The 72,089-nt window shown below is 44.3% G+C and overlaps 3 protein-coding genes across 3 annotated transcripts in view; 1 reads left to right on the forward strand and 2 right to left on the reverse strand.

The window, feature by feature from the left end:
• The first annotated feature begins 20,993 nt into the window (after positions 1–20,993).
• Positions 20,994–21,935, forward strand: LOC119657560. The gene is made up of 2 exons (XM_038064517.1): positions 20,994–21,145; positions 21,206–21,935. Exons 1-2 carry the CDS (start codon positions 21,102–21,104, stop codon positions 21,786–21,788), a joined length of 627 nt encoding a protein of 208 aa, XP_037920445.1. The 5' UTR covers positions 20,994–21,101; the 3' UTR covers positions 21,789–21,935.
• Positions 21,936–29,280: 7,345 nt separating this feature from the next.
• LOC119658300 (protein misato) lies at positions 29,281–57,402 on the reverse strand. Its single transcript, XM_038065600.1, has 6 exons — positions 57,259–57,402; positions 57,115–57,198; positions 56,808–57,057; positions 35,418–35,641; positions 35,180–35,321; positions 29,281–30,245 (listed from the first exon to the last, which is right to left on the reverse strand). The coding sequence occupies exons 1-6, from the start codon at positions 57,337–57,339 to the stop codon at positions 29,338–29,340; spliced, it is 1,689 nt and encodes a 562-aa protein (XP_037921528.1). The 5' UTR covers positions 57,340–57,402; the 3' UTR covers positions 29,281–29,337.
• A 13,858-nt stretch (positions 57,403–71,260) lies between these two features.
• LOC119658068 (probable cytochrome P450 9h1) overlaps positions 71,261–72,089 on the reverse strand; it is an 8,924-nt gene continuing 8,095 nt past the window's right edge. Inside the window, 2 exon segments of the mRNA XM_038065326.1 lie at positions 71,261–71,518; positions 71,660–72,089. The exon segment at positions 71,660–72,089 is cut by the window's right edge and continues 751 nt beyond it. Coding sequence (XP_037921254.1) covers positions 71,322–71,518; positions 71,660–72,089 — 627 coding nt within the window. The 3' untranslated portion in view covers positions 71,261–71,321.

A 72,089-nucleotide genomic window follows, 5' to 3' on the forward strand; every position in this document is an offset into this window, starting at 1 on the left:
TGGTTTTGTCAGAGTGTACATCCTGCGGCCTATAGGCTCAATTTTTTCACCGCGCCTTCCAAAATCTTGCCCGTTGTAGATTCTCTAACATCGACAACCATTATACCGTATCACGTTCACATGCCTCTGTTGAGATTCCTTAGGGTTTCACCTATGGCTATTTTCTAGAGTACCGGAGATATTGCGCGCCCCATGTTCCTGGTTAAATGGCTGCCCCCAAAATCTGACTGGAATTGAGTATTATCAAATGAATAAGACCCTATCTGCCAAAAAACAGAGAAAGAGCTCCCGAAAATGCAAGGTATGTTGAAATAAGTATATCTATGTCTTTTCCATATTTCAATGGATATGTCGGCACGTCATTTTCAAGGTCTGCCTCGAACTTGCTGACTCCTATCATTCGAGCTATTGAGGGACTAGCTCAAACTCAAAACAGAAGAATGTCTTTCACTATATGCATAGAGGTTTACAGTTCCAACCTTTAAACCAAATTCCGCACCAATAGCTGTAACCTTTTCTGAAAAAAATGCATGTAACAGGCAGTCATACGAACTTGTGAGAACTGTCAGATCTCCCTTCAGTTGCGACCTTAATTAGCGAATAGGGATATACTTATTGATGCGTTTTTGCACTTTTTTCTCAGATTAAGCATGTTTTTGCTCATCTCGCAGAATATCAAGGATTTAAAAACGCCGGAACCCCAGTAGCCGCTGCTTTTGGAGTAAACAAGCGGGCATCCAGTCATCGATATTCCCCGCAGTGTCTGGGTGGTGGACATCTTAGCTACCGCGGCTTCTAATCCCACAAATCACTTAGAGTTCCTGGTGGAGATGTTCAAACGAAGTGCCACCTCAGCGCCCATAATAAAACAAAGGAAGATGAATTGAAAGCAGATCGCTGGAAGACCAAAAAAGTAACAACACCCACCGCATTTGTTCAATAGGAGCGGCAACGAGAGGTACTGCGGGACCAAAAGGAAAACCCATTCAGGGGAAGCTCATCAACTGTAAGACCTAAATCAATACAAATAATAGCGTAAAAGATAAAATCTAGGCAAAGGCAATGAATGCCAAAAACTAACAACTGTCTATAACGATTAATCCATTCGGAACTTATAGAGAACAGACCCTTGATACGGGGAAATTACTTGCCACCCAGTTTGCGGCAAAAATTATTGAACTGTCCGAGTTTTTCAAGGACACGCCTGGGCAATGTGTCCTACGCAGAGGTGCTCAATATGTTCAAAACCGATGTCTACTTAAGAGATCTGAAAGATATCAAAAGGGGGATCTTAGGTTCGTATGTCCTTCACATTCAAGTTGCAAACTCACATGGAGAGAATGCCACAGTAAGCACCCAAATATATGAGGTTTATATACGATGTAAGGATCTCAATGATGTGTCATCTAAACGAGGGATCTGCATTGCCGTGAAGGAACAATTCAATTTAGAGGAACTTGAGGAAGAGTCTCTCACTAGTTTTAGAAAAGTGTATAGTGGTAAAGAAATGCCCAAAAAGCATTCTTGTTCTCGCCCCACGAAGTAGAAAGCTGATTGCCAGTGACTTCAAAGCTTGGGCTCTTCAGTGTTGCGAACTCTACCCGCGTTCGAGAGAAGAATCCTCCGAAGAATTTTTGGCCCCCTACATGAGGGTGGACGATTCTATAGTCTACATAACGACGAAATTTATGAGCGATGTCATGACGATCCGGTTGTGTATAAAATCCGGGTCACTTAATCCGTATGGATGAGGATGATCCAGCCCGGAAAGTCTATAAGGGCATCTGTGGTAGAAAAAGAAGACGAGGCAGACCCTGCCTGAGATGGAGCGATGGCGTAGGTTAGGACGCCAGACAACTTTTAGAGATATCGAATTGGTGGACCTCAGCGCAAAACCAGGATGTCGGGAGTTCCAATTTAAGGCAAGCCTAGACCGGATACCGGTTGTTGCGCCGTTGATGATGATGATGATAACAACAAGTCCTTTTCAAAACCTGTTTCAAACTTGCAGACTCCCTGCATTCAGACTATTCAGGACGTTATATAGCAATCGACTGGCTCAAATTCGAAACAGAACAATGTCTTCCACTACTATATGCATGGAGGATCACAATTCTAATCTTTACACCAAATTTCACGTCACTAGATGTTACCTTTTCGGAAAAAAGTGCAAGTAACTGGTAGTCTTACATGGCTGTGAGGGGTTACCAGATCTCCCAGACTTTTACGTCTTCAGTTGGGGTGTAGGGGACCTATTGACGTATAAATATGTGTTCTTGTCCTTTCTTTTCAAACTATGCGTGGACTGCTTATCTCAGGTACGTGGAAAGGTACCCAGTAAACAAGTGCCGCAAAGGAAGACGAGAGAAGTTGTAAACTTACAGTGCAGCGACTTTTTGGAGTGAACAAGCGGGCACCCAACCATCGATATCCCTCCCTCTGTGGTGAAAACCTCGGCCACCGTGGCGTCTAATGGTACAAATCACTTAAATTTCAAGAAGGAGATGATCAAACTCACCATAAGCGTCAGTAATAAAACTGTCCACGTTTTTTAAGAGCACCCCTAGACAATGTGCCCTACACAGAAAGAATGCAAACAGGATCCAAAGAACTAAAAAACTCACTTTGAGAGATTGCCACAGTAAACGCCAAAAATATGAGATTTATAAACAGTGTAAGGATCAATGATGTGATATCAAAAGGAGGAATCTGCACTGCCGTGAAGGAACAATTCAATTTGGAAGAACTTACTAACTTGGGGTCCCTAGTGAGTTTGAGGAAAGCCTACGGTGATACTGAAACGGCCAAACCACGATCACCAGTGGAGGCAGCGGAGTAGCAAACAAAAGGAACCGCATTCTATTAGAAGCTTTCACGCAATCGAATGTGGTTTCGGCCAACGAAGGTAATATGAACACCTTCCAAAAAAATGGGTATGACTCGGTTACGCACCCGACCTTTGTCAGCCCTGTACTAATGAGTGGTATATCCTTGTGCGTCAGCGAGGGCTACAGCCACAGCAATTACCACGCAATCTTTTTTGAACTAAAGAGGGAGCCACAGAGGAGGTTACTGATTCTCTATCCGAAACGGAAAAAATCATCAGTTGGCCTGCAACAGCTTTGGATAAATAGACCTTCATAGACCAACCTACTAAAGTAGGCGTCTCTACAGGAAAAGGTCTCCATTTGACAGAATTGGAATGTCCAGCTCGTAAGTATGGACGCGTCACATGTTTTGATGTGTGACGCGCAGGACTTAGGAGCTGAGCATCCTCTACCAGAAGACCTAATTATCGGTAGAATAGTGAACTGACTAGCATTCAATCAACCTGCCACCGCGCTTGATGAACAGCAAAGTGATTAGTTGGTAAATTTGATTAGGGGAAAAAAATTAAGCCTATAAGGAAGCTGAAAAACCCTCAAGCTAACCATTCAGCGAAGGAATGTTTTAAGGAACTCCACTCGGAGACCTATCTGAGCTCATGTGGGACCGACTATAGAATCACGATAGAATGATTCAAAAACCGTTCATCTCAACAATTTACGTGCTCCACCCTCTTGTTGAAAATGATCCAGAGATTATTGCTTCAGCAATAAAGAGGCATTGGCTTCCAGCGACAGATAGATGTGACAATAATTCCGACAGTTACCAAAAACAAGTAATGTAGATCAGCGGTACAATAGGCGCCAGCGAATCCCCCGGGCTTGGGTAGAATACCGAGTAAAACTCGTCGTGAAATTTTGACCGGGCATATTCGTTCATTTATTTAAAATGGGCATGCCCGAAGGTTATTCCCTGGAAGCGGCAGAAGCTGATATGACTGTCTAAGGCTGGTAACCCATCTAGCAAAATGCTAGAGCAGGTATCTACAATAGATTCCTCCCGGTCGGTGTGAGCCAAGGAGGTCTTTCAGATCGACAGAATGGATATCATACAGCGAAAGCAACCATTGATGTCATCAAATTGGTTACTCACTCGGCCGAAGATGTAATTCACAGAAAGAGTAGTGCTAGCAAATATTCTGTGGTAGTCACCCTTTGGAACTTAATGAGGAAATCATTGACGAAGATTTAATTCCCACCTATCTCACTGCTATTATCGACAACTATTTGTAAAAACCTAGGCTCTAATATGACACCGATGACTGACCTAAAGAATACGTTATATCCGCGAGTATCCCACAGGGTTCCGTGCTAGACCCACTCCTGTAGAACATCATGTAATACGATGTACTCAGTATCACGAGGAAACCATGGTGGCGGGTTACGTTTACGGTGTAGCATTGGTTGTAGACGCAAAGCATCTAGAAAATCCTTAGCCATATCCATGCGAAGCTATCAGTGCTATAAAGAGTTGGTTAGAGAGTTTTGGTTTGACTCTTTCAGAGGAAATCCACAGCGAATACAGCTCTAGCAAGGATGATACCAACCGTAGGATGGGCACGTTATGCTTGTAGGCTGCTTATAGCCAAGGTGGTGAAGTCTATCTTGCTCAATGCAGCCCCAGTTTAGGGAAAGGCACTACAAATCTCATAACGTCCATAAACTGAGTGTAATGTACAAGAGAGCAACCGTAAGGAAGTGCTATACCTTCAGGACTATTTTAAATGACACAGCGTTCGTCATCTCGGATAAAATGCCGGTTAACATCTTGGCAAATGAAACGACAAACATATGCCAAGATGTAAAATCCATCTTTCCTTAATTGCAGACGAGGAACGGCTAAAGCGAGAGATTTGTAAGTAAATGGCAAGGACGTTAGGAATGCTCGAGAAAAGATAGGTAAACATACAGGCTGATCCTAGTGATAGTGATGGTTGAAGAAACGCATGGTGAGATTAATTATAATCACACCCAATTTCTCCTGGTTTACAGATTTAAATTGGACAACTGAGTCGACTAATATAAGCCTCATTAACGTTCACACCCCTACACAGGAGACTGCAGAGTCAGAGAAGGATACCTTCTACGATGCAGTAGAACGAACCCTCGAAACCTGTCCCAGATATGATATCAAAATCATACTTGGGGATTTTAACAGCCAAGTAGGGAAGAAGCCCGTATTCAGGCGATACGTTAGCTCCCATAGCTTACACCAAAATACAAATGATAACGGACTGCGGATTATTCAATTAGCAGGGTCACACGAAATGGTTTTTGGAAGTACCTGGTTTGCCCGAAAAGCGGCCCACAAACATACATGGGCCTCTCCAGACGGGATCACTTTCAACCAAATTGACCACGTGTTGATCGAACGCCGCTATCTCTCAACCTTGATGAATGTCAGAACAAAAAAGGGGGCCAATATAGACTGGGATCACTATCTCGTTGGCATGGTGATCCGAGACAGAATAACAACGCCGCCCAGAATTCCCTCTGAAAATGAGGTGAAAGTTAACACTGAAGCCATCCACAACACAGTCTTCCTTTGAGACCGTTGACAATTTCTCCTATCGAGGTTCGAAAATCAAAACCGATAACAGCTACGATGATCAAATCCGCGCCCGGTTGTTGGCTACCAACAGAGCCTATTTTAACTTACAAAAACTGTTTCGCTCGAAACGTCTCACCAAAGGGTCAAAGCTCTTACTGTACAAGACTATGATCTTGTCAGTCCTCTTGTATTCCTCAGAAACTTGGGTTCTTAGCAAGAAAAATCGCAAACTGTTAGCCGCGTTCGAGAAAAGAATCCTCCAAAGAATTTTTGGCCCCCTACTTAAGGGTGGACGATTCCGTAGACTACATAACGACGAAATCTATGAGCGATGCCATGACGGTCCGGTTGTGGATAAAATCCGGCTCAATAGGTTACGATGGGCGGTTCACTTAATCCGTATGGATGAGGATGATCCAGCCCGGAAAGTCTATAAGGGCATCTATAGTAGACAAAGAAGACGAGGCAGACCCTGCCTGAGATGGAGCGATGGCGTAGGTTAGGACGTCAGACAGCTTTTAGGGATATCGAATTGGTGGACCTCGTCGCAAAACCGGGATGTCTGGAGTTCCTTATTAAGGCAGGCCTAGACGGGACACCGGTTGTTGCGCCGTTGACGATGATGATGATACTCGTCAATCGTTACGTTTTGTCTATTGGGCATCATTTTCCTCATTTGTGTCATAATTTTCAGCTGGTTTTCCGTAATTCGTAGACCGATTTCTATTTCTGTTTTATCGAGGTTCACAAAAATCTCCTTTGCTGATGTGAAAGATCGCGCTAAGATGTTTATACCATCCGCATATGTCATGATTTTGCAGCATGGTTTTCTGTCCACAGGCAACTTTCGTATGTCCTCCTCCAATGCCGGATTGAATAGTAGAGGGGCCAACCTATCTTTTTATTTTAAACCGACGATTATTTCAGAGGAATCTGTCAGACTATTATTGACTCTGATCTGCGCTGTTTTGTCGGACATTGTCATTCTGGTAAGGCTTATCAATTTTTCTGTAATTCCCAAGTCAAGCATTGTAGTGCATTTCGGTCAATGCGGCTATATGCTTGTTTGAAGCCAACGAATATTTTGATGGACGGCAATGTTGAATTCCCAGAATTTTTCAAATAGCTGGTCAATCTTCTATTGCAAAAACCTATTCACCTTATTGACGTACAGTCTAGTTCTTCTCTCATTCATTCGTTTGCTCGGTCGTTTCCGATCCTGTTCACCCTGATTTTATACATGATGTTTGGTTTTTTGGTGGATGACCTAACCTGGAGGGGTGTGATCAAGTAGGATGCAATATGGTGAAGTTACCTCAACTAAGCTGAGCGTCCATCTCTACTTTTTCTCTCTTTCCCCGATCCTAGGTTTTTTTACTGACGATAGTACTAAACACGTTGCCTCAAAGCCTCCTCCTTTACCTAGGTTGAGGGCCATCATGATATTTACTTTACATAACTGAGATAGAGTTTATTTCGCCCTCGCAAATTCCGAGTGCTGACCAGCCTAAAAAGACAATAAACACCGACTCGCGAGAAAAGAGACGAAAATGTTGCGCTATGACCCCATCAAAAATGGGGATATCCCAGGTCAATATGGCGTTGTCTCTATCATGGAAAAATTGTAGCAGACGCGTCTTTGATAATATGGCCTTGTAAACCGCCCTGACGAGATTTTACTAACTAAGTTCGACCTGAACAGCGAAGTTGATGGTAGACGACCCAAAACCCGACCCCCCTACCCAACGGGGCAAAGCCTAGAAAAGCACTAAATGGGGGTATAAACCAGCACTGAATAATCAAACGTCACGAATTTATCTTTCATCTCTTTGACTACAAATCACTAGTTGCTCCAAAAATAACCCAGATAACCGAGAATTTAAATTCAATCAAACAAGCAAACCAAGTCAATACTACTAAAAAGTTTATACATTTACCCGGAAACTTTCCGAAACGTAAATAGAACATAAAAATCTTCTCGATTGCTACAAATAAAAGTGTTTCTTTCAAATCACGAACAAATTCTTTACAACTAAATTGAAGCATGCACGAATTCGAAAACGACAAAACAGCAGCGACCTAACAATAATCTTACACAACCCCTTCCTTTTATCTACTAAAATTTTTATTTTTCTTACCTCTATTCAGGATGAAGTCGAATAAGTCGAATGGCGCATGAATGTAATAGCGATCAAAACCAATTGACGAGATTTTTCGGCAATGGCTGCGTAACGTCTAGCATACGAAAACACTTTTAAGGATGTTACTCCACATGTGGAGTGAAAGTAGTTCGGGGCCGAAAAGGATAGTTCAAACTTGGTTGGGAGAGCTCGAAGCTATGAGAAAGCCAAATTCTCAGATACTTAATGTATCTTAAAACTTCAGATTTTCTTAAGGACCGCTTACTTCTAGAGTCCTTGGACAGTCACCATCTAGTTCAGAGCGACTATCATCAGAACAATGCTATACAAACCCAAGAGTTATGGAAAAAGCCCCTCAAAACGGTAGCTCACAACTGACTCCTTCAGCTGCAGTCCTCCTCTACTCCTAGTAAAAGATAAGTTGACAAAAACGCTGCCTACCTCCTATAAAAGAAATCTATCCTATAGTTCAATTTCTTGCGAAAGCCACCTTCAATTCTATCCCTTCACCCTATCGCACGTAGTAGTAAGAAGCTAAGAAAGGATTTTCGTTTTCCTCCGACCCAAAGGGCGTTTAGTATTCCTTGCATAGCACACAACTCAAGAAAAATTTGATTATGTCAATACGTAGTGTCGTTTCATGCGATCCTTCTCGTATATATAATCTTATATACTTTTTATGGAACGTTCACTTTTTGGAGGCTTTTTACAATATCCTCATACCTGTAAGCGCATGCATCGTCGAGTACACAATAAAGAGTGAATAGCACTTTAAAAGGGAGATCTAATGACCTTTGAAGGACTTTCGAAATGACAAATTTGATAAGGAGACGAGAAGCTTTCAGCAAATTTTATTCGTTTAGAACAGTAAATCTCTGGGCCGTTTTGAGAACGTAAAGTGCTTCTGAGTAACAAAAAGTGCACATTGCTTTTTCCCTAGTTATATTTAAGTGAATTTCAGATCCTATTTTCCTTGACATGTGCTCATACCCCCAGAAAAGTGATTACGCCCCGAACATATCAACAAGAAGGATCTTAAAGTCTAAATAAATGATCCAAACCCTCGTGTGTTTCAAACTGGATATAGAAGTCATTCGGCATTACATGCCTTGGGCGGGACTGGAACCAGCTGCCTAAAGAGATTACTTTTTACATATTAAGCCGTGGATGTCTAAAGGTATCTGGATGACCTCCGAAGAAGTATCATCAAGTGAGTTGATTTCGTCTGCAATGCGTTCCTACATCAGGGTTCCTTCCACTGGCTCTACAACCCTGATCCAGCGGCCCCTATGCGATGAGTTACGGTCCACTGAGCCTCCGATCCTATCTGGCTCCATCGCACCTACCAGGGAACAATATCCGCAACCTCCTCAGCAAGTCACGAATCAGAACATAGCCGCTCCACTTTTTGACATCGTTCCTGTCGCCAACGAAGCTCCACTTCCCGCCGCTGTCATATATCCTGGCACTTCATCCACCCATACAAGTGGCCCCAAGCTTAAGAATGCGTCCCTACCTAAACAGTTCTTTATCTCCAAGCTACCGACCGGGTGATTTGCATCTTTCAAGGTGAGTTATCTACACGAAGTTGACCCTTCTTTCTAGCCTGAAGGTGTCTTCATCAAGCTATACAAGCGCCACAATTCATGAGTAAATTTCAGGAGAACCCGCGTATCTCGCCGAGCTATATAACTAGATCCATATTTATTGTCCATCTGTTTTATCAGGACATTAGGGATTTAAGAACCAAGCTGGGGGCCTTCAATTTATCCGCGCTGGCTCAACACCATGCCATCTGCATTTCCGAAAACTAGCTGGACAATGCCATATTAAACTCCAAGCTCCCCGAAGGGTACTCCACTTTCGGCTGTGACCGGGACCGGAATGCATCTCGTAAGTTCACGGGCGGTAGGGTCCTAATTGCAATAAAAACTACGCTCCCCGCCGAATTCGTCTTCTCCTCCTCTGGTTTTCCTTTTGACTGGGTGGCTCTTCGTGTCTTCCCACCCACTCCCGTTCATTGTATACTGTCTATACGTTCCCTATGCTTGCCCTTCTAAACTGTATAAAGAATCAGATCCCCTTCCCTCCCTTTCGTCCTTTACGAAAATTTTAACCTGCCCATGCTCAACTGTCCTAATCATCCTAGCCTTCCAATTCCTTCCAACAACCTTTCCCATTCTTCCCTTCTACTTTCTTCGTTTATGAACACTTGCTCTGCCCTAAATTTCAATACCACCAAAAACTCCTTGGGCCGCGCTCTCGATCTCTTCCTTTCCAACCTCCCCAAGCGCCACCTCTCTTTATTTCCTTGTACATCCCCGTATGTCAAAACTGACGCTCACCACCCGGCGGTTGAATTTGAAGCGGAGCTCCCTCGCTCAAAACCCAAAACCAAGCGTAAATCTACTAAGTTCAACTTCCGCAAAGCCAATTTTGACGGTCTGAACTCAGCTTTAGCGTCTTTCAACTGGGTACATACATTAAGCAACTCATAGTGTGATCAAGCTCTAAACACCTTTTACAATATCCTGTCCGATCTTCTCTTCTGTTATGTCCCTCCTTCCCCTCCCTGCCTACGTCCTTAACCAACTTTGTTCACAACGAAAATTCTTATTGACTTTCGCCTAAAACATACCCTGCGGAAGAAGTTTCGGACTTCTAAGAATGGCGCTGACCTTGCTCACTTTAAAGCTATACGCTCTACTATGAAGTCCATGGTCAGAAGAGCGCATAAAAGGTACTTTTTGAGCGTCGAAGCCGCCCTTGCCCGGGGTAACTTAAAACCCATTTGGTCTTACGCTCGCAATTCTCGTAATCACACTCAATTTCTCCCATCTTTTATCAGTTTCGCTGACTCCATTGCCAACTCCCCACAACAATCCTGCGACCTTCTCTACACCTACTTCTCTTTTGTTTTCTCCCTCGATCGCTCCACCTTCTACGCCTCATCTAACTGCAGACTGCTCCGAATCTGTTGCTATTCCTCTCTTTACGCCTTCCTTAGTTGAGTTCCTATTGGTAATCTTGACCCCAACGTCGGACCTAGCCTCGACGGTCTTCCTAACCTCTTCCATCTTAACTGTAGAAAACACATTTCCCTCCCCCTGAGTAAAATCTGCAACAAAAATTTAGAAGAATGCTATTTTCCCAATCTCTGGCTCTTATCATCCCTTTCCTCAAGAGCGGAGACCCTTCCCCCGCTGTGAACTACCGCCCCATTTCTCTTCTCTCCTCTTGCTCCAAAATCCTGAAAAGATACGATACTGATTCACCGCGCACTTGGGTCGCCTCATTGTCAAAAAGCAGCATGGTTTCGTGAAACATAAATCTATGGCTTCAAACCTTCTGGTTTTTACCAACTTTGTTGCTAAATGATTTAATTCACGGCAGGAGGGGCAAACTTTCATTACTAGACTTCCCGCCCCCAGTCATCTCCTGACTTTCCTCCTATCTCTCATACCGTTCCTGCAAAGTTTCTTTTCAAGGTTACTCATCTCATTCCTTCTCTCCTTCCTCTGGTGTTCCCCAAGACTCTATACTTGGCCCGCTACTCTTCCTGTTTTTTATCAATGACCTCGCCTCCATCCGCACCTGCCCGTATTTGCTTTACGCAGACGACCTTAAATTGTTTGCACCTGTTTCGTCTCCGCTGGAATGTGCTCTCTTACAGCCCAACCTTGATCATTTAGTCCATTTGTGTTTGTGGTCAACAAACTAACACTGAATATCAACAAATGCCACTGGATGTGCTATTCGCGCAAACCCTCCCCAACATCCTTTTCCTATTCTATCAGCGGGCAACCCCTTTCACTACTGACCTCCTTCAAAGACCTGGGTGTAATATTCGACGACAAATTTCGTTTCAATTCCCACTTCATTGACATCATCAATAGAGAGAGCTTCCAGAATGTCTGGTTTTATCCTACGTTCCTCCCGACTTAATCTCAATTCAGCCCTCCTTAACACTCTTCTATTCCCTTGTCAGAAACATCCTTGAATATTGTTGTGTAGTCTGGTCCCCCTTCCGCATTCATGACTGCCGCGTTCTTAAAGTTGTACAATGGAAATTCACCCGGACTCTTTTTTATAAAAAGAACCTTCCAAGGGTTGATTATCCGCAACGACTCCGCACCCTCAACCTCCTCTTCCTACAGCAACGCCCTATCTTCCTTGATATCTGTACTCTTTTCAAACTCTGCAATTGTCCGATGGACTGCTCCACCAACTCGGATATTACTTTCCGCATCGCCTCGTCTCATAACACACGTTGTGCGGATATTTTTGATGTAGCCTTCGTGCAGCTCGAGATTGACTTCCACTCTCCGATCCCAAGGCTATGCCGCTCCTATAACCCCCTATAGCTTGGGTCCTTGGACTCTACTTCCTTCTCTAGTTTTAAGCGTAAAATAAGCCATTAACTTGCTTCTCCCTCTGAGGACAATATGTAAGGAAGGAAGGAATTTGTTATATAGTGATCGCTGGGACTTCCTCTCTAAAGATAAACTTGGGACGGTGAAGGATAAAGGCGAGTCCCCAGAGTAGGCCAAGTACGAGTGTCAAGTTGTAGAGAGTTAATGTGGAGCAGCTGCCCAAGCTCGTCGGAACTAGGCGGTATAAGATTCGCACTCTCTACAAATAACCTCCGATTTTTGCAGCCCCAGATCCACGGAACCAATTTTGGGTATTACTTCGCGAGGTAGTTTTGCCTTGAGGCACTTGCGCTTCTGTTTTTTTAGCTTTCCTCCTTCTTATTTCCTTCAGTAGCTTGTTTTGTACTTTCGCGATTTAACTGAGCATCTCCTTAACTATATTTTCGGGGCTCACACACCTTCCTAACGATTCGCCCAGATTCCATCACAAACCTTAACTAGTTAAAAGTCACACACTCTAGATCCTCCGGAATACTTCCACTTTGACATTCGCCAATTCATTATTAAGACCAATTCCATTTTCTCATCCAGAGTCAGTTCGCGTCTATCAAGCCAGACCTTTGACGCTTTCACTGTCTGTACCTACACACACCTCTGGGTGTTTTGCTATAAAAACTATAGCCAGGTCATTTATAAAGCATGGACCCCAGCATCGCGCCCTATGGTACCCTTGTGACAACCAACTCCTTGTCGACTCTAATCTGTCCCGTATCAAAAACTCTCTTAAATCTGATTCTCCATCAAATTCAGCAAATATCCAGAAAGACCTATGCCATGCAAGATACCACCTACAAATTTTATTTAAATTAAAATAAAAAAATTGCCTCTGGTGAAGCCTCCTTGCCGGGAAGCATACTCATTGCATACTCATAGCCTTCGGGGCATAACAGTATCGGAAATTTCTGTCGCAGATTTGGTAATCTGGATGACTTTTTCTCTGACCGTACCATCCAAAGATATGTTGAAAAACACCACGGAAAACGTGTCCCCCTCAAAAGCTTTCCCCATCCACCTGAGTAACCCACCCGACATTCTGAGAGAACGCCATTACGTCACGACATTCACGAGTTCCACCTCTATCTCTGCGATTGCTTCGAACAGAACACATCCTTTTACATTCATTGTCCAGATACCCCATTCAAGATCCGACGCGTTAAAATCCCCTGCTATGATATTTTGGCTAACATCCTTTTCGCCCAGGAGTAGAGTGCTTAACATCTGCTCATACTCGGTAAGTGTAAAATGGAACATATGTGTGTGGTGGGGGAAAAGCATAGCCTCTGAGCACTCAGACCGTGGTGACCCATTGTACTCGACTACCCCGTCTAACGGAATATACCGAGTTCGTTTATGTATCGCAGAATATCCGTTGATGGATGTGATACTACCCCTCCCAAATGGAGCACATCAGCACCAAAGATTTTATGTCTAATGCGTCCATAGGCGAAACAATCATCATCATCAACGGCTCAACAACCGGTATCCAGTCTAGGCCTACCTTAATAAGGAACTCCAGACATCCCGGTTTTGCGCCGAGGTCCACCAATTCGATATCCCTAAAAGCTGTCTGGTGTCCTAACCTACGCCATTGCTCAATCTTAGGCAGGGTGTGCCTCGTCTTCTTTTTCTACCATAAATATGGCCTTTATAGACTTTCCGGGCTGGATCATCCTCATCGGTACGGATTAAGTGACCCACCAACCGTAACCTATTGAACCGGATTTTATCCACAACCTGACGATCATGGTATTGCTCAAAGATTTCGTCGTTATGTAGGCTACGGAATCGTCCATCCTCATGTAGGGGGCCAAAAATTCTTCAGAGGATTCTTCTCTCAAACGCGGCCAAAAGTTCGTGATTCTTCTTGCTAAGAACCCAAGTCTCCGAGGAATACTTGAGGACTGGCAAGATCATAGTATTGTACAGTAAAAGCTTTGATCCTATGGTCAGACGTTTCGAGCGGAACAGTTTTTGTAAACTGAAATAGGCTCTGTTGGCTGACAACAACCGTCCACGGATTTCATCATTGTAGCTATTATCGGTTGTTATTTTCGACCCTCGATAAGAGAAATTATCAACGGTCTCAAAGGAAGGCTGTGTTGTGGATGGCTTCAGTGTTAACTCTCACCTGATTGTCAGAAGGGATTCTGGGTGATGTTGTTATTCGAGCTCGGAGCACCATACCAACGAGATAGTGATCCGAGTCTATATTGGCCCCCCCTGTATGTTCTAACATTCAGCATGGCTGAGAGATGCCGGCGTTTGATCAACACGTGGTCAATTTGGTTGAAAGTGATCCCGTCTGGAGAGATCCACATTTGTTTGTGGACCGCTTTCCGCGCAAACCAGGTATTTCCAACCACCATTTGACAGTGCTGATTAAATAATCTGCAGTCCGTTATCATTTGTATTTTTATGTAAGCTAAGGGAGGCAACGTATCGCCTGAATACGGGCTTCGTCTCTATTTGACGTTAAAATCCTGAAGTATGATTTTGATATCATACCTGGAACAAACTTCGAGGGTCCGTTCTGCTGCCTCGTAGAAGGTATCCTTTTTCGTCTCTGCAGTCTCCTGTGTAGGGGTGTGAACGTTAATGAGGCTTATATTTCTAAATTTGCCTCCAAGGCGCAGAGTGCATGGCCGTTCGCTTATATTTTCAATGCCGATAACAGCAGGTTTCATTTTTTGACTGACTAGGAAACTTACTCCGAGCAAATGGTTTACTGAATGGCCACTATAATATATGTGTATGACTCTTCTCCAGGAACAGGTCTTTATCCAACACATCTCCTGCAACGCTGTTACATCACCCCTATATTGGGACAGGGTAATGGCTAGCTGCTTGGCAGCTTCATCTCTGTACAGGGAGCGCACGTTCCATGAGAAAATGCGCAAATTGTTTTTCTATGGTCGTTGACGGGTTCGTCCTTTTGTAGTCATTCAGTCCAAGGCCTAGGTATGCAATACTGCCATCCCCATCTCTGGTAATTTACATAAAGGAACAGCCCGACAACCGTTCCCTCTGTACTTGAAATGGTGCTAATAGGACTCCAACCCATGGTGGAGCACCATACACTGAGGACTGCATGGCCAAGGGAGAGTCTTTAATATACGAACTCTGAATACCTTGGGCACCTCCAGTTTGAAGTAAGACCTTTATCCTCGGGTTTCAAGTTGGATGCTTGCCCTGTTGGTCGGCCCAGGCAGGCTGCTAATTTTGCTCGGATTACTGAATTTAAAAACCAGTAAGTTTGGATTAAAAGGAGAAGATACGTTAATGCCAGGTGCACCATCCGTGGACGAATTGTTAGATCCAGCCAGGGCACAGTAACTGTCGAGAACTATGCAGCCATAGCACCACTGTACTGGAATCAATATCAGAGAACTAAGGAAGAAGGGGGCTGACGGATCACTGTCGTCTAACTGGACGTAGCGAATGCCACCGGCAGTTCCCCCAAGCAACAAGGGTAGACAATGAAGTCGACTACCGGAAGCCAGAAAAAAAGCGAAAGTAAGGTTGAGCCCTATTTAAGAACGAGTACTAAAAAAGCGCACATATTCTAAGTAAGATTTCGAAGAATGAAGGGGCCGCTACCGTCGATGAACAGGATGCAAATCACTTCACTAAATACCAGGCGATTGCCAAAAATGCCTGGGAAAACAATAGAAAGGGAAACATGCCGCCTTCAAGTGCAATTATACTGCGGGCGAACAAGAAATCCAGAGGTTCAGAGTGCACAGAGGCTTCAATGTCAAGCAGCCTTTGCAAGCTGCGAAACAGCAACGACCAGCCGACGAAGCACGGATCATAAAGCCCTTGAGCAGCATGGTCAGGAGTTATTTAATGGTGAAGCTGCCGAAGGGTAAATCCGCCAGCAAAAAGCTGCGTGTCGACAAATGTTGATGCCAAGAAAATCTGAGATGATCTACTGGAGACAAGTGGGAATAGGACTCCTCACCAAGTATTCCGTGAATGTCACGTCGTAGCATGTCAGCACCAATTACCCAGGGACTTTCTAGGTTCACGGACTGTTAAGATCAGCAACTCCTAGGAGGGCGTAAAACTCAAGAATTTTCCGCACGGCAAGATTCCTAAGAGACCAGTTAACCGCATCTGGTTGACGAAAATGGATTAAAAAGAACTCGTCCAACTCCTGCGTCTTCAAAACCCTGGAATCCCCGTCCAGATGACAACATAAATGGAGAATGCCTGGAGGCACTGTGAAAGGCAGACTATAAATTGCAATGGGGAGTCAGATATGCAAAGGTGGAAATGTTGCACTTCGCGAAACTGGACGACCTAGGCCCAATTGGAACCACCAACAAGCCGTAGGGGAATATGAAGATTGACGGAAGAATGCTCTGGGTAATGCAGACAAATCTACCTCGCTTAAAGTGCTCTTCATCTAGTCTGTTGGTCTTTGTCTAAGAGAAACCAATAGACGTCGCGATGACATCGGGGGCAGGCGATTAGAGAAGGTTGAACCATCAAAAAGCGCCTAAGGAATTACAATCCATTCCATAGGAAAAGAGGCATTGATTGGAATAGACTTAAAGAGCCGCATGGTAAATTTCTGAACAGTGTGTGACGAGGATGGTACACTAACCTTTCATTTCCGTTGCCCAAAAAATCAAGAGGTTTGTTAGGAGGTCTTTGATATCACCCTAGTAACGGGTAATGAGGCTTTCCGGGTGTAGAACTGGAAATTGTCTGACCACAGATCCATCGCAGATTGGATATTGGATATACTTCGGTGCAAACCTCAATGTAGATCCCACGCAAATCGACTGGAGAAAAACTGTCACACGAGATGAATTAAAGTGGAAGATACGCACTCCCGAAGAGGCATTTGAAGTCGTCCCGTGCCTTAAAAAAAAATCGGTAAAAAACAATGCTTCCGTGATGAACTGCAGACTGCTGAGCAGGGAGTTATTCAACATTTACCGCAGGCACAAACATTGATCGTCTTACGGAGATTGCCTGAAGAGATTCAAGCGGGGTCTCAACATTGAAAAAAACGATCCTGGCTGGACTGTTATTAAAGCATTCAAATCACCAGCGAGTGTGCGAAACTTAGTATAATTGATCCCAAGAAACTTAGGAACCCATCCTTTATTGAAAAGTCGAAAAACTCACTGGGAGTCCCCTGGTGAGATCTTGGAGTTGTTACTTTATATGTACTTCCTCGCTAGCGAATAGGGCTCTGAGTCGGAACTATCTTTGGTTCAGCTGCGTGCGGCACACATTGAGATGCGTCCGCAGGACTTTTATACAGAAAGGACGCATTGACGGCTATTAGTTCGCAAAGGATTTTCAGTCAATCAGCTTTACTTCTTTCGTGTTGCAGTCCCTTGAACGCATTTTAGACATCCACTTAAAGGCGATCTTGGAGAAGTCGCACTTCTTAACACCCCTCCCTCAGAGGCAAATTCACAGAAATCGGAGTACACAACATAATGCACGGTTGAGCAGTATTTAGGGGCAATATACCCTAGCCACCTTCTCGGATGAAAAGGTTAGTAACATATTAGTAACATGGCTCTAACCACAATAAGATTGGAGGAACGGTATTCATCCTGTAACGCAGATAATCCAATCTTATCTGGGAAGTAGCCACTTGACCAGAGCTACGATTAGATGGACGAGTAGATCATTATTTCCTCCAGAGTAAAGTATCTGGTTGTGATCCTCGATCCTAAGTTAAATTGGAGGCTAAATATAGAGCTGCGGGTTGAGAAGGCTTGTATAGCCTTTTGTGACTTCGTAATAGCAGTTTTCCGTGTAGGGTTGTCAGAACCTACCCAACCCCCAACCTGGAGGACCAGTTAGTACATTTTGCCCGTTTTTAGACGCAGGAGACTCGCCTTCATCCTTTTCCGTCTATAGCTTTTCGTTAAGAAAGAACTCCCAGCGATTACCACGTGAAAGTGTAGACAGGGTTTGGTAGTAGAGCTGTTGGTGTTGGTTCAACAAGCGTTTCCCACGGGTGCCAATCCCTGTTTCGCTCTAGGACCTATACCACCCTTTGCATGCAATGATAAAAGTACCATTCACCTATCTTTTCTAGAACATAGGAAGTAGACTTTTGGACTGCAGATCTCTTTCAATTCTATCCATATATAAGCCAGGCAAAAAGAGTAACAAGGGGTTCTCTTTTGCCACGCTTCTGCTTTTTTTGTAGAGCTTTCCTCTGAATGGTGAGTAATTATCCATCATCCGTATCCCGGAAAATTTCGGTTTCCAATTTCTTTGTCAAGGATGAGGGATTTTTCTTTAAAAGTAATTGCTCCAGATAAATAGGCAAGCGCCGTCTTCACAGAGATGCTTGGAAACAAGGCTTTCTGGTCGAATGATAAGAATCGTTCACCAATTGACATAACGTTCACATCTTTTGCCTGGGTTTCGCCGGTTAATTTTATGGTGGGACCTAGTAAGATGCAACTTGCCATGGTACGCGCACGGTGAACATTATCACCGTAAAGGACGCTTATCCCTTACCTCTCACGGAGGGGATTTGCAGTCGTCTTTCAAAGGCTAGATTTATCATCAGTTTAGACCTGAGGCATACGTTTTCGCAAATTCCATTGACGTCCAAGAATAAAACAGCCTGTGCAGCAAATTTGTTATGGAAGAGGTTCAAAACTCTTTTCTGCTCCGATCGTGGGCCGTCCCGACTTCGCCAAAGTTTTCGTCATCTATGGTGACGCAAGTCAATATGGAATAGGAGATGTACTGATACAAAAGGCGAAAAGTTTCTATAGCGCATGAATAGCACACCCTCACTATTAGATTTCTTTTCTCAATATCTCTTAAAAAAATGAAGACAGTAGATATTTTGTTCTGTCGGTTTTCACAATAGATGGCGTAGCTTGTTTTTTATTCCATTGATCCACATTTCCAAACATTCATCGGAAAGCTACTGTCAATAGGCACCAACGTCAGTATAAATTATTTAATTGAAGTGTAAACAATAATACTTTTTTCATCAACGAAAATGGCCAATTTTGTACCAAATAATGTGTTTTTGCGGAGAGTTCTACTTCATTATTTCAATATGAAGAAAAAAGCAACCGAAAGTCATCGCATTTTGGTGGAAGTTTATGGTGACCATGCTCTATCTGAACGAACGTGTCAGAGGTGGTTTGGACGGTTTAAAAGTGGCAATTTTGACTTGGAAGACGAAAAGCGGGCCGGACGGCCAACAATTTTTGAAGATGAAGAATTAGAGGCATTGCTCGACCAAGATCCATCGCAAACGGAAGAAGAACTTGGAAAAACACTTGGAGTCACTCAGCAAGCCATTTCCAACCGTTTAAAAGCAATGGGAATGATCCGAAAGGTCGGAAATTGGGTTCCGTATGAACTGAAGTCAAGAGACGTCGAACCCTGTTTTTTCACATGCGAACAACTGCTCCAACGACAAGAAAGGAAGGGTTTTCTGCATCGACTAGTTGCTGGCGATGAAAAGTGGATCCATTACGATAATCCCAAGCGTCGGGCAACGTGGGGATACCCCGGCCATTCCTCATCATCGAGGGCCAAAGCGAATATTCGTGGTGAGAAGATCATGCTGTGTATATGGTGGGATCAGCTGGGTGTGGTATACTATGAGCTGTTAAAACCGAACAAAACGCTCACGGGCAAACTCTACCGACGTCAAATGATGCGTTTGAGCCGCGAACTCAAGAAAAAACGGCCGCAATACCAGCAAAGGCATGATAAAGTTATTTTGCAACATGACAATGCTCGTCCACATGTTGCACAGCCCGTTAAAACATATCTAGAAACGTTGAAATGGGAAGTCCTACCCCACCCGCTGTACTCTCCAGACATTGCTCCTTCTGATTACCATTTGTTCCGGTCGATGCAGCATGGCTTGGCTGACCAGCACTTCTCCAATTACGACGAACTCAAAAAATGGCTCGATGAGTGGATAGCGGCCAAGCAGGCCAATTTTTGGCGCGATGATATTTATGAATTGTCTGAAAGATGGAAGAAAGTTGTGGCTAGCAATGGGCAATACTTTGAACAATGAATGCATAACCAATTTTTCACAATAAAGCTTCAAATTTAAAGAAAAAACCGACAGAACTTATTTGTAGGCCTTATAAATCTTAGAAAATAAAACAATGACGAAATAGCACACTTTTTTTAAACTTATAATAGTTAACTTTTTATGCGTTGGAGGAAACTTATTATTGTTTAAAATGAAATTTTAAATGAATTTGAATTTACATCAACAATTTTAATTATGAGGTAATCATCCCCTATTTGAAATAATTTCTGTTAGGTCGCGAGGCATACAAATTTCCGATGTAATAAAAGGGAAATGATAGCCCAGGATCGATGAATGGCTTTATTTTGTCCAGCTTTTGTTGGCACCTGTTTACTAAACTCATAACATTTTCTAGCTAGCCATTCCCAAACATTCCCATTCCCAACTCGTAGATGAGTCAGATGTTTGTTAGGCGCACCTTACACGATCAATATTATTGAAGCCATATTATTGACACAATTGTAGTGTGGCAATACTACAACCTATCATAATCATATTCCCATGCACTGTAAGCTGTCAATGAACGAAAACATTCATTGCAACCCGCGTCATCACTCAGCCAATAAATTACATAACCGAGTAAACAAAACAATTCAAGAAACCATCCAAAGTACTTGAACTCGACATGCAGTAAATTCACAGAATCTAAAACCTATTCAAAAAAACGCGTAAAGAAATCACATGTGTTGCATTTCTTGCTTGCATTTCTGGCTGGAACGAAATATGTGCATATGGATATGAGTAATCCACATGCACATGCAGATGAAATTTGATACTTTAGAGCGCCTCATGGAAAAATATATTGAATGCAGTGTTCGAAGTAATTTGGTGTTGAATTACTTTTCGAACTAATAATTAGGTCAGGGATTTTGTTGGTAGATTTATTGGATAAGATTTTGTATAAAAGAAAACGAAACAGAGAAATAAACGTTCTTATTGATTCGAACTTTGGGCAGTTTGTCTCTGCACGCCGTATACTCGCGGCAAAGGAAGAATCAAGAACCAACTTAGTAACCACGGCAAGTGCTCACCATGAGTGCATTGCCATCCTATCTGCGGCTCAGCCGCTTAGTTAGGTAAGGAATTTTTATTCCTATAAGTTCTCCCTTTTTACAATCCGGACTCTCTTCTTACAGTTCCCTGCCATCATCTCGAGACCACTCTGACCAACCAAGATCATCACGTGATGGACCTGCTACACCAATCATATTACATGGCGATCCTGCCACTCCAAATTTATTACATGGCGATCCTGCAACTTGCGACCCTGCGACCCGCCTTCCTGCGACCTGCGTTCCTGTAAACTACGATCCTGCAATTTGCAAACATTCCTGCGGCCCTGAACTCTTCCCAACTGACGCTACAGCTGACAACCTGAAGATTCTCGGTTCAGGAGACATCGCGAGGATCGGCGAAATCTATAATAGGCTGGATGAATACACCCCTAAGGCAGCAACCACAGAAAAGCCATCAGTGTATGTGCTCACGGAAATCGGGGCACACGATTTCAGAGGTCCAGAACCAAGAAAAATAGAAAAATATATAATCGAATACCACCAAAGAACGGAGGACTTATTGATTGCAACAAAAAAGAGAAAGCCCAGAGGTGGTAAGAAAACTCGTCTCAAGAGAGAGCGAGCAAAACTCCATCAACTTATAAGGATTTCGGACGGGGACCAGAGAAAACTGCTAAAGAAGAAACTATTCGAGCTTCGATAGAATGGGTAACCAGCGCTCAATTCAGGGGCAAACCATCATAGAAGAATATAAGCAGTCAATAACAACAATTGCTGTATCTATAATAGTAATATTAGGCATAACAAATAAGATGTTGCTAAAAAATTAAATAGATCGATTCAACGCTAATTCCCTTTTTCTTTTTCTCTTTGACTGATACGAAACTAATAAAGTTTTTGGCGGCATTCATGGAGAATGACATACCATCTTATCAGTGCGTTCATCTGAGGGTGCTAATACTTCGGAGCCTATCCGTATACGTGAAGGCATCTTCCAGGGGGATTCGTTGAGACCCCTTTGGTTTTGCATAGCACTGAACCCCCTTCCATGGTTACTGGATTATGCTAGAGGGCATGGTTTTGCAATAAAGTATGGCCTACGTGCTAAGTGCGAACTGACGCACATGATGTACTTAGATGACATCGAGCTGTATGTTGGTACTGACAACCATCTTAAAAGTCTGTTAGATGGAGTTTGGATTAGACAAGTGTAGAATCCAAGCCATCTGCAAAGGTCATCACGAGCCGCATGTCGGACAGAGCATTGGTGACCTCCACATCAAAGCTATGACCTACAAGTACCTAGGAATTCTGCTCGAGTTGGTGATGTGAAGGATGTTCTGCTGTCCGAATTCCTGCGACGTGTAAAGCTGGTGTTGCATCTCTCGGGGAAGAATAAAATAAGCTCGTTGAATGTATTCGCTATCCCTTCACTGGCTTATGCATTCGGAATATTGTCGTGGACGAAGACCGATTTGGAAAACGTCCAGCGGGCAACTATGTCCAAATTCCGAATGCATCATCCAAAAACTGCCGTGGAGCGGAGCAACCTGCCTCGTGACATCGGAGGTAGGGACGTGGTTGACGTGGCGGTACTACATCATCACCAAGTCGACTCCCTGCGCGCTTATTTTTACAGCAAAGAGCAGGCGAGTCCCTTGCATACAGCTGTCTGTAAAGCGGACTGTGGGCTGACTCCACTTAACTTGAAGGATCAATCTTTCAATCCTCTCTAGTAAAGTCGGACCAAGAGCGGATCAATGAATGGAAGTCGAAGGCAATGCACGGTAAACACGTTAATTGTCTTTGGCAGCGATTTGTCGATTTGCATTTGTCGAACAGATGGCCGTGTACTGGGGAGCTCTTTGCTGAGACGGAGGGATTCATGTGTGCCATTCAGGATGGCGTGGTCGCCACCCGAGCTTATAAAAAGTTCATCATGAAAGAACGGGTGGAGAACGACCAGTACAGAATGTGTGGTTCGGCGTTAGAGACGCTGAATCATCTCATTTCTGGCTGTACTGTTATGGCACCGGGGCAATACATCACCAGATATAATGCTGTATGTAAGGTGATCCATCAAAACCTAGCATACAAACATGGGCTGTTCACGGAGACATGTCCGGTTTACGGATATAAGCCGCAAGCAGTACTTGATAGTTGCGCTTACAGCATGCATTCGGACCGGTAAATTCTGCCTGATCGCCATACTGCACATAACAAGCCTGACGTACTATTAGTTGACAAGACGGGTCGCTCCGCGTATATTAGCAACATTGAACGTAAATACGTGGAGAAGCAGGTGAACTATGAGCCATTGGCTCGGGAAATCGAAGAAATTTGGCGTCTCGAGCGGGTGGTTGTAGTTCCCATAATATTGTCAACTACATGTATTGTACCTAAATCCCTCACGGCTTCCCTTGATGTCCTGGGACTTTCGCACAGTCTGGTTCAAACCATGCAGAAGTACACCATTCTGCATACGTGCTCCATGTTGCGGGGAGTACTCGACGGATTCTCCCATTGACCTACCACCGGCCACTACCACCAGCGCCCCTTTAGTTTTTCAGTAGAATCGTCCGGGCCTAAATGCTTGGTACTTAGTGCTAGTATTATGTAAAATCCGGCATCTGCCGAGATTGTCATAACATGGAAATAATAATAATCGTTGGCGCAACAATCCATATTGGATCAGGGCCTTGAAGTGTGTTAGAGCACTTCATTCAAGACCGTAACATTACACTACAGTAACACTGTAGAAGGCAATGTGGTCAGCATTGCGCTCGCCCCAGGTTATTACCCTGATTTGACTCAAGTACTCATTCACAGCTGAGTCGACTGGCATCCGACGTCAAATCACGATACAAATCCCACTGCCACCAATGAGATTTGAACCGTGACCTTCCGTACGACAGCCTTGTGCTCTAACCAAACCAATGTCAATTATTCTCGTTAATTATGACGTTAGCATCTAAGTTTGAACTGCTATAACTTTTGTGTATGCGAAATATGGTCCTCCATGCTGGTGCGAAATCTGGTAGTCCTAGGATGAATTTAAGGGGGGTTTCCAGTAAATTTCTACAAGTTGGCAGTATACTATTAGTAAGTTTATTTGAGCAGATATCGGAATGGGACATCTTTTGAGGCCTAGATTTCATCTAAGCGCACCATCCTGATTTTTTTCGGATTTTTGGGTTGGGTAATTTCCGAAAATGAGTCCTGTCTCACTTTAAGTGTGTACATTTTAACTCCTTACTCACGCACTTTACAATTCACATCAAAACTAATATCAGTTTTGGAAAGTACTGATCGAGACCTTTCATTTGATTTGTAAATCCCCCTTTGCATATATGGGGAGCCCCCCTTTAGGCTCCACCTAAATTTATGTCACTCACTCTATGTGTGGGATTTCATTCCCATCTGTCGACCAAATTTCGTTTGGATCGGTTGAGCGGTTTTGGAGAAAAGCGCGTGTGACAGACAAACGGACAGACAGTGAATCAATTTTGATAAGATTTTGTTTTACACAAAACCTTAAAAAAGAAGATGGCTCCACGCACGCGGTCGAGCTGTCTTTTTCTGAATTTTTATTTCCAGATTTAGCTCGCGTGAGTTTTATTTTGTTAGGTGGACGCGAATACCCGCGTTTGTTTAAGTATTTTTCAGAATCCGGTGCGAATCCACGCATCGGCATGGACACGTTAAATTTTGTATAATGACACGTAAGGGATCCAAGTGCTCAAAGGACCCCCACATTCCCGAGCTTGGCGTGCAAGCACGTGTCCACGGAGTACTTCGATGGAGCTTCACAATTTGCGGCGGAGCTTCACGATCGATTTAGTCTTTTTTTTTTGGTTTTTTGGATAGCTCTTTCCTCTAGGTCTTTGGGCACCATTTGTAATGACTAAATAGATTTTTCGATGGTCAGAAGACCATCCTGAGTCTCCTGCGATTCAGGATTAACTTCTGACCATCGGAAAATCCATTTAGTCATTACTTACCTATTGTGAGCTAAGAGCTTGCTTCATTCTTGAATGCAAACTAAAAGACATATATCCTTCAAAAACCTTGACTGGGGATTTAAGTTCCATTCGAAGATAATGGGAGAATTCTTGAAGCATATATGTTATGTGTGCTTGTAGCCCTGCCTAGATTATTATTGGGACGAAGGCAGCTACAACTCTTCTTTTTCTTCAGCCCGTTCACAAGCGGAGTCGGCACGTCGTGATCGGTTTCGCCATTTGGCTGTATCGAATGTCTGATCTGGGTGCAATCTCGAGGCTTTTAAATCCCCATCCAGCGTATCAAGCCACCATTGTTTCGGCCTTCCTTTTGGTCGTTTACCATCGACTTCGATGTTCAGACCAATCTTCGCAAGTGAATTCTCGTTAGCACGAATTGCGTGACCATACCATCGATGACGCCTCTCTCGCAACTTTTCTACGATCGGTGCAACCCAATAACGATCGCGGATATCCTCGTTTCGGATGTGATCAAAACGTGTCACGCCACTAGTCCATCCAACATCTTCGTCTCCATTAGCGCAAGACGCCTTTCATTGTGTTTTATAGTTGGCCAACACTCAGAACTATAGAGAGCGACAGGACGGACGACATTGCGGTAAATTTTAGATTTGAGACGTTCGTTGATACGTCGATCACAAAGGACACCAGTTGTGGAACGCCACTTCATCCAGGTTGCGTTAATGCGTGAAGCAATTTCATAACGCAGTTCTCCATTGGCTGATAGCGTTGACCCGAGGTATTTAAATCGGTCAGTTCTCGGCAGATCACTGCCGCTGACAGTGATTGTGCCTGTTTCATGGGGATCGGTCGTCAAAAATTCAGTTTTGTTTAAATTCAATCTGAGACCGTGTTGCATGAGGCGATCATTCCATTTTTGAACAAGGTGCTCGAGATCATTTTTGCTATCAGATGCTAGGAAAACATCATTTGCATAAAGCAGTGTGTAGGGCGCTGGACGTTGGATATCCCGTGTGACGGTGTCCATAACAAGAACAAAGAGGAGTGGTGAGAGGGCACTTCCTTGATGAACACCAACAGAGACACGAAACGGTTTTGATACACCCGCCATACTTCGAACTTTACTTTTCGGATCGTGGTAGAGCAATTGAACCCAGCGCACGAGTTCTTCTGGCACGAAGTGTTGTCGTGAAACATACCAGATGAGTTCGTGTGGTACACGGTCAAACGCTTTCTCTAGATCCAGAAAGGCAATGTAAAGAGGGCGATGCTTCTCACGGTGTTTCTCCATGAGTAACCGCGCAGCGTGTATTGCGTCAGTAGTTCCGCAGTTTTTGAAAAATCCGGCTTGATTCACGGTTATTTCAACGATTTCGCGAATACGGTTGTCAAGAATACGTTCAAAAATCTTCATGGTATGGGAAAGCAATCGGATCGGACGGTAATTTGAACATTCTACTGGGCTACCTTTCTTTTTCCATATTGGAACAGTGGTACTTTCTTGCCAGTCAGATGGTGTTCTTCCTTCCTGAATAACCCGATTAAAGAATTCACTGAGACACAGTGTAGGGTCCCAGCTCTTCGCTTTCCAGAGCTCAGATGCGATGTCGTCAGGTCCTGTGGCTTTCCCCGATTTCATTCCTTTTATTGCCTCCTCGACTTCAGTTGCACTGACAGGTGGAACTGCTCCAAATATCGGCAACGATTGTGGAAGTGGAGGATGAGCAAATTCTTCAGTTGAAATCTGCTGAAAGTATTCTCGCCACCTGTCCGTTGCGGCTCGACTGTTGGTAAGCAAATTACCATTCTTGCCATTAACGCAAAAGAAATGTTCGATATCCTGTGTACGTTTGTTACGGTTTTTAACAAGTCGATACAGATCTCTCTCGTCATCCTGAGTGCCCAGTTTATCGTAAAGAATTTTGTAATGGTTCGCTCGGGTGACAGCGACCGCGAGGCGTTTCTTTTCACGGACCTTCATTTCAACATCATCGTTCTAAAGCTAAGTATCTCGGCTTGGTGGCCCCGAGGGTTGCTTAGGCCGCTTTGTGGATCGTGTCTTTCATTTGGTTCCACGGTTCTTGCACATTCATAATGGTCGGCAATCGTACGAGTGAGATCGTTTCTTCTTTGTTCTCATCAAATCGCTACCATTTGATGCGCCGCGAACCAGTGCGGTTCTCACGCTGTTTTATCGGTGGCTTAATTCACAGGACGGCAATCAACGGTCGATGTTGAGGCGCGATGGTCTCATAGGGAACGACTTTGCAATCAGTGGTAAAATGTCGGCGTCTTATGAGAATATAATCGATTTGCGTTTTACTGTTCCCACTATAAAATGTAGGAAGATGAGAGAATCGTTGGATGAACCATTCATAAGTACAAGGTCGTTGGTGTCCGCAAAATCGATTATACGCTCGCCACCCTCATTGCACGCCCCAAACCCTTTTCCCCCATGGCACCTATTACCGTCTTTTCACCCACATGACCATTAAGGTCGCCTGCAATAATAATATATTCATCAGCAGGCACGTGACAAATCTTTTCATCAAGAAGTTGCCAGAAGGCATCTTTCTTGGCATCAGGTCGACCTGTCTGTGGTGCATACGCGGTGAAGAAGTGAATAGTGCGATCAGATGATATAATGGTGAGCTTTATCAGCCGATCATCAAATCGTTCGACTTCTTTAATGGCATCACGGAAACCCTCTGATATGGCAATGCCAACACCATATTGAGTATGTGGGTTACCAAAATAGAGAAGTTTATAGCCATTTTTACCGCATTCGCGTTCAATGTCGCAGCTTTTGGCACCAGATCATCGGGTTTCTTGCAGAGCGTAGATATCAATGCGCCTTTTCCGAAGGGCTCTTGCGAGTTCCTCTGTCTTTCCAGTTAGCTGCTTGCTTGCGTCCTGACGCCGTGCATGCATCAAGAACCCTTGCCCATTTCTCGAAAGGACCGACGCCTGTCCTGCAGCGTCGACTGAGGTGGACGCCCTAGCATTTCTCCGAGGCTTGTGATTCAATCCGATCATCATATTTGTATGCATTTTCTTGGTCGGCCTGTCACCAACTATACTCTATTTATCTCTTTCCCTGATCTCAGCATTTTATTTTTGTTTTACTGAGGATAGTACCTAAAACCCTCCTCCTTTACCTGGGCTTGGGACCAGCATACTATGTTAATAGCATGGCGGAGTTCGGAGGCAGCTGCAATATTAACGTGAAAGGCGTTCCCACAAGATATCCCTCTGCTATGTTACAAGTGTTTGCTAAATCATAAACCCGTGCCATACTGGGCTGACTGGTACCTAGCCGGGGCCATCAACTGGCAGGTATGTATCGACTTGGTTCGGATATAGCAAGAATTGTTTGCATCCAATAGCTTGGCCCTGTCTGTCCGTGCACATTTGGCCTTCATTTATTGATGGGAAATCTAGCAATGGAAATGAGAATGTCGAAAAAAACAGAGATGGTAACAGGCACAATAAGGATGAAAAGTAATTGGGAATACTTCCGTCTTTTTCATTTAGACAGATTGATAGTATCAGGAAGTTTAGTGAGAAGCTCGTTTTTGTACAAGTATTTCAAGGTGACTAGGGAAAATGCTCGCTATGTAAATCTATCTATCGCATTATGCCGCATCTAAAGTTGGCCCCACAGCTAGCAACAATATCCTGGATTATTTAAAGGTCACATTGAGCTATTTTCTGCTTCCCCCCAAGTGTAATACTCAAATAACCAGCTATAACCAAGATCCCAATCGAATGCCGAGAGACTACTAACCCAGACTTTGTCCCATCCGTAAAAAATAAAGGGTTATATTGCATCTCATTGAAAGCCTCAATAACTCCGCAATATAGCCCGTTTATTGTGTCAAGGTAGGAAATAAATTTAATCCTCCCTTAAAAGAGTAATTTGAATTGTATTTCGAATTGTTTATAGTCATGGACATTTCCTTACGCCTATAACACGCTCTTTATATCGCAATTTCATTATGTCGTTAAAAAGGATATGCGTCCCACGTCAAGCTGTGTCTACCACGTGCTCGTGCACACTGACTTGGTCCTGAATCACGAATCAACTTTTTCATTACAACGCCAGCATGCGCCCTGAAACCACCCATCGACTAATGGGGAAAACCTGTTGGGGGAAAATGAGTAAAGAATTGGAAAATACACGGGAATTTGTGGGAGGAGTCGCGAAATTCCAATATCAAAAGCAAAGGTGCGTTTCTCTAAAAACAGCGTTTATGCCAGATTTCGTATCTACAAATCAAAATTGTCGTCGTAGTTATCCTTAAAATTGAGGAGATGCTCCAGTACTTCCACGTACTCGTCCGACTCCAGACCAGTTTCCTTGAATCGATGGATTTTCGAAAGTTTTATTCGGCTCGCTTCGCGGTGTAACGACTCCAAAGTATCTGATAAATCTCCGGAACATTGAACTGTAGCGACCACAGGAACGGATATTAGTTTCTGATCTTCTATACGATTGATATCCTCCAGGAATCCTTCAAAGTTCAAGCGCGGATCGAACATTTCCATTGGATATGGGATTTTAACAGGATGAGGAGCCTCTACGGCCGACACATGTGCCAGGCTAGCATGATTTGAGCACTGGAAATACAACTGAAGCATTTCAGATACAGATTCGCATTTATAGGCTGCCATCTTCATTTGGCGTTGGGCTTGTTTCGACGGTCGTTTCAGGCGATTTTTTGGTATCCCACGGATACAGGCCGATTGTACGATGTAATCAGTCCCGATTTTTGAGTTGGGTGAGATCTGAGTGAACATGCTACCTTCCAATTTGTCCAGGCAATCAATCAAGTCTTCGTCGCTACGCATGGAAAATGGTAAGCCTAAGGCAGCTGCAGTCAATTTACGACCGTAGTTATTCAAATCCGAACAAAAGTTGGAGAGATAACAGGACGATACTGGGTTTTTGAGGCGATACCTTAAGGAAATGGTATCTAAAAAGGATGCTAAGATTGCTGATGTTTGGTATAAGTTGTCTGATTTGTAGTTTAACAATGGGAAGTGACGTGGAGCTCCAATCTGCCGCCATGCACGATCTGCCGTCGATAATGGAACGATTAGAGAACTTTGCTCCACCAGATGACTGTAAACTAGGGCGGTATTCACCACACAGATAGAGTTAGCTAGAGGTTCATCTGGAAATATACGAAGAGGAGGAAAAACAGATATTGATCAAAAAAGGATTTTCACTTAAAAGCGTATTATATTTTTGTTTGGCGGTGAAAGGTTAAAGGTTTACTTTATACAAACCAGAAATATTAGTTTGGGGAAAAAGTAATGTTGTATTTTGTCAATGGATGGCAACACTTAATCATATCTTGAGTTGTACTTATCGTATCGGGTCATACTATACGGCGATTTGAAGACGACAATTTGGGCTACGGGTGTCTCTTTGACAGTTTTATGATCGTATGTTTCAGTCTCAAGTTATAGCGCATCAAAGATGGAGTCCACCAAGCAAGAAATTCGTCATATTTTACGTTTTTACTACCTGAGAGGTCGGTGGCGTATGCAGAATCAAGTGGTCTCGAACTCTTAATAGGTCGCGATGCGAATGCTCAACATATTTGTTGGGGCAGCAGCAAATGCAATCCAAGAGGAGAGAAGCTATTTGATTTCATCACTTCAACTGGTCTTATGACTGCAAACGTAGGGTGCGCCCCTACGTTCGTGGGACCGAGAAGAAGCGAAGTAATTGACCTAACAATCTGTACCCCAAAATTGTTAGAGTTGATTACACACTGGCGAGTGCTAGACGAGGTCTCACTGTCAGATCACCGATATCTAGAATTCAATCTGACTATTGCGGGCGAACAGTCTGCAGTACAAGGACGGAACCCTAGGAAAACGGATTGGGCAAAGTTCAATGAACTTCTTGGCAATAAAGTACAGTTCCCTAGGCGACTAAGGACTCCTTTGGTGCTGGAAGATGAATTGAAACTCTGAACGGCATACTTTTAGAGTGCTATTCCTATTTCTGTGCTGTCCTATTTCCCGAGGCCAAAGCGGTAAAACGGTTCCTTGGTGGAACCGAGAATTGCAAAAACTCAGGAAATCAACCAGGCGACTGCTAAATCGTGCTTGCAAAAGCAACAAGGACGAAGACTGGTTAAATTTCAGCAACTCACAACGTGAATATAAGAGGCTCGTGAGGTGCTCGAAACGAGACTCCTTTAGAGCGTACTGTGAGGAACTGGAAGACGAAAGGGAGACTTCAAGGCTGTGCAGAGTCCTCAAAAGGGATGAGTCGGCCAAGTTGGATTCTCTTAGAAAACCCGACGGTACTTTCACGAGCTCCAGACTGGATTCAGTACAGACCCTCCTGGTAGTACACCACCCGGGAGAATGGGTGAGAGAAGTGGAAGGGGGAGAGTTGACGGTTCTTGCAACCCCTGCAACACGCAAGCGTTGCAAGGGGAACTGGAACATTGCGAAAGCGGTTGTTACCCATGAAAAGGTGAGAGCTGCCATACTGTCCTTTGAACATTTCAAAGCACCTGGCATGGATGGCGTCTATCCGGCAATGCTAAAGGAGGGTATGGAGCATTTAGAGCGACCTCTAAGAAATATTTTTCGAGGATGTCTTGCTCTGGGCTACGTGCCTTCTTCTTGGCAACAGGTTAAGGTAGCTTTCATACCGAAACCTGGGAGAGATGACTATTCTAATCCAAAGAACTTCAGACAGATCAGCTTGACTTCATTCTTGCTGAAAGGTTTGGAGAGACTGGTGGAGCGTCACATTCGTGGAAACGCACTTAAGTCACACCCACTTAGTGAAAACCAACATGCTTACCAACGTGGAAAGTCCTGTGAGTCTGCTCTTCATTCTTTGGTCACAAAGATAGAGGATGCAACTTTGAATGGTGAGTACGCGATGGGGGTGTTCGTGGACATTGAAGGGGCTTTTGACTGTGCGCCTTTTCAAAAACTTTGTGATGCCGCCAGAGCGCATGGTGTTGATGATGCTTTAATTAAGTGGATCTATGCTATGCTAACGCAAAGATTGCTGTGCGCTGAGGTAGGGGTCGATCGCTACCTGACTACGGAAGCAACGAAGGGCTGCCCCCAAGGAGGTGTGCTTTCGCCGCTTCTGTGGAGTATGCTGATCGACTTACTGCTATGCGAACTGCAAAATTTACCAATACACGCTCAAGCTTATGCTGATGACGTGGCTGTACTTGCTGTTGAGCGGGATCTTGGAACGGTGTGTAGGAATATACAGCGTGCCGTTGATTTGATAGACAGCTGGTGCCTTAGACATGGTTTGTCAGTTAATCCAAATAAAACCGCAATGGTTTTATTCACAAAAAGGAGAAAACTGGATGGACTTTGTCTCCCTGAGATGAGGGGTACTACCCTTCAACTCTCCGAAGGAGTGAAATATCTGGGGGTCACTCTAGATAAAAGACTTCTTCGGAACAAACATGTAGAGGTAAAGATGAAACGAGCTTTCACAGCTTATGGGCTGTGCAGGCGGACCTTTGCCTCGACATGGGGACTCAGGCCTCATGTGGTAATGTTTAGGCCGATGTTCGTATATGCATCCGTAGTGTGGTGGGTTAAGGTGAGACAAAAAGATTTTCACCGTAAACTAACTGCACTGCAAAGAACTGTTTGTCTGGGTATCACTGGTGCCATGAGCACGACATCCGGCGCAGCTCTGAATGTACTTCTCAATTTGCAGCCCCTGGATATATTTATTCAAAGCACTGCAATGAGAGCAGCTCATAGGCTAATTCGATTAGATCTATGGGAAAACAACGGATGTGGGGGGCACAGAGCATTGGAAGAGTTACTAGGAGGACTGAATCCACTTCTTACAATGCCTTCCGATTCTCGTGTCCCCATACATCTGTTTGGTAGAAGATATGTAGTTACCCTGAAGCGTAGAGAGGACTGAGAAGACCCAGAGGAATGCGTGGTGGGATATACGGAAGTCTTCTACACCGATGGCTCAAAAACAGAAGAGGGTTCTGGAGCCGGAGTCTACCTCTCGAGTAAAAACGAGAAGTGGGCTTTTCCTTTGGGACAATATGCAACGGTTTTTCAAGCCGAAGTTTATGCGATCCTAAGGGTGGCAAACTGGGTGATTGACGAGTGGTTGAAGGGCAGGCGCATCGCAATCTGCAGTGACAGTCAAGCTGCACTGAGGGCATTGAGCAGTCCTTTGATCACCTCGAAAATCGTTCAGGAATGCAGAAACCGTTTGAACTCTATGTCTAGATTCAATACGGTGGAACTACTCTGGGTACCTGGTCACTGTGGCATAGAGGGAAATGAAATCTCGGACGCTTTAGCGAAAGAGGGGTCAATCTCCCCTATGCCGGGACCGGAGCCAGCAATTGCGGTATGAGTAGTATTGGCTAAATCTGTTTTCAAAAACTGGGAACAAGTTTCCCATAACGACAGGTGGCAGAGCTTAAATGCTGCTCGACACACCAAACTTTTCCTGCCAGAACTGAACATACGTACCGCAAAGTTTATCCTGTCGAAAAGCAGGAGGACTTGCAGGTGTATTGTGGGCATTCTGACAGGCCGTAATTCACTAGCTGGGATATGTTCAGAATAGGAATTACCGAAGATGATACGTGTCCCTCCTGTAATAAGGAAGCGGAATCCACGGAGCATTTTCTATGTGAGTGCCCCGCCTATGGACGCATCAGGCATCAGATCTTTGGTGCCGATGTCCTCCAATTGCGACGGGTAGCATCACATCCACTAACGGAAATCCTGCGATACGTTAACGAATCCGGAATATTCCGTTAGACGGGGGAGGCGAGTACAATGGGCCGACACGGCCTGAGTGCTCAGAAGCTGTAGCTTCTCTCCCACCATACACACACATACACACACCTGAGAGGTAAAAATGCAACGAAGGCGGTCAAAAAAATTTGTGAAGTTTATAGGTCCGATACTGAAACGATTCGCACAGCACAGCGTTGGTTCGATCGATTTCGTTCTGGTGTAGTGGATGTCGAAGATACACCCCTTACTGGTAGGCCAATCTTCGTAGAAACCGATAAAATCGTCGAAATCATCCAAGTAGACCGCTCGATTGACCAGGAACTGAGTAAGGACAATAAAACTGTTTGAAACCATTTGAAGAAGATTAGATTCCAAAAAAACTGGATTTTTGGGTGCCACACGAGTTGACGGAAAAAAATCTCTTGGACCGAATCAACGACTGGGATGCACTGCTGAAACGGAACGAATTCGACCCATTTTTTAAGCGGATTGTGACTGGTGATGAAAAGTGGATCACGTACGAAAATCCCAAGCGAAAACGATCGTGGTCGAAGCGCGACGAGCCGGCCCAAACCATCCCCAAGCCCGGATTAACCGTCAGGAAGGTTTTACTGTGCGTTTGGTGGGATTGGAAGGAAATCTTCCACTATGAGCTGCTCAACTATGGCCAGACCCTCAATTCGGTTCTCTACTGTGAGCAACTCGACCGTTTGAAGCAGACGATTGACCAGAAGCGGCCAGAATTGGTCAATAGGAATGGTGTTGTGTTCCACCAGGACAACGCTCGGCCTCACACATCTTTGATGACCCGCCAGAAACTACAGGAGCACGGATGGGATGTCCTATCGCACCCACCGTATAGTCCGGGCCTAGCACCAAGTGATTACCATCTCTTCTCAAAAGAGGCTTGCGAAGAGCGGCTGTCTGAGTTTTTTGCAATTAAGGAGGGGGGGTTTATAAGCGGGGGATAATGAAGTTGCCTTCTAAATGGCAACAAGTTTGCGAACAAAACGGCGCATATTTGGCTTAAATCGGATAATTCTAAGTATATTAAATAAAGCGTTAAAATTCTATCACAAATACGACATTACTTTTTCCCCAATCCAATATATTTAAGTGTTAATCACGAACAGAAGTCTCTTTTGACTGAAAACATCTTTGTCTATTCAGTATTTCGGGAACCAGTTGTTCCCATCTTCAGTGCAAAACCTCCATAATTTGGAATTTTTGTTAATTTAATTATTTATGAAAAATGGCATAAATTCGATTCAAATAGCGAATAATAGTTTCGACAAGCTCTAAAAAAGAAAAAAAAATATTTTACCTGAATTTTCAAATAATACACTTCTGGGATTAAACACTGGAACGGCTAAATTAACTTTGGAATATTCGTCATTCAAGTATTCTAGGCACTTCAGTGAAAGACCCCCAAATCCGTTCGCGCAATCGAATATGGTTTGAAAGCCCTGTCAAAAATAATGTTCAAATATTCTGTAATTTTAATTTAATTCTATTTGAATTTTCAAGAAAGATACATCGGTCTGTCTCCTAATATACTTTACCTGGCAATTGTTACATTCCTCCATGTATTGACGAATTTTGTCACCGAAATCATCTTCGTAATATTCGTTCTGCCATATCCGACTACCATTGCTGAATGTATCGAAGGAATTTACTGAATCTGAATGTTGGTAATTTTTGACTATGTTAATAGTTCGAGGGTGATAGCGTGCATACAAAAAATCTGACCAGGTTTTCGCATTGGTACTGAAATCATAATCTTTCTCTGGAAAACGAAAAAAAACGTAGACATCCAATATTACTCGATCCTTTATCATAAGCTTAGTCATAACAATCAAATTCAAACTATCCTAGTTGCATCTAGTTTTGAGCCTCATCATCAGCGGAGCGGTCTAGACCTGCCTTGGTAAAAAACTCCAAACATCCCGGTTTTGCGCCAAGGTCCCCCAATTCAAAATCCCTAATTGATGTCCGGCGTCCAAGCCTACGCTATCCCTCCACCTGAGGCAGGGTCTGCAGTCTTCTTTTTCAACCATAAATATTGCCTTATAGACTTTCCGGGCTGGATCATCTTCACCCATACGGATTAGGTAACCCACACACCGCAACTTGTCGAACCGATTTGATCTACAACAGGCACTGGTGTACTCGCCCATAAATTTCGTCCTTACCTTATAAAGCCCATAAATTTCGTCCTTATAGAGCCTCTATAAAAACGAAATTTATGGGCGTCTATCTTCTTGTAGGGAGCCAATAATTTTTGGGAGGATCATTCTCTCGAACGCAGCCAAGAAATTTCCTTATCGTAGCTGTTATCGGTTGTGATTTTCGACCCTAGATAGGAGAAATTGTCAACGGTCTCAAACCAGGAATATATGCTGCATATTCTGGTCGCATAAGTACTGCCAGCTAGACATTTCGTAGATAACTAAAACTGTAACTCAGAACCTGCCTCAGGAAGCAGAGTAAACGATTATAACTTAAAGTACAGAGGATTTACAGAAACTATGCCATCCCCAGTGAGATACCCGTAGTTGAAATTCTGGACACACTAAAGCAGAAACTTTGTCATACGCAGTCGGTTACGACGGTAGGGTGAATGTCATTCCAGACGTGTTCAGAATGCAACATACGCGAGGAACCAGCGGAGCTTTTTCAGATCTCTCAATAAATTCCAATAGAGCGTCCAGACAGTATAGTTTTCGATGACGGAAGCGAAAGAGTATTGAGGTGGACTTTGGGGGTTACTCTCCCAGCATGCTGAGTGGATCACCGCCGAATACACCTGGCATGAATTTTGCGGATGTTACCAAAGACGAAGTTCGACGAGCCATAAACAACTAGAAGAACTGGAGGGGCCCAGGTCTGGATCGGGTGCAGAATTTCTGGTATAAGAAATTTACTAGCATACACAGTCGGTTAGCACACAGCATAAATGAGATCATGAGTCGGCCGGAGGAATTTCCACCCTCTGAGGGTGCTAATACCTCAGAGCCCATCCGTATAAGGGGGGGGGGGCATCTTCCAGGGGAATTCGTTGAGTCCCCTTTGGTTTTGCATGGCCCCCTTTCATGGCTACTGAATAAAGCTAGAGGGCATGATTTTGCAATTAAATATGGCCTACGTGGTAAGTGCGAACTGACACACTTGACGTACTTAGATGACATCAAGCTGTATGCTGGTACTGACCATCTTAGAATAGTAGACATGTTCAGCCGTGATAATCGGATGGAGTTTAGATTAGACAAGTGTCGAATTCAAGCCATCCGCAAAGGTCATCACGAGCCACATGCCGGACATAGCATTGGTGACCTCCACAACATCATCGCCACGTCGACTCGCTTCGCGCTTATTTTTACAGCAAATAGCAGCCGAGTCCCTTGTATGCGGCTGTCTGTAAGGCAAACTGTGGACTGACTCCACTTAACTTGAAGGACCGATCTTTCAATCCTCTGAGTGGGCTAAAGTCGAATCAAGAGCGGATCGATGAATGAAAGTCGAAGGCAATGCACGGTAAACACGTGAATTGTCTTTGGCAGTCATTTGTCAATTTGCATTTGTCAATGGCTGTGTGCTGGGGAGCTCTTTGCTGAGACAGAGAGGTTCATGTGTGATATTCAGGAGGGCGTGCTCGCCACCCGAGCAGAATGTGTGGTTCGGCGTTAGAGGCGTTGCACCATCTCATTTCTGGCCGTATTGTTACGGCACCGGTATAATACATCACCGGGCAAAATGCTGTATGCAAGGTTATCCATCTAAACCTTGCATACAAACATGGGCTGATCACGGGAACATGTCCGGTTTACCGATATGAACCGCAAGTGGTACTTGATAGTTCTGCTTACAGCATATATTTGGACCGGCAAGTTCTGACTGATCGCCATACTCTACATAATAAGCCTGACGTACTGGTGTAGTGTACTGTACTACAAGCTATCGCAATAATATTATCGTGCACTGTAAGCTGTCAAATCATAAACATTCATTCCAACCCGCGTCATCATCAAAACAATAAATTACGTAATCGAGTAAACAAAACTTTACAAGATATCATTCCAAGGTACTTGAACTCGATACGACCTAGAAATATATATTCTAAAAAACGCCAGTGTGAATAAATCACTTGCATTGCATTTCTTGCATGCATTTCTAGCTCGATTAAAATGTGTGCATATGGATATGAGTAATGCATATGCACACGGAATGAAATGTGAGATTTGAGAGCACGCGCCTCATGAGAATTATTAGTAAGTGCAGTGTTCGAAGTAATTCGGTGTTGAATTACTTTCGAACCAATTAGGTCAAATATTGTTGTTGGTAGATTTAGAGTTATTTTAGGTTTAAGAAATTGTATAAAAGAAAATGAAAAGAAGAAATAAATGTTCTTATATTTCTGCATGCCGTATCCTCGCGGCATAAGTAAAAGATCATAAGTTCCAAAAGTAGCAACCACGGCAAGTGTTCAGGGATGAACATATTGCCATCTTATCTGCGGTCCCACCGCTTCGCTAGGTAAGGAATTTTTATTCCTTGTGTTTCCTTCTGATTGTTTGAATTTTTTCGCTAAGCTCCTTGCAATCATCTGAGGATAACTCAGACGGCTCCATTAACAGCTTTACTACCCTGCCAGCTTTAACATTACATGGCGATCCGGCCATCCAACCTTTAATATTACATGGCGATCCTTTAACTTTACACTGGTAATTGACAAGACGGGTCGCTCCCCGTATATAATTGATGTTGCTATCCCCCATAATAGCAACATTGAACGGAAATACGTGGAGAAGAAGGTGAACTATGAGCCATTGGCACGGGAAATCAAAGAAATTTGGCGTCTCTCAGCTACAGATCTTCTTCTTTTTCTTCAGCCTTTTTCCCGTTCACGGCTTCCCTTGTTGTCCTGGGACTTTCGCACAGTCTAGATCAAACCATGCAGAAGTAAACCATTCTACATACGTGGTCGATGTTGCGGGGAGTTCTCGATGGATTCTCCCTTAACCTACCACCGGCCACCACCACCAGCGCCCCTTTAGTTTTTAAGTAGGTAGGATCGTCCGAGCCTAAATGCTTAGTACTTAGTGCTAGTATTAGGTAAAATCCGGCATCTGCCGAAATTGTGACAACTCAGATATAATAATAATAATCGTTGGCGCAACAATCTATATTGGACCAGGGCCTTGAAGTGTGCTAGAGCACTTCATTTAAGACCGTAACGGTACACTACAGTACACTGTAGGAGGCAATGTGGTCAGCATTGCGCTCAACCGAGATAATTACCCTGATTTGACTCAGGTACTCATTCACAGCTGAGCCGACTGGTATCCGACGTCAAACCACGATACAAATCCCACTCCTTCCAATGAGATTTGAACCGCGACCTTCCGTACGGCGGCATTGAGCTCTAACCACTCAGCTATCCGGACACAAAGTAATCTTCTTGCTGTCGAAAAATATAAATAATAATATAAATATAATATAATAATAACCTGGCGTACCAGGTTTACCCTCACCTGAGTTGCAAACGCAGAGCTGCATGCGACCAGGCGCGTGTCATGGGTTGCGGATAATGACATGACCCACCGGGTCAGCTACGAATATCGCAAGTTAATCTTGTAAATAAGTAGCCGCGGACAAGCAGAACGTTTCCCTTTGTGTTCGTCCTCCCTTACCGATTCTTCCCGTTCAGGGGGAGTAAACCTCCTTAACAAATCCGTAATCCGGGGTGAAGGGATCGACGCGCCTATCGGATGAATTGCAGTGACGTTACACTGTATTTCAGCGGCTCCCCTCCAAATACCTTCCCTACCTTTGGAGGTAACCATGGGGCATTGCAACATTGGGGCTCTGTTGCAGGGCTGACTGGTTCCCCATTACTCGTGGGAATAAAATTGGGGACTTTGGTTTAAATTCTTTAAATGGGACCCCAGGGACACGAAGACAGTACCCAACACGGTTAAGGGTCGTTCAACAACATCAGAGCGGCTCTTCGCCCTTGGATGTTTTGGCAGTTATGCCGTCAACCACCAGGGACGGGAGACCTAGGCGTCGTATGGTTTGGACGAACCAACTCAACGAATTTATCGTCCGCGCCTATTACCGTGTCACGGATTTGGAACGGAATCCATCAGGGTAGAGACATCGACTACATGACGCGTTCATAACCCGATTTCCGGAGCGCAGAAGGACTTTGCCGTTCTGGGTGTTTCGACTCAACAAAAGAGTCGAAAAGTTGAGAAAGGAGATTGGTCGTGTGACGCAAGCACTCCTTGGAAATCCATCACCAAGTGTGCACAGATGCGTTGCGAACATCATTGGAAACTACCATCTGTCCAATGATATGCCAATCGAAGAAATCCTCGAGGTGCTGAAGCAGAAACTTGCGGTATGCTCCAATCGCATCCGTAGGTATCAGAAAAGCTTTCAGCGAAGGACAGACAACACCTTGTTCTTCCAGAACCAACGAGGATTCTACAAAAATCTCATCAACTCAGGTAGGGAAAGTAACCTCAATCTGGATCAGGCAGAAGACTTCTGGAGAAGTGTTTGGAGCAAATCCAGTCGTTGCAATTTAGAAGCAGCGTGGCTCCCACACCTTATGCGTTCATGCGAGGCCCTCCCCGAAATGACCATGCCTGACGTAACTGAAGTCGACGTTAAAGCAGTCCTTGACAAGGCAGGTAACTGGAAGGCGCCAGGAGTTGACAAGATTCACAACTTCTGGCTGAAGCGGTTCAAGAGCACTCACAGGATATTGGCAAATCAATTTAATCAGATGATTGCCGATCCTGATTTAGTTCCACCATTTTTCACCAAGGGGATAACTTTCCTCATCCCCAAGGAACAGGGTGTCTCTTGCCCTTCAAAATGTCGACCAATTACTTGTCTTCCTACCATCTACAAGGTCTTCACTTCAGTTCTGTGCGCGAACATCTCAAAACATCTTGATGTTCATAAATTGATAGCTGAGGAGCAAAAAGGATGCGCAAAAGGCTCCCGAGGCTGCAAAGAACAGCTTATAATCGATACGGTAGCTGTAAAGCAGGCTGTCCACCAAAAACGAAACATCTCGACAGCCTACATCGATTATAAATCAGCCTTTGACTCCATATCACATTCGTGGTTACTACAAGTGTTACGCTTGTATAAAATCAACCCGAATGTTGTTCTTCTACTGAGAACAGTAATGAAGAATTGGAGCACGAAGCTATCGGTATGTTCGCAAACATCAGGAGAGATACCAATCAGGCGTGGCATTTTCCAAGGCGACTCTCTAAGCCCACTGTGGTTTTGTTTGGCTTTGAATCCGCTATCCCATCTTTTGCATGAAAGCAAATACGGGTTCCAAGTCAAGCATGGCATATTGTCGAAATGTACATTAAGCCATTTAATGTACATTGACGACATCAAATTGTATGCCAAAGACGAGAACCAACTTCGCTCCTTGCTGGACATCACCATCCAGTTCAGCAGGGATATCGGCATGCAGTTGGGTTTGGAGAAATGTCGCATAAAAACAATTGTTCGGGGAAAACACACCGACAACGAAGGATACAGCCAAAATAACATCCGAATTGAGGGCATGGATTCGGACGACGTCAACAAATACCTCGGCATATTGTAAGCAACAACACCTGCTGTAGCAATAATTAAATCTAAGTTGCTGGGGGAATTTGAGCGGCGTCTGGATCTTGTCCTTAAAACTGAGCTGTACGGGAAAAATAAAATCATGGCAATCAACACCTTTGCCATTCCCGTCCTTCTATACACTTTCGGTGTGATACAGTGGAGTAATACTGATTTAGAATCTGTCAATAGACGGGTAAGGGTAGTTCTTGCAAACAACAACATGCACAATAGAGCTGCCCAAAAATTGAGGATCACTATCCCACGTCATCAGGGAGGAAGGGGGGTACTTGATTTAAAAACGTTGCACTACAATCAAGTGCATTCTCTTCGTGAGTTTTTCTATGAGAAACAATCCTCTAGCCAAATACATCAGGCTACCGTCATGGCAGATAATAAATTATCTCCTTTGAACTTGAGAAGCAGAGAATGGGATCCCATGTCGAATGTTACTTCAGTCCAACAGAAGATCGACATGTGGAAAGAGAAACCCATTCACGGAGGTCATATAAAAAATTTGTTGTTGTCAGGCATTGACATCGAAGCCTCCAACAAATGGTTGACAAATGGTGTACTTTTCTATGAGACCGAAGCATTCCTAACTTCAATTCAGGATGCTTCGCTCCCAACAAAAAATTATAAACGGTGCATTCTTCACGACTCCTCAATCACCAACTCCAGTTGTAGGTTATGCAACTGTGAAGAGGAGACCATCCAGCACATAACATCTGCGTGCAGGATGTTGAGCGGTACCGAGTACACCAATCGTCATAACTCCGTCTGCAAGATTCTCCATCAAAACCTTGCGTTGAAGTATAACTTAGTGGCAACCTACCATCCTTACTATAAGTATACTCCGCAGAGAATCTTGGAAAATGATCGGGTCAAACTACTGTGGGATCACACTATTGCCACCGACCACAGTGTAAATCATAACAGACCCGATCTAGTTCTGCTTCTGAAGGAAGAACGAGCGTGCTTTATAATCGATGTAGCCGTACCGTTGGACCGGAACACTGTTGAAAAACAGCACGAAAAGATCCGGAACTACGGCCCCTTGGCAGACGATATGAAGCAGACTTGGAGACTACAAAAGATCCAAGTAGTCCCAGTAATAATTTCAGCGACGGGATTAGTCCCGCAGAACTTACATAAAGCGCTGAAAACGCTCGATCTTAGGGCTGGACTATACATGGAGATGCAAAAAGCAGTTATCCTTGCAACCTGTGCTATAGTCCGAAGAGTCCTGTCCGGTAACAATCTGACCTAATGGGTTTCAGTCTTGATCCGCACTGTCTTCAATATAAGATCCATGTCTCTGTAGTGTAGGACCTCCGCGTCATTGGCTAAAGTGTTTGCGACAATCGGGATGTAGTAATACATTTTCGCATGGTCGCACACACTTTGCGTTAAAACGCATCATCGCTGTGATGCGGGCCTTTGGATGTTGCCTTCAGCCCATCCTTAGGTTGGTCGCCCCTCAGTCCGGTTGGGCGGGAAGAGGGTCCGTGGGCTTTTTGAACTAAATAAATAAATAATAAATGCAAAAGTAATAATCATGAAGAGATCAGTCTAAGATTCATTAATAATCTACAAGCCAATTGTGATAGTTAGGGCTACTGCCTTTGATAATTATTGCCTATTGCGTTTAATAATCAAATTTAAACCGATCTATGTAAGCAAGTAATGTTAACAGAGGAAATAATAAAAATTATAAAACAATTTTTTTTGTCGTTTCGTTTGGAATTGTTATCTGTTATCCACTTGATGGCAGACCGGAACAATTGAAGAGTGATCTTCTACAACTGGTACATGGAATACTTGGGGACTGCATGGACTAACATCCAAAGTTAAACGAAATACAAATGACTACGGTTTCATCCAGGGTTAGGCAGCATCCGGCGAGTTCCCTATGCGGTGGACGAAACTGTGGTCGTCTGAATCGCAGTTAAATAACATAGATGAGCATGGTCAACTAACGTCTATCTTGTGCTAGTTGTTTACAGCCGTGACTTCCTCCGCTTCAGTATAATTGATTTTTTTTTTCAACGATTGATCTAGTTCAATCCAATCTTCGCAGCAACCTGAATAGTGAATAAGCGGCAAAATTGGTGTTCCTTTTTAAATATTTTAGTAAAAAGTTCTTGTTGATTTTTTTTATTAATTTATTCCTAATTCTAATAATATAGTTTCCATCAATTAATAAAAATTGTCCATTTGACCAAGTATTTTTATTTTATGTAACTGATACAATTATTACGATTTTAAGTAATCTAAGAACTTTGATTTGAATCATGATTTTTACAAAAAATCACTCCATATAAATCATTGATTTAAATCATGATTTAAATCAAATGATTTAAGTCAATAAACCCTGACTGTATGTATAGCGTGTGATATCTTTAGGCTGGAAGTAGGGGAAGTAACTCTGAAAAGCCAGTACCAACGGGGATGTTCGATAATACTTCATCTCAGTGGATCTATGCAACGCCAACGCGGAGATTTCTGGTCCGTTCCTGGCAACTGAAGCAATGACAGGCTGCCCCAAGGAGGTGGCACTTCTAACGATGTCGATCGACTCACTACTATGTGAACCGCAAAATTTGCCAATTCACGCAAAAGTTTTGCGGATTACGTAGGTGTGTTAGCTGTTAGTCGATATCTTCGAACGGTATGTAGAAACATACAATAGTGCACACTGGAAATTATTTCCCATTTGTGAACTGTTTGTCCCTTTTTAAGGTTTAATCGAGTCTGACTATCTGTCACACGGACTTTTCTCCAAAACGGTTAAACTGATCCCAACAAAATTTGGTGGACAGATGGGAACTATCCCACGCATACAGCGAGTGACATAAATTTAGGTGGAGGTTAAAGGCGGTCTCCCCATACATGCAAAGGGGGGATTTAAAAAAAATTTTCATCAGATATAGTCGTGTAGGATATCAAATGAAAGGTCTCGATTAGTGCTTGCCGAAATTGACGTTTTGACGTGAATTGCAAAATACATGAGCAAGGAGTCAAAATGTACGCACTTAAAGTGAGACAAGACTCATTTTCGGAAGCTACCAAACCCAAAAATCCCAACAAAATCAGGATGGTGCGCTTAGATGAAATCTAGGCCTCAAAATATGCCCCATTCCGATATTTGCTCAAATAAACTTACTAATAGTATATTACCAACTTTTAAAAATTTACTGGAAAACTACCCTTAAGTTCATCATAAGACTACGCGTCAGCATAGAGGACCACATTTCGCATACACATACCAAATTTCATGGAAATCTGGCCAACGTCAAAGTTATAGTAATTCAAACTTAGCAATTTCGCGCGAATTTACTGCTTCCGAAGCCATGCAAATAAGATGTTGACGTCATAATTAGGGAGAATAAATAACATTCGAATGAAATATTAAAATTCCATTTCTGAAGAATCTACTTCTCCCCAGCCCTTTTCGGTATCTGTTGTAGGTTAAATTTTTCACATTTGCTAATAATATTAAACTCAGAGCGTGAAGCGTATAAGGTTGACCAGTATCAATAAAGGGCTTTTCAAATGATTTATTTAAATCGCTTTCTAAAAAATAGAGGGCAATGGAATTTTTAGCGATGTAACACGGAGCTGTCATGCACTCTTCGCTCCTCACATCTTCTTTTTCGTCAGCCTTTGTCCCATTCACAAGCGGGGTCAATTCGTCGTGATCGGTTTCGCCATTTTATTTTATCAAATGCCTCATGTGGATGTACTTGCGAGGCTATTAAATCCCCATCCAGCCTATCAAGCCACCGTTGTTTCGGACGGCCTTTTGGTCACTTACAATTGACTTCCTTGTTACAGACCAATATTGGTAAGTGAATTCTCGTTAGCGTGAATTACCAGACCAAACCATCGAAAACGCCTCTCTCGCAGTTTTTCTACAATCGGTGCAACCCCATATCGATCGCGGATATCCTCCATTGTTTTTTATAGTCGGCCAACACTCAGAAGTATAGAGAGCGGCAGACGGACGACATTGCGAAAATTTTAGATTTGAGACGTTCACTGATAGGTCGATCACAAAGTTGTGGACTGTCAGTTCATCTAGGTTACGTTAATGCGTGAAGCAATTTCATTAGCCAATGGAGAACTGCGTTATGCTCCTCACATTGGGAAACACAAAGACTTTTTTTATCTGAAGCGTAGAGTTTCCGGTTTCCCGACTTTATTTATTATCTACTTGCTAATGCTGAAATTTTGTTAAAAGAACACACTTTCCGAAGTGGAAATCGGGAGGCTAGAGGTTTTATTTAATATCTACCGAAAAAAAGCGAAAAGGAAAATGAATGGAAAACCGATAAAGAGGCTTCAACTGTCAGGACCTTGCGGAGGTCAATCCAAAATATGAGTCCTTAGCTCTGCAAGAACGTTCAGACGAAAAATTTCCTGCCTTTCTATATTCTTTATGTACTGGATAAGGGTAAGTTACTTCCTTAAATCTATTATATAATTGGTGGTAATCATTTTCAATATTACTTACCATTGCCACAGTGTGCGCTTGGGCCTTAACTTGTTGGAAAGCGAACCCATAATTTGTCCCAAATAGATATATGGTATCACCAATTGAAGGAAAAAAACTTATTTCTAGAATCGGCTTATAACTGTTCAGAGTTATGTTACAATCTAAAAAGGTAAGGATGCTCACACCACGCCTGCTATATCAACCCCTACACCATTACTTCAGTTTGTTGTTGGCTTTTAATTATTGGCATGAAATTGTCATACGTTCTCCGGATCAATATCTTACATAAAGTTATCCGTTTGATCGGTGAGGGTTGAATATATACATTGGAAAAGATAACTCGATCCCAATGCTCCTCGTCCCATTCGACATGCTCATGGACCCATTATAGGGATGCACACTTAACCCTATCCGAAAATTGAGATCAGGACCTTGAAGTGTGTTAGAGCATTCAAGACCGTAAAGGTACACTACAGTACCCTGATATGACTTGATACTTGTTAGATTGCTGTAAAAGTATTGGCGGACGGAAAATCCTGGGTGCAGAAATTGGTCGGTCTAGAGAAGATCATCATCGTTCTAAAACAGCAGCTGATTTAAAAGAAGAATTAGTTCCATTTGAAAATGTACAAATTTCTGTGCGTTCTGCATGGCGACGTTTACAAGAGTGTGGAATTTATGGACAGATCTACATCCATAAAGTCCACACTCTTGTAATCGTCGACATCCCAAGGACAGCAACCTAGGTGATTAACGAGCTGTCGAAGGGCAGGCGCATTGCAATCTGTGGCGATAATCAAACTGTATTAGAGGCACTGAACAGTCCTTTGATCATTTCAAAAATCGTTCGATTATGTAGAAACCAGAGCTCCACACCAAAGTAAGGCAGCACAACTCACCACGACTGAAACCCACCTGAGCAACTCGATTACTTGTCCATGTCAGGATGAAAGGCGCGAGGCCAGCGTAGTAGCCGAGCTGGAGTCAGTCAGTTAGGAGACGTTAAAAAAAGATTTGAACATCGATTATCGCTTAATTAAGTTTTATTACCCAATTTAGGTGCCCCGCAAAAAGGCAAAATACTGAAATTTGAGACGCTTTGAAAAACCTAACCATTTAAGAAGTCTACAACTTCTCCGGGACTTCAGCAAATCTGTTTGAAAAGAAAAGATTTACTGGATGGCCTCTATAATGTATGGTATAGCGACTCTTCTCCAGGAAACCGATCCCTGTCCAACGCATCTCCTGTAACGCTGTTACATCAGCTCTATATTGGAACAGGGCGTCGGCTAGCTGCTTGGCAGCTCCATCTCTGTTCAGGGAGCACACGTTCCATAAGAAAATGCACAAATCGTTTATCCGTTGTCGTTGTTGGGTTCGCGTTGTATTATCCGTCCAGTCCGAGGGCTCCTGTTGTGGCTTCGTAACCTCGGTTTCCCGTGTAGGGTTGTCAGCCCTACCCAACCCCCAACCTGGAGGACCAGTTGGTACAATTTGACCCGTTTTTAGGCGCGGATGACTCGCCTTCTTCCTTCTCCGTCTGCAGCTTTTCGTTAAGAAAGAGCTCCCAGCGGTCACCACGTAGAGGTGGAGATAGGATTTGATAGTAAAGCTGTTGGTGTTGGTTCCGCAGGCGTTTCCCAGGTTTTATACTCCTTCGTGGGTACAAATCCACGTTTTACCCAGGGACCTATACTACCCTTTGACCATTACTATATCTCTGAAATTGTTGCAGTTATGAGTCAGTCCACGCACCTATGAAAAAACGTCTAGTGGAGAAATTAAAGAACTGCTAGAGTCGCCCATCGTCAAGGCTAGGTTGTTCTTACATATATGTTGCTACGCTCGGAGTCAATGGGGCCATTTTAGCCCTTTGGTCAAGGATACTAGATTTTGATGTGATAAAGTATTTGATGTGCGCTGGGATGCTAATCTTTTGAAGAATCTTTATCTGCGCCACATCGAAGTCTGAAGCTGAAGAGACATTACATGGGAATTTAATTCGTGGTGCATCTTCCTTCCGCGATACGGGGGTCACGAGCTTTCCGATTGTTTCAAGATTGTTTTTCTAACTGATCGAGGATTTGCCCAACTTCCATTATTCCAGATTCTGGTGTGATTCTAACGTACAATGCATAAGACAAATGACTGAAGTGTTCAGGAACCAAATGCAAAATCCAGCCCTCGATTATTGAAGTGAATTGACATCTGCTTTCTTATAAATTTCAACCATCTTGGAAGCATTTAGAGTGAGAGCAAATAGATGTAAAGGGAAAAAAATCTTTTGATAGACAGCCTTGATTGTATGTTTAAAGATGTTCTGGACAAACTGATTCCGCGAGTAACTCTAACCACGTGGTACGACCACAATGTACTGTATTTCGCCATGGTTTTGATTTTCCAATATATTTAGCTGCCGCGGAATACGACATTGAGCGTGTTCAGAGAAGCACAACCTCAAAGCCCTTCGCGGTTTCTCCATTCATAGCGACAACCGTCACCGACTGAAACTAAATTCTAGGTCTATACTTACTTACTTACTTGACTTACTAAACGTCTGTTATATGTTGATAAAATGTATTAATTTTGAGTGAAATTATGCGGTGTTTCCAACGATTAATTAATTGAACTAATAAAAACTTGTTGTTTCTTTTTCGTTGGTGTGGATATTTATTCTTGCAAATACCGATATTTCGGGAACCACTTGTTCCCTTCATCAGTGCTAACAAGTTTCCTTGTTCCTTTCCTTTCCTTGTTTCCTTGTTAGCACTGATGAAGGGAACAAGTGGTTCCCGAAATATCGGTATTTGCAAGAATAAATATCCACACCAACGAAAAAGTATTAATTTTGTTATTGGGAGAACTTAATTAAGTTTTCGCAATGCTTTCTGATTATCGGATCCACATACAAGAAGTTATCTTCAAACGTAGAAAAAACTGGGACGAATAAGAAGAATACGTGATAAAATATACTGATATAACCCAATGGCCCAAAAACAGAACAAGGTCCTGTAGCAGGACGGTTTTTCAGGCTAAAAGATATGAGATCTTAGCATCCTAATTCCTAGTATTCAGACTAAAAGATATGAGATCTTAGGATGCTAAGATCTCATATCTTTTAGCCTGAAAAACCGCAACCTGAGTGATTAATGAGCGGTCGAAGAACGGGCTCATTGGAATCTGTGGCGATAGTCAAACTGCATTGAAGGCTTCGTACGACAGCACCACTGAGTTGTGAGGTTGAGACCGTTGAGAATAGCATTTATATTGACGCCAGCAGCACCAACCTGTTGACGAGAACCAAATTCATCGGTTTCGGCATTTGGAAGTGCAGAACCAACTGCCCTGGTACAACCATCGAAACTTACGGAATCTGTGACGGCAAAAGCAGAAACTGTTGGAGAAAAACAGGTACACTTCGAAGAAATTTCCACAACTCCAGCAACAACCTACACTTTTTTTTATTTATTTATGTAAATATTATTATTAAATTGATTTGGTTAAAATTAACAGATTTAAAGATATTGTGAAAAGTAAAACATGTCAGGCCGCAGCAGTCGGCGCAAGGTTTTTTGATAAAGACAAAGTTGGGCAGACTGTTACCTATGGCGCTCCGCTGGTTCTCCAGGTTCCTCATCCTATTATTAACATTGGGGCTTGAATAGTTCTGCTTCGGGGATGAGGTCCGCTTCGGTCATGCTGCAGTTAAATTTTCATATTTTCTGCCCGTAAATTTAACTTATATTCTCAATGTGGTGCGACAACACGCTGCAGGCGCCTCCGGCAACTCCGTGGCCGCAGTGGTGGAGTCCTGGTTCTGCCAATTGGAGGAGTTCGCGCACGCGGATATCACTACTGATGCCACCCGATCAAATCACGCGCTTCTCCGCCTGGACGAGGAATCGATTGGGCTCTTCGTCGAGGGCTCGAGGAATATACCTACTCAAAATTAAAGGCACCCTCAACAAGCGACTGTCGATGAGTCGGCAAAACTGGATCACTTACTGACGAGTTCACCTTGTGCGACCGCTCCCCGAGTTAACTGCTGCGTGAGATGAAGCAGTTGGGCGGGGATAAGGTCGGGTTGAGCTTTTCAAGTCGTGTGGTTGCAGCGACTCCCGGAGTGCATACAGGCCATCTTGGCCTGTGCAGACTTCGGTTCTTCGGAGGTGTCAGCGAACACCGCTGACAAAATCTGCGAGGTGCATGCGCGCCCCACGGTGTCCCGGGATGCCACAAGCCAAACTACCGAGGTTCAGCAGACGGTGGTAACTCTCGCGACTACCGTCTCTAAGCAAGCGCCCACAACGGAAGCTTTGCGTTCGGGAGGAAAGTCCCGGACTCGTTCCCGGACCACCAACCGAAATGGGCGACCGGGTAGTCGCCCGGTAGGACCTCAACGAGTCCTACAATTTGCTAGTACCACCGCATCCTTTCCCACAAGTTAAAGAAGTGCACCAGCCCGTGCACGTTCACGTCATGAAAAAATTTAATTCGTTGAGAGCTCCGCTGGCGATTATCCAGAACGCAGCTCCACGCCACCTAATAATTTATGATCCTTTGAGCAAGCGCCTTTACCTAGTCGACACAGGCGCAGATGTCTCAATTCTCCCGGTACCACGGAATCACAAATTGATTCCGCAACAACAAGCGGCGGGAAGCTCCTCTACCATATACACTTACGGCTACATGCAGACGTAAGTCTAGGATGTCGACGAACTTTTCAAGGCGTTTTGTTTTAGCGAACATCAGCAGTCCCATATTAGGCGTAGACTTTCTAGGCCACTATGGATTGCTAGTGGATCTACAGAATAGGTCTATTATAGACCCCGTAACCTCGCCCAGGTCTTCAGGAAAACTTACCACCTGGTCTATTGTCAATCTCTCCATCATTTTTAAAGAAGTAGCCGACCTTTGTATTCGCGTGTTCCTTCAAGAATACAGCATCATAACTACCGAAAGTAGTTACTCGCATCCAGCTAAGCATGATGTACAGCACCACATCCGCACTACTGGCACCAATATCTTCTGCCCACACATTACCACTCCACAAGCTCGTTATTCCTAAAAAAGAATTTGACATACTTTTGATGCAGGGTCTTCTCTTGTGGCGATTGCAAACCTCTGAATGCTTAGACCATTCCAGACCTTTACCCCATAGCACTCATTCACGACTTTGCGCACAATCTCGCTGCTGTGTTTTCACGACCTTGAACTTAGCCAAGGCGTACCATCAAATCCCTGTAGCTAAAGAAGACATTCCGAAAACGGCAATATGCATATCCTTCGGTCTCTTCGAGTTCATACGGATACAAACTTTTCAGAGGTTCATCCACTCTGTCCTGCAAATCCTTAACTTTTATTTTGTGTACTTGGATGATGTTTTGGTCGCCTCTGCCTCCGAATCTAAGCATTTGGAACTTATCGAATGCATTTTTCAACGTATCCTTGAGGCCGGTCTTGTACTTAACTTTGAAAAATGCCAATTTCTTAAAAAGCAGGTTTTTTAGTTTTAGTTTTTATTCCACACCATTGTCCTAAGGGAATCCACCCGGATCCAAACAAGGTTCAAGCCACCGCAGACTTTCCACTACCTAAAACAGTCAAGGATCTGCAAAGACTTTGGACATGTGAAAATTCCATCGTCGTTTCTTGCCAAAAGCCGCACAACATCAAGCGATGCTCAACGCCAACTTGTCTGGACCCAACTCCAAAGACTCACGCGTGATTGGTCTGCAGAGGCCGTCCAGGTATTTGAGCTAGCCAAACGACAGTTAGCGGACGCTATATTCCTGACATTCTCTCAACCAGATGCACTGTTAGCCGTACTTGTCGATGCTTCAGGCATCGCAGTAGGTGCTGCTCTTCACCAAAAGGTGAACGAAATCTGGCAACCGTTGAGCTTCTTTTCCAAGAAATTGAATACAGTTGAACCGAACTAAAGCACGTACAATCGTGAGCTATTAGCCGCGCACATAGCAATCAAATACTTCCGATAATCCCTGGAAGGCAGGCCGTTCACAGTGTTCACGGATCACAAGCCTCTTATCTTCCCTTTTAAACAGAAGCTGGAGAAAGCATCCCCTCGCCAACTTCGGCACCTACACTTCATAAGCCATTTTACTTGGGACATGCAGCACGTGTCCGCAAGAACAATGTAGTTGTAAACGCTTTGTCACACATTTCATAAGTAAGAATCCTTGCCACGGTCAATTTTTCCGCAATCACCAAGACACAGAAGGATGACGCAGATGCTCAGGAACAACCCCAAATACAAATTTTGGAAGTTTCCACTTTTCGGCTCAACCTCCGAAATACCCTGCGAGGCCTCTGAAAAGGGACCTAGGCCATATATTCCGTCCAATTTTAGCAAGGAAGTATTCCATGCAGTACACGATCTTGCACACCCAGGCATTCGGACAGCGATCGTCTTCTTCTTTTTCTTCAGTCTTTTTCCCGTTCACAAGCGGGGTCGGCTATTCGAACAGCGATCCTATGCCAGAAATTTAAAGTCATGAAACACGTCTACCAAACGTTCTCACACGATCCACATCAACATCATTGGCCCCTTGTAAGATTCGCATAGCTTCAAGTATTGCCTCACAATCATCAAGAGGTTCACGGAGTGACCTGAGGCAATACCTCTGACCAACATTTCCGCACAATCGTGCGCCGGGAATGGATTCTACGCTTTATACTTCCAGCCGAAGTTGGAGTCTACCCTGTTCTCGGAGTTAGGCAAGTCCCTAGGATTTAAACGCCATTGGTTGGCTACGTACTACCTGCAATCTAATGGGATGCTGGAACTCTGGTATAGGTCACTGAAGGCCACTATAATGGCATACGATGACTCTTCGTGGTCGCTAGTCCTGTCTTTTGTTCTACTTGGCCTACGTACAGCCCATCATGAGAAGTTTGCGGCCAGCTCCCTCGAGCTAGTATACGGGGGGAATTTGAGACTCCTTAGCGATCCTGTGTTCGATACCAGGTCAACCCTTTCCAGACTTTTACACTTGCTCCAGGACTCCGTGGCGAAATTAAAATCACCCCCGCCATCCCGTCAGTCCTCGACGTCTTGGTTCGCGTGAATGCTTTCCGGAAGCCGCTGCAACCACCATATGAGGGTCCAACAGAGGGGGCACTTCTTTAGGCTTGACGTTGGCGGAAGGCCAAGAATGTCCCCGTATCTACGCTAAAGCCTTTTGTCCCCGGGGCTGAGGTCTCGGGTGGGAAAGGTGCCCGGCGCGTGACATTTGATCACTGAAACCCAGTATCAGCTGGGGGTGAGGCAGTGTGGAAGCGCTGCAGGGTGGAGTCAATTAGCGGAAATTCACCCGGGTTCCACATCAAAGTAGCGCAGCACAAGTCACCACGAAACTCACCTGTGCAACTCGATTACTTGTCGATGTCAGGATGAGAGCCGCGAGCTCGACGCAGTGATCGGGCTTTGGTCAGTCAGTTTGGAGGCTTAAAAAAAGATTTGAGCATCGATCATCGCGTCAATTTTATGAGAGATAGACTAACTTGTGATGTTGTTAATTATTTACAAATAAATTAAATAAAAATTAATTATGTTTTATTAGCTAAACCTTAACAAAAGGATCCAGCAGTGGCAGTAGCATTGGCTAATGCTGCTTTCAAAATCCGGGAACGGCTAATGTCATGTGGCAATGTCTTAATGCTGCTAAACAAACTAAACTTTTCCTGTCAGAACCAAACATACATACCGGAAAGTTTATCCTGTCGAAAAGCAGGAAGACTTGCAGGAGTACTATGGGCATTCTGACCGGACATAATTCACTAGCTGGACAATTATCAAGAATAGGGATTCTACAAGATGATACGTATCCATCCTGTAATGATCAAGCGGAATCCACGACACCCGATTTTTGGTGCCGACGTACTTCGATTGCAGCCATGCATAAATGAATCTGCGATATTCTGTTAGATGAAGGAGTCGAGTACACTGGACCACTACGATCTGTATGCTCAGTGGCTGTGCCTCTCCTTCATCTCATATCCAAACACACAACGGAACAAATATATTATTCGATTAGGAAATCATTCGATTTCATCCTGTGTAGCGTCTTTTGCTTAAATAGATGTTTCCATTATACAGGGTGCGGCAGCATAACTTCCTTTTTTAAAATGCGCGCCACTCAGTTAGTTTATGTCATAGCGGAGCGTTAGTGGTCTCGTTCAAGAGGGGATACTGTAAAGTTTTGTCCCGACACGGTTCAGTCGCCATCATGCGTTGGAATAGTGAGGAAAGCGTGCCTTTGCCGTTGAGGTTTACTTTTCAAGCGGATGTTCGGTTATTGCAACACAGCATGCATTTCGGAATCGCTTTAATTTAGCCCCGTTGGCTCCCGCCCCAGACCGCAAATCAATTGTTACATGTTGTTACTACATTCAGACAAACTGCAAGTGCGACAAAAGGAAGAACTGGAGTCCCTCGGCCCGTTAGATCACCTTAGAACATTGAAGCAGTGAGAGCGTCAATGTTGCGATCGCCACGGCGTTCTGCGCGCAAACACGCATCTGCCCTTGGACTATCCGATCGTTCTGTGAGAAGAATTCTTCGTGATAATCTTCATTTTCATCCCGAAACTTTCAGAACGTGACTTCAATTCTCGGATGAACGCGTGTGAGCTTCTTCTTGATGTCGTTCCCGAGGGTGCTATTGTTTTTTTTAGCGATGAAGCCCATTTTCATTTGTGTGGGTCGGTTAACAAACAAAACATGCGCTACTGGGCTGACACCAACCGTCGAGAATTGCATCGAAAGCCTTTGCATTCACCCAAAGTCACAGTGTGGTGTGCAATTTCCTCAGCTGGAATTATTGGTCCCTGGTTTTTTGAGGAAAATTAGGTTACAGTGACAGTGAATTCGGACCGGTATGTAAACATGCTACAGAATTTTTTTTCCCACGGCTAGAAAATTTGGATTTGGGGCACGCTTGGTTCCAACAAGACGGTGCAAAAGCACACACTTCAAGAGCATCGAAGTGGCTGTTTTGAGGGAACACTTTCCAGAGCGCCTTATCTCAATTAGAGGCGATTTGGAATGGCCGGCACGCTCTCCCGATCTGTCCCCTTGTGATTTTTTTCTATGGGGTTTTTTGAAATCCCGTGTTTATGTGAATCGTCCAAGAAGCCTACAAGATTTGAAGACCAACATCCAAGAAGAAATTGCCAACATAACACCTGCTATGCTAGAGTCATGACAAACGCCAGAAATCGGTTTACGCAATGTATGGAGAATGGGGGACGTCATCTAACAGATTTGATCTTCAAAACAATGTAAATAAAAACTTTAGACATGTACCTACATTATAAAAAATAAATAAATATTTTCCGATGCATACAATAGTTTTTATTGAGCTTTGAAAAAAGGAAGTTATGCTGAGGCACCCTGCACTTCCTATAGTCCCTAGACGGCAGGCCGTTCACAGTGTTCACGGATCACAAGCCGTTTACCTTCGCTTTTAAACAAAAACTCGACAAAGCGTCCCGTCTCCAACTTCGGCACCTGAATTTAATAAGCCAGTTTACTTCGGACATCGAGGACGTACCCCACAAGGACGATGTAGTTGTAGATCCTTTGTCACGCATTTCATAAGTTAAAATCTCTGCCACAGTAGATTTTTTGGCTATCGCCGAGACACAGAAGGATGACGCAGTACTTCAGAGCCTCAGGGACAACTTCAAATAGAAATTTCGGGGGGTTCCGCAATACTCTGCGAGGTCTCTGAAAAAGGCCATGTATTCCGGACAAATTTTAACAAGGAAGTACTCCATGCAGTACACTATCCTGCGTACCCAGGCATTCGGACAACAAATCGGCTGGTCACTAGAAAATATTCCTGGCCCTCAATAGGTAAAGATGTTAACTCCGGTGCCAGATTGTCCATCGCATGCGAGAAGTGTAAAGCCACCAAGCACGTACAGAAAGTAGCCGGCTCATTCCCTCAGTCTACCAAGTGTTTTTACATGATCCACATCGACTTCATTGGTCTCTTGCGAGATTCGCATGGCTTCAAGTATTGCCTCATAATCATCGATAGGTTCACACGGTGGCTTGAGGCAATACCTCTAGCCGACATTTCCGCACAATCGTGCGCCGAGCCCCATTACTGACCGGAGAATGTAATTCGAGTCTACGCTGATCTCGGAGTAAAGCAAATTCCTAGGCTTCAATCGCCATCGAACGACTGCATACCAACCGCAATCCAATGGGACGCTGAAACGTTGCCATAGGACCACGAACGCCGCTATAATAGCACATGATAGCCCTTCGTGGTCGCAAGTCCTGCCTTTCGTTCCACTTGACCAACGTACAGTCCATCGGGAGGAGTTTGCTGCCAGCTCCGTCAAGCTGGTATATGGGGAGAATTTGAGACTCTCTAGCGATCTTGTTGTTCGATACCAGGTAAGCCTTTTCCCGCCCTGGACTTTTGCGGTTGCTGCGGGACCCCCGCCATTCTGTTATTCTCGACGAAGGCAAATGCCCCCAAAACGTCTAGGTTCGCTTGGATGCTTCCCGGAAGCCTCTGTAACCACCATATCGGGGACCCACAGGAAGTATTAAACAGAGGGGAACACTTCCTTAGGCTTAACGTCGACGGCAGACCTAAGAATGTCTCCGTACCCATGCTTTAAACTTCTTCGAGAAAAGCGTTGCCACTAAACAACTCACTAAAGTAGCGTCTACAGTGCGTGGTGAATAAATAAACTGCGTCTGGATCCCTTTAAAATCAATGTCCAGATATCTTTTGCCTTATGGAGATAGCTGTAGATTCGAAACGTACCTGTTATATCCACGTGAGGGTCGTCTAAATCCTTTTGGAATTCCGGCTTCACCTGCGGCTCCTTCTTGATTACCTCGACGCCTTCAGAGTCCCATGGAATTGAGCTCTGTACACTTTCCAATCGGTCGCTAGTCGAGGCCGCAGCACTAGTAGAGGGTTCACTCTCATAAAGGGTCCCTAGTTCAGGCAAATGTTGAAGGGCTCCTTTCAGATCAACCAGAAGTAGGCGCGGAGTGTAGGTCACTTGACCCTGCAAAGGAGATCCCTTGAATTAGTCCATAATTTCAATTTAACACAGCCCTCTCACCTTGTAATCAACGCCTTCCCGATACAGGACATCGTGATCGATTTCAGACGGCTCCCCATTTGGGTCGTACGAGAATCCTGACTCCTGCGAGTCGAAATAGTCGCTTAATTTGATCCAATCACAAAACTGTGCCACAAGCCTCACCTGAATATTCCACCAATGCGCTCCCACGTAGTTCGCATAGTTTCCAAATTGCAAAGTTATAATTTCCCGGGTCGAAGTCATCCTGGATGCGGGGGTGCCGAACGAGTCATGAATGTTTTCATTCGCCTGTCGCAATGACACATCGCATGACAGTAGGCCGCACGTGCTGTTGTTTGTATACAATCGGAACAGGGTGACAAGTAGCATTGCACAGAAAGTACTTGATAAGTTTGTCTTTAGTAAGGTAAGATGAAATGGGTTCGAGTATTTGGTAAAGTTTCCTTGAAGCTTCGCTTTGAGGAAAACTTCAACTTTATACTATAGATGCACGCTGCATACATCATCCATCACCATCATTTAATATGAGTAAAAGAAGCTGGGGAGGTAGGCGGCAGTAAAAGGTATATACATGTATATATTGACTGTATATTACGTAATTGATTCAAATTTCAACTATTTGTGAGCCTTAAAATACTTGAATTATGAACCATAAGGATAATTTGAATGAAGTGACATTCCACAACTGGTGTTCTTTATGATCGATGCATCAACGAACGTCTCCAATCCAATTTCTTACAATTGAATATTATTGAAAGGCAACAATGACGGCTCAAGATTCGCACATTTTTCTTGCAATTCCATTGCCCTCCTGGGGTCCAGCCCGACGCTCGGACTGGTGAAGAAGACTACTGCGTTAACTACATACAAGAATGCCAAGAGGGTTTCAAACTTGCTGCAGGTAAGTTTGTTTCCAAACGTAAACAAACAGACAACGAGGACAACGAGGCCCCAGCGAATAAAAACCGATTCCTTCTACTCTCGGACAACGAGCATCGCCCCGAAGCGACGCACGCACGACCCGGAACATCGAAATCCGCTAATTCGGCCATTGCACTGGTAGTTAAGAATAAAATAAGCTTTCTCCCCCCGATTTTCCTGTACGGTTTGACTGCCAGGGCACTGGGCCTCGTAATCAAAAACATAAACAAAAATGCTACTTTTGAAATCACCAATTTACCGGCAGACAGGCTCAAAGTCCGGCTCACTTGTCCTATTATACACAGGAAATTAATACATTTAATTAAGATCACATTGGAAGGACATTCCTTCACTCTGAAAGAGGAGAAGAAGCCAACCCTCATCCTCAGAGGAATCTTCCCCCATGAGTTCACCCCCGAATACGTGGCTTCGGAAATCAAAGAGCTAACGCAGATCACACCTGTACGTGTAACCAGGCTTTCCACCCCGTGGTCACGAGCCAACAACACTAATCTGAGCCTCTTCCGTGTGACTTTTAACTCTGACGCAGAGGCCGATATAGTCACAAAAAAACAGCCTCCTGCATCAACGGATTAGCTGGGGAAGCCCCGAAAAGGGGAAGTCATCCAATGCTTCAATTGCCAGCAATTTGGCCACGTATCTGCAAACTGCGGATACGACCCCAGATGCGTGAAGTGCGCGGGCCCACACGCCTCCAGGGATTGCCCCCGCTCCAATGTAGAAGACAACGCCGAAAAGAAGTCGGCGGTACCACTAAAATGTGCATATTGTGGACAATTGGGTCACCCTGCCAACTTCTCTAAGTGTCCCCGCAGACTGGAATCTATCCAGCGCAAAGAAAGAGCAAAAAGCATCCCGCACTCTCGATCTGCTTCGTTCTTCCCCCACCTTGACAGACCCTCCCCTGCTCGTGTCTCGCAGCCTAACACTCTGCCTCACGTCAACTGGACCGCCCCTCCTTCACTGACCCCGTCTTTTGCCGCAGTGACCAGGGGGCAAGCAAGACCCGAAACCCTTAGCCCTTTATCACCTACACATTCTTCCATTCCAAAGGGCTTCTTCATGGAAGCGAGGTCTCTATTCAATATGTCTTTCTCCTCGCTGTGGAGCACAATTTCCGAATTCTATCATAACTATCTCCGTCTCCCCGCTGAAGACAAACCCGAAGCATACCTACAATTCCTCTTCAAATTGCTAGACAACCAAAATGAAGGTGCTCACACTCAACACTAATTCGCTCATTTCTAACGACAAACGTCTCGCTCTCCACAAGCTCTTAGAGGATTCCAATCCTAATCTCGCTCTCCTAAACGAAACCAGACTGAGGGAAGCCCCCAACGTAAAATTACATGCCCCCGGCTACAGTACCTTCCGCAACGACGCGGGCAGAAGCACAGCCATATTAGTCAAAGCGGGACTAAGGGCAAATAGTATCCCATCGGCTGCACTGGCGTCAAACTGCCTGCTAGCAGTAGTCAAACTTCCTGTCAGGGGTGGTGGCACCCTTCGAGTCCTAATCGGCTCTCTCTACTTCCCAGGCGGTACAGGTCGTCACCTCATTCCCATTCTGGACGAACTCTGGGAATTCGCGAGCAGTTTCGACGCCTTCATACTCGGCGGCAACCTCAACGCGAGGCACGTATCCTGGGGCAATTCAGTCAACAACGAAAACGGCAAAGTGCTCTTTGATTGGTTCCAATCAGGTCCATTCCTTAGCGCGGACATCATTAACGCGGGAGTATCATCCTTTCCTCGTGGATCCTCTTTCCTAGACGGCTTCATAATCTCGTCCAATCTCTCAGCATGTGTCACTAGCTGCTCCTCTCTAGCAGCACACTCGGACCATCATGCCCTCAGCCTCTCTCTACATCTACAGCAAAGTCTCCCTTCACTCCACCATTCGCACAAACGCAGATCTTTCAATCTGACAAACTGGGACGAATTCCAACGCGACTTAGACAGCGTGCTGGGCCCTCCCCTGGACAAATCGCGCATACACTCTAATGCTGAGTTAGATACATACATCCGGAAAGTGAACTCTGCCTACGAATCAACAATCGACAAACACGCCCCAGTTAAAGAACCTGGGTACTACAAATACGGGTGCCTTTCCCCCTCAACCCTCCTCCTAGTCCGCGATAGAAACAGTCTACTGCAGCGCAGGAAACGTTTATTTCACCGGTCACGGAACAGATGCAACGCTGACTATCGTCTCCTCTCCGAGATCGTCAAAGACCTATCCAACAAAATCAACGGAGCTATTCGGTCCGAACTGAATGCGTCCTACAAGAAACTCCTCAAATCCCTCAAACCCGGCCCACAAGTTTTCTCAGTAATTAATCGATTGACCGGAAGAAAGAAAAAATATACTAACTTCCACCAAACCCCGATAAAAATAGGTGACCTCCAGTGTCACTCCCCCGAGGAAAAAATATCCGCCTGTGTAGACTATTTCAGCCACTTATTCAGAGCAAAATCGCCAGCGGACCCCATCTGGAACTCGGTGGTCGTCAATGCTGTCAGCGATAAAAGGCTGAGCTTGGAAGGTTCTTACCTTTGCCCCTTTTCTCCCAGATGCCCGGCTGATGTAGTCAGAACAGGCCCGTTCGCCCCCTTCTTTACCTCCCTAGAAGAAGTTGAACTTGCAATCTCCCTGTGCAACAATAAAAAATCTTCGGGCCCCGATGGCATCTCGAACTTTGTTCTGCGGAAGTGTGCGCCTACCATCAGTGATCGGCTCGCCATCCTCTTCAACAACTGCCTGAACAACGGCCACTTCCCGGTGGCTTGGAAATGCGCCCTCCTCATACCTATCCCTAAAAAGGGGTGCTCGGGCGATCTGAAAAATATGAGGCCCATCTCTCTTCTTTCCAATATCGGAAAAATCTTCGAACGTATGCTACTAAGTCACCTCAATAGACACTACTCCGCCATCATTCCACTTAACCAATTCGGCTTCGAAAACCACAGATCCACCGAGCAGGCAATCATGTACCTGCAAGACCATATCCTCAATCAACTGGAAAACAGGCATTGCACCGTAGCCTGCGCCTTAGACCTCGAAAAGGCGTTTGATTCTGTTTGGAAAGAGGGATTGCTCTACAAACTAATCCAGTCCAATTGCCCCCTCCCCTTATTCAGAATCCTCGCAGATTTCATCTCCAACAGAACTTGCCACGTGCGTTTGGATGGACTACGCTCCAGCGACTTCCCGGTAAATTCAGGAGTCCCTCAGGGATCTATTCTAGGCCCCAAACTTTTTAACATATTCCTCCACGATATTCCCTTTCCTCTCGTAAACTTATCCCTCACGACAACGGCAACTCAGGCAGACCTTCTCCCGCCCTCTTCCCCCAACGACAATGATCCTCCCGCGTCAGGAGGGATCCTCTTCGCCGATGACACCATCCTATATGCGAGTGGTCTCAGGTCCTCAATAGCCTCCCTCTCTCTCAATATCCTAACCAATAGGGTCATCGCTTATTTCAACCGGTGGGCCCTCACCGTTAATTCCCTTAAGTCTGAGGTTATTTGCTTCAGAAACCCCAGTGGGAAGTGCCACTGGCGCACAGTTCCAGAAAGCAAAAACCTGCAGTTACGCATTGCTAGCCACACTCTCAAGCCGAAATCAAATATTAAATACCTGGGAATCTCCCTCAATAACAAACTCAAATCCAACCCCCACGTCAGATCTGCTATCGCCAAGGCCTCTAAGGCCTCAGCTGCCCTAAAAAACCTCCTCTCATCCCGGGCTCTGTACCCTGCGACCAAAACCCTTTTATACAAGACTCTCATTCGTCCAATCCTGACCTACGGTTTCCCAGCATGGGCTACCATGTCTCTGAACGTAGCAGAAGCCCTCCAACGCTTTGAAAGGACGATACTCAGGAAATGCACGGCCAAATACAGAAGGCCAAACCTAAAATTCCACCAAAACTCTCTTCTGTACGACCTTTCCGGGGTTTGCCCCATAATTCCGCACATGATCAAGCTGTCGCGAGTCAGACTGAAAAAGTGGCTGTCCCACCCCAACCCGCTGATAAAAAATCTCGCTAAACGCAATGTACTATTACGCGAACAGAGGTACTACGTGTCAGGGCTGACTCTCCTCTCGGACAGTAACTCTCCTCTCAACCACCACGCCTTCCCTCCCTCCTTCATCCCCTCCTTCTATCAAAACTCCTCCCCGGACTTTCACAGAGGCTAACCGCATAAGCCCATTGTTCTGGCAGTCAATCCCCCCTCTTGGGTCACTGTCCTCGCACAGGCCCAAAACGAGTAAAAGGCAGCCCTTTCTCAGAATGCTAACACCATTGAGAAAGGACTGCGCTTTACTCCAATTCCGTTAATCAATCCTGTCCACCGGTGCCTAAAAACTCCCTTTCTCCCGTTTCCCAGTACGGAGTACTATTTTGTGTTATGTTTGTTTAGTTTGTTTAGTCGTAAGTTATAAATTATTACTAGGTTTAAGCACATGCTATGTCAAATGAGCACTGATATGCACCACCTTCTCACTTTATAACATGTAACCGGCTAGGCCGGATATTTCCGTAGGTTAGCGTTACATACTTAATTAGTCACGCTTGCGCTTTTAAGTTATTATTCCTTTGTACAGCACATGTATTTCTTTTCTTTGCTCAATAAATAAATCTGAAATCTGAAATCTTGCAATTCCATTAGAAGTAAAGAGAATTTCATTGGTAAGAATAGAAAGAAGAGCCCGACCGTCAGTTGACTGTGATGTGTAATATATACCGCAGTGTCGTCCATCCTGTCGCCCTCTATGGATCTAAGTGCTGCCCGGCTAGCAATAACAATGAACACCGCCTCCTCTCAGTAACGGATACAAAGGTGTTGTGTTGAATCAATGACATAACGCGCTATGACGCACGCTCGAAATGAAGATATTCCTAATCAATGTGGGATTGTATAGTGAAAAATTGTGAGAGAGGCGTTTGTGATGATATGTTCACACAATTCGCGCTGACGAGATGGTTGGATAGGTTCTGAGAACGAGACCTGTTACACTTTTTTATAGTCATACTTTCAGCCCTCACTCCCCTATGTTTCACCCGATATCAAATATGGAACCAGTTTCGAAAAGTGCTAATTGAGCCCTTTCATTGGATACCCCACATGTCCACATTTTTGTGAAAAAAGATGATGCACCCTCTATTCACATGTATAGTCGCCCCTGCCCCCCCCCCCCCCCCTCAAACTTAACACAAAAAATGGCCCCGCTTGCTGCATGTAAAGGGAACAACAGATCACACGCACTTACCAATTTTCGTGAAAATCGGTCCAGCCGAGTGTGGCAGACAGACAGACAGACAACGGAGCAAGAGGGAACGCTTTAGGGAACTTTGTTCGAAAGCGGACGTAAATCCGTTGGGGAGCGCCTATAAAATCGTGATGGGACGTTTTAGAGGCCGATCATATCCGCAAGTCACGTGCTCTTCACTCTAGTTAAAAATTATCCAAGGTTTATTCCCCCACCAAGAGGAGGGCACTTTTCAGCTATCTCTGAATGTGACGGCAATACCGCCAGTTACCAGGGACGAGCTGTTGCAGATCTGCGCTAGAATAAAAGATAACAAAGCTGCGGGTCTGATAGTGTGCCGAATAAGGCCCTTAAGCTTGCCACGAAATCCAGACCGGACATGTTCGCTGAGTTGTTCGAGACGTGCATTCCGAGGGGATATTTCCAGCATCATGGAAAGGACAGAAGTTGGTGCTACTGCCTAAGGCTGGCAAACCTCCAGGTGAGACAACCTACTGCAGACCTATTTCTCTTTCGGGCACTGTGGGGAAAATGCTAGAGTGAGTAATCTGCAATACATTACTCCCGGTTGTTGAGTACTAGGGAGGCCTCTCAGATCGGAACTATCGGTTTCGTAAAGCCAGATCAACCATTGATGCCATCAAAATAGTTAGTGGCTTGGCCAAAGATGCAATCCACGGAAAGGGCAGTACTAGCAAAGCGTTATGGTGATCCTGGTGAGAAATGCATTAAATTTGGCCAATTGGAACCTAATACCGGAATCTCTGGCGAAAATTTGCATTCCCGCCTATCTTGCAGCTATTGTCAGCAGCTATTTACAAGAACGGAGGCTTTGGTATGACACGGATGACGGACTCCAGGGAGTACGTTGTCTCTGCGGGTGTCCCACAGGGCACCGTACTGGACTCACTACTGTGGAAAATCATATATAACGATGTACTTAATCTTAACCTTCCGGAAGAAGCCACAGTGGTGGGTTATGTCGACGATATAGTGCTGGTCGTAGTCGCAAAAGATCTCGAAGATGCTGAGTTATACTCATGCGAAGCGATCAGTGCTGTTACGGGTTGGCTAGAGTGTTCTAGTCTGATACTTGCAGAGGAAAAAACGGAAAGGGGTCCTCATCACCAAGCGCCATAACAAAAATAATGCCTGTATTCAAATTGGGAATCAGATCATCACTTCTAAGCCTGTCATCAAATGCTTGGGAGTGATGAGAGGCTATAGAAGCTCAGCTATAAGCAACACATGCAGGATTGAAATAATAAAACTTGTTGTTTCTTTTTCGTTGGTGTGGGTATTTATTCTTGCAAATACCGATATTTCGGGAACCACTTGTTCCCTTCATCAGTGCAAACAAGTTGTTTGCACTGATGAAGGGAACAAGTGGTTCCCGAAATATCGGTATTTGCAAGAATAAATACCCACACCAACGAAAAAGAAACAACAAGTTTTATTATTTCAATTAATCAATCGTTGGAAACACCGCATAATTTCACTCTGACATGCAGGATGCTTACGACAAAAGATCCACTGCAAATGTGACCCTGGCAAGGATGATGCCAAACGTGGGAGGACCACGGCATGCCTCCAGGTTGCTGATAGCTAGGGTAGTGAGTTTGATCCTGCTCTATGCAGCTCCAGTTTGGAGAAAGGCATTGCAGGTCACATTTAATGCTAACAAACTGAAGAAGAAGAAAAACAGACCTAAGGGTTTGCTCGGCATTCAGGACTGTCTCAAATGATGCAGTATTCGTCATCTTGGGAATGATGCCCATTGACATCTTGGCAAATGAGGTGACGAACATATAAAATGCAAAATCTATGTCTCCTTTATAGCAGACGAAGAAAGTCGAAAGGGAGAAATCTCTAAATAGATGGCGATAGCGTTGGGAACGCTCGGGATAGGGTCGGTGGACACACAGGCTCATCCCAGCCATCAAGGAGTGGTTGGAAAGACGGTACGGTGAGATTAATTATAATCTTACCCAGTTTCTTATGGGGCATAGAGATATCGCCAATACCTGTTCAAGTTTAAACTAGACACCTCATCCGATTGTCCGAACTGCAACAGAGTCCCAGAGGACCCAGAGCACGTTTTCTTCCACTGTCCAAGATTTGTCGAAGAAAGAAGAACCTAGAGGAGACTCTAGGAGAGGTGGTCGTACCAGAAGATTTGGTGCGAAGAATGCTAGCATACTAGGAAGACTGGGATGGAATTAACTTCATGATCGCATCTATCCAGAGCAAACTGCAAATGGCAGAGGAGTCTATAAAAGCACAGTTACGCAAGGCGCGTAGAGACGAAAGGTGACCAAGCTAAAGAAAACTGACTCCGCCCCGTGATATAGTACCTCATTGTGGTTCCACTGGGCAGGGAGGGAGTCGGAGGTGGCTTTATTGGGTAAGAATCCCACACGCTGGCGTGTTCAGGTCAGTGTCTTTTGAAGATGTCCACCTCCTCAAAAAATAGACAGACAGACAGGCATCGACTCGAATCTAATGAGGTTTTGTGTTTTTGTGTTTACACAGAACCTTAAAAATGACGAAATTGACCTAGACGATCCTATCCCACTGTGAACAGGACAATGGCTGTAGACAACGAAGAAAAAGGAAATTTGACCGCAGTAATTGCAAGCTCTAGAAAGAAAATAATCGATAATGGAATTTACGGGAAAGTTATTTCTTTCACACCAGAGCTCTTATTCAAGAAGCGAAAGATCATTTTTGGAAAACAGTAGAAAGAAGGTACCCACAAAGGTTTCGCCCTAGATCCGTGTATTCTGAATTTAATAATTAATTCTCGCGAGCTTATCTGGTTATATTTTCAAGCTTATTGAATAGACTTCTGAGTATAGGTATAGATTAATGCAAAAAGAAGTTTATAAGCGAAATAAAGTTTGATGTGGCGTATGGATATATGGATAGAAAAATAATGATCAGTTAGACTTATGGGATGACGATTACCTACCTTGTCGTGATGAGGGAGCTCAATAAGGAGGATCCTCCGGGAAACTAGAGGTGGCACCTGAAGCTAAGCGGTAATCCAAACCCCAAGTCAAGTTGTGACTCCCGTGCCGAGGGCTGAATGATCATAAGGTTTAAGATGCTAACTCTGGGTACCAGGTAACCCCCAGTTTCCACTAGCCTTGTATCAGCAAAAAGGGGCTTTGCCGAGATGGACTTATGTTTCCCGTTAAAACAAAGACCATGGCAGCCAACTATGAAGAAACTAAACACTTAAAAAACAAAAGATATCAACATCACTTTGATCTTGACGATCCAACCTTGAGCTCTTCGATGGAGAACCTGAGCCTAAACTCAGATTCTCAACCTAATCAAATGGGAACCAACCCTATTGAAACCCAGTCTTTAACGGACAAGCCGAAGCAGTCCCCTTCTGTCAACGCTTCAGACCCCAGCCTCTAATTGGCGGTACTTGCTGAGGCTAAAGTCTTACCTACGGGTAAGCATCTGTCTTCGGGCAGCAAACAGCCTCCGGGCAAACGGACTTCGGGTAAAACAATCCCTCCGTTCAAAATGCCTTCGGGTAAACCGCCTTCGGGCAAAACACAACCACCGAGTTATGCCAATGTTGAAGGGAAAGGATCGTCTGTAGCATCTGCGGTTAAGGGCACACGAAAGCTGCAGCGATCTTTTGACAATCCCGACTCTTCCGCTCCAATGGCTGCAAAAAAAGCTCGGCCAGTAACAGCTTAGTCTTCATTTGCAGCCAAGGGTATCGAAGCCGATAGATGGGTCTTGTATGACGGCACCAACCCATCCGGTTACGATACAAAGCAGTCCAAGCAGCTTAGGAGGAAACTCCTCCTAGCTGTAAGGACCGCGCAAGGGATTATCATACGCTTTGAGTCGGTAGATGTATAAAGTAAAAAGTTACGTATAAACTTTGCCAACGAAAGCACGAACGAGTGGCTTAGATAGCACTGCTCCTCTTTCAACGATGTGAGGGAGGGTGCGCGATTGACCCTGATGGGGGTTTCCGAGCTGCCATCGTTTAAAAAGTGCTTTCTCTGGCATCCAGAAGAGAAGCGTACCGATGCTGAGGCCTTGGAAGAACTGGGAGTCCAAAATAATTTCAACACCTCCACCTGGATGCTATTAGGTAGCAAAGCAGGAGAAGAACCGATAGGGCGGGAACTTTCCTCACTATCGACGTTCCTGAATTGGATATTAAGAACCGTAGATGAGGCGCTATATGGCTCAAATAAATTTGCAGCATTGTAAAGCGGCGGCTGCACTTATCAGTCGTCAGATTAATAGCTGCAAGACATGTACATATATACCTCATATAAGAACCATGGGTTGTTGGTGGGGAAATTGGGGGCTTATGGTAAACTTTCGACATGCTGACTTGGCCATTGGCATACATCAATGGAAGTGATAGACCCCGCTCCTGCATTGTAGTTTCAAAAGACTTCCAAGCTACCTTGGGATCAAATTGACCATAAAAGGCCAACGGGGACAGAAGTTCCCAGTGGAATATTCATCAGAGCTAACCTATATGCTAAAATTAAAGGCTTAAACATCAACGCGAGAGGATCGAGACTACTAGAGTATCTGATAGTTACCGAATTGCAGATCCTCAATTTAGATAATGAACCCACTTTCTACAACGTGGTCAGGGAAGAGATCATCGACATCACGGTGGCATGCCCTGACACTTTCGGTCGCCTTCAAGCCTTTACGTACCGCTTACCACCCTTAAGAGGGATCCTAAAATGATTTCTAGACTCTCTGAAGTAGTGCTGGAAAGATTAATAAAGTCCGGGTGATTTCAGTGGTTTAAAAATTCCTACTGCCCATCTTGCTTTACCTTCCCAGTATATCTCTTTCGCTATTTCCCGATTTTCCTTTTTCCTCCTCCCATCTGTTACTGAGGTGTCAAAAAAAATATTTTTGCCTTCCCGGGAAGTGAGCTTTAAGAAGCAGAGTACGCCTGCTGATCTCCTCATTCTTTCTATCTTTCTTTTTCAGGCAGGTAGATAATATTGGGCTATCTTTGGCTATAGTTTTTTTTAGCCTGGATGCTTTTGTGGTCTGTTCAGTCCCTTCACTTAATTTCCTGAATCTATTTCACTGTACGGATTACTATGTGTCGTTAGTGCCAGTTGCATTCTGGTTGGGTTCCTATTCCACCACGGTACACCCCTTGATGAGGTAGTTGTCTTAGTCTTACTTTAGAGTGGCGGTTTTTCAGACACCCTTCAATTCTTGGCTGGCCCGTTTATAAGAATATTCCCTGGAGTTACATCTGGTATCCCTTGTTAGATGATGAACACGATTGTTGGCGTGGTTCTTACATTACATCCCAATACTGAGGATGAATTCAAACACCCACCTCATCGATTCGTGTCGTTGCTTCCCTAGATCTCATTATGTGCGTTAATAACACAACCGAGGAGAAATGGAGGGCCTTCTTCTCGCAATACTTCACCCTTCTAACGACTAATTGCAGTAGAATCCAATTGTCGTCTCTAGAGAAGTAGCCTAATACCAAGATTGCATTCTCCCCCTGACTTTAATGGAACTTGGGCAGCTATGAGATCTCCGGTCACGAACTCTAAGAGACATATATATTTTAATTTGGATTTAAGCATGACTTTTCACAAAAGACACCCCTAATTACCAGAATAATTTTGCTTTGCAAACCACGGTACACCAGGACTCTTCAGCCAGCACTATTCCAAAGTTGTCCTTGGAAATTACTGCTCCAATGTCGGAGTATCGTCTCCTCTTTCGACATGGCCCTTTTCTGTGACTCCCTATCCGTCTTGAGCCTTAGGAGATACAAATTAAGGTCGTTCTCCTCAATAGGCAGAAGGTCCACTTCCCTGATCCTGCTCTGTTGGCCTCTATGACCTCCGCAATTTCTTCAGCTATCTCGGCAGGCTTTTCGTCCGATGGGTCCTTGTATCATTCTTTGGTTTCCCCATGCTTTGCGCATGATTGCATTGATACGGCAATTATGGCCTCTAATTGTTTGGTCGCCTACCCCGAAAGAGAGGAGTTTGCCTTGCGCTGTGCTTTGTGTGAAGCTCCTCTTTTTGATCTATTAAGAAGTCCAGCTGTTCCGTCTCCACTGATGAGGCTTTGAAAAGGTAGACTGTCATCATGTATTGTATATCATTTCTAGCACATGTCTGTTCTGCTCTCTTCCAGCCTAACACTTTAGGAACTGTGGCCGTGAGCCAATTCGCCGTATCCTTCCTTGCGCAATCCACCGAAAGTGTAACCACGAGCTTGACACTCCCTCCCTCGCATATCAACCTGACGGTAAGATCTTCAATGAGTATTTGGTCCTGAAATGCCCTTCACTGCACTAACATGACTAACACCTTCTTCCACCTACCTTTGCCGTTGACTCACCTGAGATTTCCTTGTTCTTGGATTGGTATTTAAGCTTCTTAGGAGTGTTCTCCTTTTATGAGCTGATCTCTGGTGCTCTCCTCTTCCTCGTTTTTGTTGTCGAAGGCTTATGTCTAGCCTGAGCCTCCTTAAAGGCCACTTCCCTTTCCCAGCTTTCCTTTAGATAGCACTGACGGCTTTTTCCTTCCTGAAATCTGATATACAAACCTTACGCGTACTTTTGCTGGCCCTTTTCTACTCGTCAAGAACCTTAGTTGGTTGCAGTTTTCGCAATGTTTAGCTTGGCTCCACTGACTGACTTTCCATATGGTTATTGGCATTACAGAAGTGTGCTTCGGCCTCATAAGCCAGTTTGTCTGCGATATGGGGTCCTGCTTGTTTGTTGTTATAATTTGCCTTTTTGCGTTGTTAATTTGACACATTTGATTCCCATGGGTATGAAAATTAGAAGGTCCCCCTTGTCATAACCCCCGTATCACGGTAAGGTGACCAGGTATCGGCGCGGCTCCGTTCCAATACTGCAACCTATGAGGGAGGTAGTCTACGACTCCCCAGTTTAGCTCTCTTGCACTGTGGGAATTGTAGGGTTACCCCATATAGGGTGCGGCTACCACCACGCACTAACGATCTTGGTAAACGAGGGGGTTAGCTCCTGGAGAGTCCCATATAAACCCCTCAGGAAATGATAGATTGACTCCCTGGGAGGTATTTTCCTCATTAGTCTATCCTGCAGTCCTCGCCATTCGAATTCGTGGAAGCCGCCAAAGTTCAACCAAACCTTGTTTGTCAGGAAAGTGATATCCAGTTAAGGTTCTGGGACGGAAAAGGTGTATTTTTGTAAAACCCTGACGAAACGGTCGTGCGAAAGTGGGGAGTTCCTTAGGCCCGAAGTTGTCTCGGAGGCCCGGTATAAAATTATCAATGAAAAATGTGATAATAGTTCCGCATAATTTTAATTTCGACAACAATGATTGTGCCATTTAATGAAAAGGAAGTGTACAATCACGACAAAGTCCGTCTTCATACCATCTTTGAAACACTTGATCTCCTGACAGAATTTGGATGGAAGATCGTCACCCACTCCACCCACCCACACAGTGAAGAAGACAGTGTACAGGCGGAGCAAATCCAGCGGGAAAGGAGGACGGAATGTCATTGTGTATCTTTGACATAGAGACGCCGTGGCTAACTGGCCAGTGACCTGCATGGTTCATGTGTGTCGGTGTGTCGATGGCGTTCAGTTGGTTTCCTTGTGTGTGTTTCTCCATTCCATGAGACAAGTCATAGACAGCTGTGCAATGCCAAATGTCCGCAAGCACATAAGTGCATACAACTGCACTGCATCGCATACATGGCACTAATATCAGGAATTTTTATCCTGCACTTACTCTCGACGGTCGAAGATGCGCAATGATCTTTCTCCACCATAAAAAATCGAGCAATACGCTGGGAGTTGAATCTTCTGCATACGATTTTCTTGCTTCCAGTACACTTTATGTCATAAACATCTTTAAAAAGTTGGATTATGCAAATATATATGAAACAAAGATCTCTGTAAAGTCATGCATTTCTTAAAAACAAAATTACGCCAAGGGATTCTAAGCCGAAATATTCATTGACTTCCACTGTCATCCTTCAGTTTCTCCGATCTGGGTTTTAAATACAATTTAATTTCCTTTTGAAGAACCCATCCAGCCATGGAGTTCTTCAGTTTTGCTGGTATCTGGGTTTCAGGACAAACTTCAAAAGTGAACTTCAACAGCAAATAATAGAGCGCGATTTTCATTTCCATAAGGGCAAATCGGTTTCCTGAAAGGGAAGAAAGGAATAGTTTAGAAGATCTAAGGTAGTTACCAACATAATTGAAGAAGACACCAATATTACGGAGGAAGATATTTTTGTCAAGCCATACAATTCTGAATTTTCTTGTTTGACAACTTAGATACCCACCAATGCAGCTCCTCGGACCAATTCCAAATGGCATATAAGCGCCTGTGCTGTTAATTTCGTTTTTGTCCTCAAATCGTTCTGGTTTGAATTTCTCAGGCTCAGGGAAATATTTGGCATCCATGTGCAGAGGTTGAATTGGAATCCAAATGAACGCTCCTTTAGGGACCTTGAACTGGAGTCCATCATCGTCCTTATAATGGAATTCCTCACCACATTGCCGCTCCGTCACAAACAGCGGAGGCCATAAACGAAGGGTTTCCAGGATAACCATTTCTAGATACTTGAGTGAAGACAGATTGTCGTAGGATAGTGGTTTGCCCGCCAGTTTTTCATGTGTTTGATCAATTTCTTTGAGCAGTTTTGCTTGTGCATCGGGATTTGTAGCTAGTTGATAGGCGACGAACCTCAAAGTTCCTGAAGTTGTCTCAAA

The sequence above is a fragment of the Hermetia illucens genome, chromosome 5 (assembly GCF_905115235.1).
Source record: "Hermetia illucens chromosome 5, iHerIll2.2.curated.20191125, whole genome shotgun sequence".
NCBI classification, from domain to species: domain Eukaryota; kingdom Metazoa; phylum Arthropoda; class Insecta; order Diptera; family Stratiomyidae; genus Hermetia; species Hermetia illucens.

Coding starts and splice junctions, on each gene's coding strand:
- LOC119657560 (XM_038064517.1), top strand. CDS start 21,102: ATGAGTGCATTGCCATCCTATCTGCGGCTCAGCCGCTTAGTTAG. Junction 21,146..21,205: donor CGGCTCAGCCGCTTAGTTAG/GTAAGGAATTTT, acceptor CTCTTCTTACAG/TTCCCTGCCATCATCTCGAG.
- LOC119658300 (XM_038065600.1), bottom strand. CDS start 57,339: ATGACTTCGACCCGGGAAATTATAACTTTGCAATTTGGAAACTATGCG. Junction 57,199..57,258: donor CGCATTGGTGGAATATTCAG/GTGAGGCTTGTG, acceptor TTCGACTCGCAG/GAGTCAGGATTCTCGTACGA. Junction 35,322..35,417: donor AGGAATGTAACAATTGCCAG/GTAAAGTATATT, acceptor TATTTTTGACAG/GGCTTTCAAACCATATTCGA.